The sequence below is a fragment of the Sardina pilchardus genome, chromosome 10 (genome assembly GCF_963854185.1).
Source record: "Sardina pilchardus chromosome 10, fSarPil1.1, whole genome shotgun sequence".
NCBI classification, from domain to species: domain Eukaryota; kingdom Metazoa; phylum Chordata; class Actinopteri; order Clupeiformes; family Clupeidae; genus Sardina; species Sardina pilchardus.
Genome location: NC_085003.1, coordinates 7212990 through 7285078, shown reverse-complemented (window position 1 = coordinate 7285078; position 72089 = coordinate 7212990). Strand labels below are relative to the sequence as shown.

The 72089-nt window shown below is 47.2% G+C and overlaps 1 protein-coding gene across 1 annotated transcript; it reads right to left on the bottom strand.

Moving 5' to 3' along the window:
- Nucleotides 1-15001: 15001 nt before the first annotated feature.
- Nucleotides 15002-54710, bottom strand: LOC134093874 (PDZ domain-containing RING finger protein 4-like). The gene is made up of 10 exons (XM_062547166.1): nt 54642-54710; nt 28942-29195; nt 26903-27005; nt 22822-22920; nt 20357-20419; nt 18483-18584; nt 17314-17436; nt 16366-16711; nt 15812-16317; nt 15002-15742 (listed from the first exon to the last, which is right to left on the bottom strand). The coding sequence occupies exons 1-10, from the start codon at nt 54708-54710 to the stop codon at nt 15002-15004; spliced, it is 2406 nt and encodes an 801-aa protein (XP_062403150.1).
- Nucleotides 54711-72089: the final 17379 nt, after the last annotated feature.

The window sequence follows — 72089 nt, the reverse complement described above, 5'->3', positions numbered from 1 at the left end:
TCAGGGATGAAAACACCACGTTGGCTGCAGATGTCAGTCAAATCCATTTTGTGTATGAGGAGCTGGAATTGGTTTGCGGCCCCATATTACCTGTGTATGAATGGATGGTCTCAGCAGCCCTGCAGATGAAATTAATGGTCATCAGGTGTCTCAGGACCTCTATTCAGTGACAGCAAAGAAGCCATCCCATAATATTCATCTGCTCCCAAAGCTGAATGGGATCTGATTTGCACAAGACACAACATTGCAAATAGCATTGGTTTGTTTGTTTATTTGTTTGTTTGTGTGTGCGTGTGTGTGTGTGTTTGTGTGTGTGTGTGTGTGTGTGTGCGAGAGAAAGAGAGAGAGAGAAAGAAAGAAAGAGGGAAAAGTGTGTGTGTGTGTGTGTGTGTTTGTGTGTGCAGAGAGAGATAGACAGAGAGAGAGAGAGTTAGAGAGAGTCTGTTTATGAGATATGCAGGATGTAGGCTGGATTCTTTTGCTGGGAAAAGAGAGTGTGCTGAGAGGCAGTGAAACAAATTTAAAGCAGGTTCCCTGTAGTCATGCACTAACTCCAGGCACAAACAATGCTGTTTATTAACCTTTAGTTATGATGAGCAAATTACATCATTTACTTCTTCCCAGAGTGCCTGGTGCAATGTTCCCCTTATTACATACAGTAAGCAGGTCTGTGGTATCACTACAATATCTGTACATACTTTAAGGGTGATTTTTTGTAACTGTTTTAGGGGAAAAAACGCAAAATCTTTTTCCCACCGTAATTGCACAATATTACCTCTGGCCTTACACGCAGGTTGGAAACACATAACGGAATGTTCCAGAACAGCTAGCCGCCCCACCACAACATTGTTTTGGTCATGATTTTGCACCTCGACACCTTGTGGACGTGCAGCACTTATGGCAGGCCGGCACAATCTCATGTCCTCTCTTTTATCTGAGGCAGGAAGTGTTGGGAGCTAATGGGAGGATTAGCGTAGGATTAGCGGGAATGTGTCGCGTCTTCTCCCATTACTACCCAGAATCCTCTCCTTATCGGAGCGTCTGGCCAGAGACCAGAGGGCAGATGTGCTGATTCCTGAAGGACAATCAGGCATTGGAGATGGTATCGGTGCAGCCGCGAATGACGTCACCTTCTGTCAGCGTCAATATGTAATTCCTGCATTTTATCTTCCCTCACAGGAACATGACAAAGGGCTAAAGGGGAGATCTAATATCTTTAAAACCCAAACCCACACAGGTGACCTAAACAGCTGCACGATGACTCATACTGATTATGTTGATGTCTGTCATCCAGGCAGTAGGCTGAGTTGAAGGTTTGGCTTCGTCTGGGTCTTTTGTGGTCCATTTGAATACCATTAGTTGTATGACCAGCTAAGTGCATTACGCTAAATGGTAATCTTGTCATTTTAGAGGGAATATTATGCAGAACAACTTTACAGATGCTTTGTGTTGAAATCACTATTCATTCATTTGAGTGCCTTTGATTCCTCCTTAACACTCCGAATGTAAAAGGACTGAGGCCATGCTGAACTAGCATGGAGCTGAGGCCTTCCTTAAGCAGTTGGCCTTCTCTCTCATCGCGGGGTGGTGGTCGGTCTTTCGATCTCCCTTGGTGAGTTTTTGCAGTTATTAGAGGAGCCGTGTCCTTGCCAGGGGTCATTTTTAATACATTCCGGCGATTTCTCGCCTCCTCAGTGCAGCCGCGGCTCTCGGCTGGAGGTTGTGTCCGACAGCTGGTGGACATTTTCCAGTGGGATGACTTCAGACAAACCGTCAAGCCTTTGAAGCTCAGATGACGCAAAGCGGTAGCATGGCTCTCCGTGTTAGACTTTAATTAGCCGACTAATAAAGGAAATATAATGAAGTACATGGAAACCCGTGTCTGACATTTGCTTAGAGCACAGTGGAGCATATGACTGTCTCGTCGTCCCCTCAACTGATTGATGGCAGCAATATAGGCCTCTGCACTACTTCAGAATTAATGATATCCAAACACAGGCTGAGAGACTGAAAGCTACTAATGGGGAAGTTTGTCATGTTTTTGAAATCATACTGCATTTGTCAAAAATGTGTCAAAAAGAAATGAAAGTCACACATTTTCCACATTATTGATTTATTTTTTACTATTTTTTAGTATTAATGAAAAGTCTGGATTTTATGTTTCGAAGTGTGTGAAGTAACCAAAAACTCTTCTGGGGCCTAAGTATAAACTTAAAAGAAGCATTACTGTACATTAATTTAGGCTTCATGCATAAGAAGTGACTTATATGGCCATATTGTTTAATGCTCCCAAACCACATGCAGGAGTGCATGCTGAATACTTACCTAAGATTGCAGTATGTTAAATGGTCATATGTTTCATACCACTCCTCCTTTATTAGATTGGTATTCTGATAAGGCTGAATTGAATTTGAAATGTAAACCTCTTGCACTTAGTCAAATGACTCTAATCCTATTCAGTTGCTTTGCTGCAGGCTGTCTTATTGTGCTCCTGGGCCTTTATTATGCTGGTGAGCTCAGCATGGTCCTCATACTTTAAGTATGAATATTTTACTCACATACAGGATATATAGTTGAAACCCCTTTGTAGTTCCAACACCTTTGCGTGGGGGTGGGTGGGCAGAGGAATCATTTGCTAAAGGCACATCAGGCCCTGTGGTGCCTACAAAGATGAGAAGTTACAAAGCACGGTGCTTTTTTAGGAATCTGTGCTTATTTTAGGGATCTGTGCTTTACTTGAGTATTTATTTTTCGGACAACTTTTTACTTTAACTCCCTACACGTTACTGTAACAGAAATACCTGTACATTCTACTCCTTACATGTAAAAAAGGTTCATTGCTTTTGTGTTTCATATGCATTTGAGAAGAGTAATAGATTTCCTCCCACATCATTGGTGCAGCAAGTGTGTACCACACCAGTGGTTTGGCTACATGACAATGGAAAACTTCATGGTCGGATCCAGCTCTTTATGAGAATGTGCACAGACAACAAAACGTCCTCTATCAGAAAGACAATGAAAATATCAGACATTTTGGGGGGCCTACAGGTAGGCCTGTTCTGTCAGCAACCTTAGATCTATCATTATGATTGTTTCTTTGCAAGTTTATCCTTGGATGAGGTGACAAACTTAACTGAATGTTTTATAGAATGCCTTAGGACTGACCTTGTTGATCATCTTGTAACTAAAACAACTGGCAATAGTCCTTCAAAAATGCAAGGATACTTTACTTTTATATCTTGAATACATTTCGGAGCCTGTATTTTGTTTACTTGGGTAAATAAGTTGAATCATACTTTCATCATCTCTGGCAGCTAAATGTAGTCCCTGAGGGAGATGTTTGTTAGCAAGTCTGGTTTATTTGGATATTTACATACAGGAAGCTCTAATCAAGTTATATCAAGACAGCAAATAAGTTTGAAAGGATTATATGTAACTTCAATAATGTCCAGATTAAATTATTTGCTTTTGGTCTTTGTAACATATACAGTATGTACAGACAAACATACAATATTAAGTCTCTGGAGAAATATCATTTACATTTATTTATTTAGCTGACACTTCTCCAAAGTGACTTGCATATCAGCATGTATATTACAAGGGCCATTTTGGGGTAAAATTATGAGAGTTGGGAATTGAACCCACAATTTCTCAGGTTACTGTATGCTAGTCCAGCTCCTTAACCACTAGGCCTACACTAACACCGGCTCTGAAAAGTAAGAGTGTTGTTGTTAAGAGCAGAGCTGATCATGTTTTCAACTGTGAGAGTGACGTTTGCATACTCTGTTTGCGAACTCTGGAATCCGCTATGTTAAGCTATCGGATCAGAACTGAAGGACTGAGCTATTGAAATACACAGTCATTAAATTACATGTAAATTCATGCAGCTTTAGCATTTATTATAGAAGTAAATGTTCTGACAGATAATTGATTATTGTTACACATAGTCGTTAAGTCTCATCGGAAGGCTATGTCAGAGGGAAACTCTTACTCAAACACTTTGGATAAAACTGGTAAGCAAATACGGCTGATTAGTATTAGCAGGCTACTACTGGTTAAATGTGCCATTAGGATGTTTGAAGTGGATGAAGGTTTTGATGAAGCTATTTAGAATGTGCCAAACCTTTACATGTACTGTGTCTGGTTTTGTTGGTGTTTGGTATCTAAATAGGAAGAATAGCGCAGGCAAATGTTTCACATCGTATCACTTTTATAGCCAGCCAGTGTAAGCAGTTTCCGCTAATGGCCCTGCCATCATGGACACCGTTATCCCAAATGGTCTGCAGTGGTCTGTAAAATCAAGTGCCATGAATCTTCAGCAGGGATGGACCACCCCGCTATGAATAACTGCCATAAAGACTCAAGGTCGTGGGAAAGCAAGTCAGGTAGGCTACTGTGTGCAGTCAAGTGTCCAGAGTGTGTCCACCAGACCACCACCCTCCTCAATATGCAGCCTGAAGTTCATCTCTCCACTCACTGTCAGATGGAGAGTCTCCATTTTCAGGGAGCATTACGTTGATTTGTACTGAATAAGGGGATAATTAATGGTCTGGCTTCTTCGTTCTAGCGGATTAGGGGGGAATTAAGGAAGAATGTTTTGCAAATTAACCCTATGCTAGCCTGGCATAGCCATACGTAAGCTTCTGTGCAATTTTCATTTCCCTTCACCATTCTGGGTCTGATCCCATTGAACTCGATTTCTCAGGATGCGTTCCGACCGGACCAATCAGCGAACGAGGGGGATAGGGGGAGGTGTTAACGATGACGTCGAGCATACAGTATGCGCGTTGTAGTACAGCCTGTGGGAGACGGCTCTGAGTGTGTGTGAGTGTGTGACGGCACGCAGTTTTACAGTCTATGGTTGTAGTCTCAACGTTAACGATTGGGTAAAATCAGGCCCAATCGTTTCAAACTTCAACAGAGTAGAAGAGAAATCCAAAGTAGGCCTAACACATACATTGTCATTACTGTTGTGATAGACTTTTGTATCAACTTAAGTTTTATTGGATATTACCAGTTCTGAACTTCCATTTGCTATTTATGACCTGCAGGCTTCATTGACCTGCAGTTCATGCAAGTATTACCTGCGTTGTGTTGAATCAGCGCGGTTCAGCCCAGCACACGCCTGGACTTGAATCCACGAACAGCAGCACCTCGGATCGGGAGTCGAGCATGCTAACAGTCAAGCTAAAAGCCCAGGCTACTAGCTTTCATGCCAGCAGCGCTCTTACCTGGTTTGGGAAACGTTTATTTCCTGGTGGACGCTTGTCTAAAATTTTAAATCATGGAGTTTAATCACTGATGTTTGGTAATGACGTATGTTAAACGTGGGGGACACAACAATAACGATGGGCTTGCATCTTAAACATAGTCACTCTCAGGAACGCCTACTATTCGCTGGTTGGTCGGGCGTCCGGAAGCCGGAGTAAACAAGGGCGTATCAAGCTATTCCAGTAGGGAAAAGAAGTTGAGCAGAAGTATGTAGACAGGCGGAGCCAGGCTACTCTTGAGGTGTCGGGGAGTGAGGTTTACCAACGTTCCACACGCACAGCTAAGCTAGCTGGCATCCGTTTCTCAAGTCAGAAAGGGGACGATTCTATTGGGTAAAGGTTCCAGTGGGGCGCAGGCATACAAGCAAAGAGGGGGAGTGAGGGTGTCATTATACAGTTTTTTACAATCACTTTGCTACTATTTTCAGAACCTTGATGTAATTTTTCAAAACTCTAGACACAAAACTCAAAACGGTTATCACTTGTAACACAGGCCCTCTAATGTTCAAAACAATGGATTGTACATTCACATCTTCAAAGAAAACTTGCAATTGCACAATCATTGGTTCAAAAAACAAATTTACTGTGAAATACCACTGAAACATAACTATAGATCACCCGCACAAAAGCAACCGATAGTTTCATTGTGTCATTGTTCGTACAATCATTAGATATTGTAGAACAAAATAGGTGATACAGGTTTCATTATGGTACTACAGGAACAGTACAGTAAACACATCTCTGTAAAAGTACTGCAGTAGTAGAGAGAATACTACAGACACAGTGGAATCATTGATCAAAGTTTGTAATACATGTATATTGATGCAAAACACTACAGTACAATCACAACATAGGTTTATTTGAATTAAAGTAAAAATAATTAGCTATGAAATAGAAAAGAAAAGACAGCCTGATGAAAATATAAAATATAAAATATATATATATATATATATATATTTTATATAAAGATATAAAATATTAGGCTACATCCATAGATATTGTAGTCTAATTGGTTCATGCTCCACGCTAATTGGTGACAGTGAATCTCGTTACAGTATCTTGAAACTTTCATGATTTGCAGTAAACATGGAAGATTGTGTGTCTGTTTCGTGTTTCCATACAACTGCAAAAGAGTAATGCAACAGTTACTCATCATTTTGAGCAGTTATATCAATTGATAGTTAGATCATTGTAAGGAAATGAATAGACGCTCATTTGAAATGTAATGTATGAATTGCCTTTTGAAATAGTAGTACTTTGATGTTAAGTTGTATCATATTGAATAGGTGAGTTTTGTTGAATGAACAAATGATCGAAGTTGTATGTGTATTGTATCCAAGCAATTGAGAAAAGGGTTAGAGTTTTGAAAAATGTGCATTTTGATCATTGGTTGTGAGTTTTGTGTCTAGAGTTATGAAAAATGACATCAAGGTTCTGAAAATAGTAGAAAAGTGATTGTAAAAAACTGTAATGTGTGTGTGTGTGTGTGTGTGTGTGTGTGTGTGTGTGTGAATGTACAGAAACACAGACACTGTCCACAGTCCAGCACTGTTTGTGATTTGGGCTCTAGCTAATGCCAGTGCTTGTGCTAGCTCTGTAGTGCTTGGGTAAAGGTTCCAGTGGGGGGCAGGCATACAAGCAAAGAGGGGGAGTGAGGGCGTCATTATAATGTGTGTGTGTGTGTGTGTGTGTGTGTGTGTGTGTGTGTGTGTGTGTGTGTGAATGTACAGAAACACAGACACTGTCCACAGTCCAGCACTGTTTGTGATTTGGGCTCTAGCTAATGCCAGTGCTTGTGCTAGCTCTGTAGTGCTTGATCAACAAAAATGACTGTCTCCACAGCTTATGTGAAGCAGTTTCAGAAAAATACCCTGTGGTCAATTTTTGCCAAAATCATGGAACCTTAAAGGAACACTTCACCGTTTTTTCATATTAAACTACGTTATTCCCTTAACTAAGACAAGTTGATACATACCTCTCACGTTTCAATGCGTGCACTCACTGGCTCTGGCGTGCGGCGCAACTTTGATAGCACTTAGCTAGCTCAATGCATTCATTAGGATCCAAACAGAGATGAAGTTAGAAGCGACCAAACACCTCCATGTTTTCCCTATTAAAATACAGTTACAAAAAATAAAAACGTGGTGCATTTCTTAGCAGGTAAGAGGGATAACTATATTGTGTGGCGCAGTAATATCTTCACTCTTGCACTTTCAGTTTCACTTTGATGATATTACTGCGCAGAGTCTAAGTGCTCCCAATGTTATTCCGCCACCCAATATAGTTCCCTCTTACCTGCTTAGAAATGCATCACGTTTTACTTTGTCTCACCATACTTGGTCGTGTGACTACTTGTGTAACTGTATTTTAATAGGGAAAACATGTAAGTGTTTGGTCGCTTCTAACTTCATCTCTGTTTGGATCCTAATGAATGCATTGAGCTAGCTAATTGCTATCAAAGTTGCGCTGCGCGCCAGAGCCAGTGAGTGCACGCATTGAAACGTGAGAGGTATGTATCAACTCGTCTTAATTAAGCGAATAACATATTTTAATATGAAAAAACGGTGAAGTGTTCCTTCAAGATAGTCAGAATAAATTAACAATATTTGACAGAGAATTTGACAGCAAACACAACAAGGGGTTAATACACGAGAGGTGATGACTGCGTTCAGGGAAAGATGAAGATGAATTTATGCAAATGACAAGGAACCATATACGTACAAACTGGTTCATATGTACCTATTCCAGAAATACGTTTCTTGAATAATTACAGATGAAGTATAGTTATTTGATTATTTTTCTTTTTTTGCAAGTAAGAAATGACACATCATGTCACATCTTATACTGTACAGGTGATGTGACATGACATCATACATCAACATACACCACACACCCAAGTTTCCATAATGTGTTTTGTCTGCACAGACACAGATCCGTCCTGTCTTCACCACAACCACAGGATGAGATTCCCACTGCGCTGGTTGTGAGACAAATCCCACTGTCAAATCATTGTCAATGTTTGCTTCGACCCTGTATTGATTCACGTTCCTTATTGCGCACCCTCTCTCTCTCTTTCTCCCTCTCTCTCTCTCTCTCTCTCTCTCTCTCTCTTTCACTCAATCACTCTCTCTCTCTCTTTCTCTCTCTCACTTACTCACTCACTCTCTCTCTCTGTCTGTCTCTGCCTATTTAAATCCTGACAGTCTCTCCGCCAAGTCAAGCGTGATTGAAAAAATACCCATCATTCTCTGCATCCGATTTCCTTACCCGCACAGCACATGCTAATCAGTCGTCATGAAAGCCATCTCCCTTGGGACTGTACGAGTTTGTGTGGCAAGATCATTGAGCTTTTTGTTGTGCTGCCACACAGGAGTATGATTCATTTCCTCTATGATAGCGAGCCATGCTGACAGCGAGACCCCGAGGCTAGATGCAGGCATCATAATTGTTTGGGTTGAATTCTTGTCAAAATGGGAACGAGTCTGATTTTTGCTTTGTTTTTTTCGTCGAGTTCATGGAAATCTTTAACCTGGCCACATGGGAAGAGAGTTTTTTATTTTTCCCCTCAGTCTAGTTCAGAAGAACTGGGTCATGACTTGCTGTGGCATCGTGGGCTTTGGTGGGACACGGAAGTTAAGCAGCTTTGAAATGTGATGGGTAAGGGGAGAAAGAGCAGGGGAAAAGGGAGCTCAGACAAGGGTTGTTTTGCTTGTGTAGGAGCACTGAGGTGAATTCCCAAACTGGGATATAAAAACAATCATCTCATGAAATCTTGATTAGGAATGGCCATCCCTCTCATACAGTAGACATGTTGACAAGAGAAAAGAAGGCATAAAACCAACTGAAATCACATTTTTTACACTGACAAAGAGTTTGGGTTTTAACCCATCTGTATTGCTTGTCATTGTTTTCCAAAAGAAGCGTTATGCAACTGAAGCGCATGTTCTTCTATTTAACAGAAGCAAGACTTGATATATCCCATTGTAGAACCTCAAGGAAACTCTTAATGAAACATTTATGCACATCATGCACACAAAAAAACCCCTCAAAATATAACTGAACTCAGACATAGCCTTTACGTCTAAATTCAACACACTGATTTAGACTTGCTGACAGAGAGTATCTCTAGGGCCTGGTTGGGGAGATAATATTTACATTGAGTAATAGATATAAAATGGACCCTGTTCGCAAGACGTCAGAAATCATTTGCTGGTTGAAATGCTCAGTGAGGCGCACACAGGCCGGATTAGATGAGCCTCCCTCAGTCCTCTCCATTAGTACACATTCACACCCTATAACCTGTGTCTCATGAATAAGGAAATATGAGCAGAGCCCTGAAGAAGGAGATATGGAGGTCATTATCCATGCTAATACTGTGCAATCTAGTACAGGCTGCTACAGTACCAATGTGGTATCAACTGTACATCAAACTGTTTATCTCGACTACGGTTCCACCAGTTGGTTCATTACACAGTTATTACAATGGTTTGACAATGACTGCTCTCTCTGAAATAGCAGATATTGCTTGTATCAACATATTTGGGAAAAGACACATCTTTGGAAAGTAGTGTGTTGAGATTTGCAATGTGTATTGAGATTTGCATTGGTATTATGAAAAGTGAAGTGAAGGTTTCCTACCCTTCGAGAGTGCGGCTGAATAATAGATTGGAAGTCTGCTTTTGCATGTATCTGGCACCACATATTTAATGAATAATAAATTGTAATTAGTAGCTACTTTAATTATACCCTGCAATATTCACAGCTTTTTGGTATAATTGGACTTGTGTGTTCTCAGTAGAGCTAATGAAGACAACAGAACAGCCATGAAACATTAGGGGTAGAAGAACCCAGAAATGTTAATAGCAATATCATTAGAATCCCCAGAGTGGCACGTATGTCTCCGGCATATATAGTGACAGATCACCAATGTAAAGGTTAACCCTCTGATTTGGTGCATTTCTTTTGCAGGAGAAGAAATAGTTTTTGGAGGGGAAAAAAAACAGACAGGCAGACAGAATTCAACATTGACCCATCACATGCTCCTTTAACTGTCAGTTAGCCATGGCAGGAGGCAGTGAAATCCCCACAACCTCCCCGACAAGCGTATATTTATTCGCCCTATTAAGACATTTTACATGACACTCCAGTTATGATATCAAACACTGAAGCAGCTATAAATATCCAGAATTACAGCAACAAGCCTCAGCCACAACTCCTGGGTCAGACCTGGCAATAATGCAGGCAAGCTTCGGAGAAACAGACTGCCTCTTCACATGCCACGACGCACACACGAATAGGAAGCCCCCTGGATGTTTGCAGCCTAATGAGGTTAAATTTGTAGGGTTTTTTTGTCGCTCCGTAAATCATAAAGGTTATCTGCAAACATTCCTAATGCAGACAGAGGCTACCCCCATGAGGGAGTGCGGGAGGAGGGGCAGGAGCAGAGGCATTGTGGGCACCGCTATCTGTTTGACATTTCTGTCAGGATAGGTATTTTGAATCGGCCGGATGCCTCATACAAATGCCAGCGCTGTCAGCGGATCACTTTTAATTACACCTGACTTGCTTCTCTTCCGTAGGGCTGCGGAGTGAGCTTAATTAGCTGGTGCGGAGAGAGAGAGAGAGAGAGAGAGAGAGAGAGAGAGTCGCTCGTGCTCAGGCTCCTGCTCTCGCTCGCCCGAGCAGGGCTGGTGTGAGTGACCTGCATGGCTCTCGGTGTGGCTGCGATGGCATTTTAATTGTCTCTGTGTAGACGGTGCGAATTAGAATATGAGAGCAGAGGAGTAAGCATGCTGGGGCTGGGCTTGACACTGCGGAAACAAAGCACTCTGAACTGGGATGGCGGTGCACTGGGAAGGGGCACAGGTGTGTCGGCTTCATCACCTGACTGAAACTCATTTGACCCCTGCTGACTTATGAAATTACACTGGCAGGTGCAAGAGTCCTTTTTTGTTCACTTAAGATGGGAAAAAAGGACGGTTTTCCCACCAGTCTTTGCAAAGTAGGCCTATGTGAAATAAACATTGTTTGACATGAATAGTCATATCCAACTTCTGAAACTAAAATTAAATATGACCAATTTGGCTATGGTAGACAGTCTGTGTTTTTCATACACACAGACAGTGTGTGTTTGCTAATGCAGGTTAGATTGTATTTATGTCTCTAGACTGACAAATGATTGTGGTAAAATGGGTAGACCCTAGAAATCTAGACGCCCCTAGCGGCAGTAAATGTGAGTCTGGCTTGTCAGGTAGACCCAGCAAATTTAGCAACACATTTCACCAATCACTATCTTCTCGCCAGGGATCATTTTATTTCTTATCTTTACTCAGTAGTAAATCAGAAAAGATTAAAACACACTTGTAAAGACTACTTGTAAAGTGTGGGTAATGTACTTTCTTGTAGCTTCTTATTTATGAGTGAATCATTATGGTTGTAAACAGCATATTCATCAGATTTGAATGAAATGCAAACTTTATGATATATTTATGGATTTCCCCTTGATATCAGTGTGGTGCTCATAAATTTAGCTTGACAATGCCCCTTGGTCCCTACGTTGAACACTGCAATGTTCATCTTAGACTTACTAACCTAGAGTTATACAGACAAGCACATTGCAATGATTAAGTAGCTGATACACATAATTGGAGTAAAATCATTCAAGCATGAAGGAATTTTAATTGAAATTGCTTGTGATAATGTTTGACTCATTTAACAAGAGCATGTGAGGCTACTGTTAAAAATGCATGTATTGGGGAAGAAACTGCCAGTACTGAATAAAAACAACCCCTGGTGATTTATGGTTTTGTAAAATACATTTCCTTGGTCTCATTTAGCACGTGTCATTGCATGTAATGGTAGACAGCCAGTGCTGTGCTTTGGGTAAGCTTCACCCCCTAACACCTTAGGACACAGGCTTACCACTAACAGCATGTTAGCATGCCTGCCTCTCATATTGGTGTAGCGAGTTTGAGTCCAGGCCAGTGCAGGACTACGCAGTAAAACACATCATATGTTGCAACACTGGTACCATGACATGGCCAGGGGTGAGGTTTCAAGGAGGAGGTAATGGCCAGTAGACTGCTGTGCAGTGGGTCATCATCACTCCTCAACACCTTTAGACACAGACTAGAGACAGACATCAGAGCCAATGGGCTTGAGCCTCCTCGGTATTGTACCCATCCTTGTACCCATGCTGTGAGAACAGACCAGTGTGGGACAGTGCAGCAATGCAGCAATGCAGTGCAGGTTACACATAAGATAGGAAACCAGAAGTTTAGAAAAGTCTGTTCAGTCTGCCAGTGTGACATGAATACATGTATTTGAGGTGTGCAGGGGAAATCTCTGCCAAATATAATGTTTTCTTATTCTTGTTCTTATTGGCTGAGACCATATTCATTTGTGAACAATAATTTTCAAACATCATTAGCAGAGAACGCCAAACTTGCCTGTTCACTGTTTCTGTTTTTTTTCTCTCAAAGAAACCAGAAACAATGGTTTATTTATAATTTTTTTATCCAAATAACACAATCACCACACATTAACTTAGCCTTCAGCTGGCCAACTACATAGTACTGGAAATAAGACCATCGACATTGACTTTGAACAAATACATGGTCAAATTTACAATTGAAATTTACATTTTTTACCAGAAATAAAAAGTAAAAAGTGTAAAGTGTAAAGTTGGAGCACTCGAGAGCAAGAGAAAACATTCTCAGGGTGCCTTTGATTGCTGGACTGATATGTTTGCAGGTGCGTTACACACAAAGACTCCTCCATGATACACATTAATGTTAATGTTTGTCCTTTACCATCTGAAAGCCTTCACAGGAAATGCAACCTTCCTACCCATGATTTATGTATACATCTGAGAACTGAGCTAAAGACAAAACACTCAGAGATCACATTATCATATGATCATATTAGGGAGGCTATACCGGGTTCACAACTGAAATGCTCCGTTCACACATAGCGCAAATATAGTTTTTGAAGACTGGTCTCATTTTTTTGAATGCATGCGCCACTACCACGTCTGGTGTAGCCAGTTCCTTTGATTCTAGTGGAAGCTAATTGTTACAGCAGATGGAATTTCAGTGATGTGCCCCATGTAGCCTCCCTGTTACTGAGATGCAAACCTCTCAATTGTGTGCCTTAGTCTATTAAACAGAGCTGGGAGTAAGATGTCATACGATCTGCTAATTTCTTCGGACATCTGGGAAGTGCATAGTCCAATCCTTCAGTCAATTATTCAATTAGTTAATTAACTGGTAGAAACAAGTAGAACATGTCATCCCCTCTCATGAAAAGCTGTCTAAGTCAGTGGCCAAATTTTGTCCATCCAGTTCATACCTTTAGTGAAAATAAAAATAATGCAGTTTTGATAATGGGATTGGAAGATTTTTTATAATTTAATCTATAGATTAATTGATCAAGAATGTCAATTGTTAATATGCTACTTTTATGCACATTTTTTTTTTAATGCCAGTGAGTCTATCCCTGATTTGAATGAGACATCTCATTAAAAATCAGGGATATACTCACTGGCACTAAGATGGATGGATGATACAAGTAAAGTGGTTACAGAAGAATAACTGTGAATGAATGGCATGTCAAGTAGTCCTCTGAGTCTCTGTACCCTGACAGTGAATAGGAATATTAAGATGGTAGTAAACAGTTTTAATGCACTCTGCTGTATTGACGGCTCTCAATCAGATACACAAAACACTGTGAGTGGCTTTCTCAGTAAATTATCTAGTGTGACAAGCTTCTAACGGCTAAACGTGCTATTGAAATGAGGACAAATGTTTACCACTCTGTATAAATGCCCACTGACTTTCCTGATGTGAACACATGGCCTGTAAGATCTGAGGACAAACATAAACAACAAACTAATCTTGGTCTTTCTACATTGGTCCCTCGCAACCAAGACAGTCAAGTTGTGTGAGTTCAGTGAGTGGCCCTCAACTCTGATTGAAATTCATACAGCGGCACATATAAAATGTACAAAGGGTAAAAGGGGACAGACGGATGTTCACACACTGAGATAGTTGGAGTGAAGTAATTGCTAAAGCCCAGCTCTGAGAGGATCAGTGTTGACCTGTGTATCAAGGGAAGAGTGGCTAATCAAATCCTGAGAAGATATGCTGGTTCAATAGTTTGGTGTTCAATGGTGTCATGTCTTCGTCCCCTGTGTCATCTACCTACTGCTGTGTCTACGCCGTTGTACTGAATACAAAGTAGTACCAAAGTTTTCCAAAGAATGCTAAAAACCCTGCAGCAGACTACATTTCCCATTAACCAGTGAGGAGAGCAGTTGTGTGGTGTTTTACATTCGTATTAAAAACCTTATTTGAAAGTATGCACACCTACCAGGAACATGGGTCTAGTCGTGGAATGCAACAGTAAAAAAATAAAATCATGATTGTTGAATGTCACATACAGGATTAACAAAAAAAATGCACTTGGCTTGGTAGTTTCATATAAAAGCATTTCCGAAAGATGAAAAAAAACAGCAAGGGAAAAAAGAAACAATAATACGCGAGATATGAAATGAGACAGTTATTCAAATTGTTTATAAAATGCTATTCAGGTTACAAAGTGTGAAAAATAGTTTTCTTTACTCGTCTTTTTCTCTCCACATAAAAATGCCACATTGAACGAGGCAAAGTAGATAATACCGCATGGGGTAGAGTTTGTCTTTCGCTTGTCTCTGTTTCGCTTTGTACAGTGCTCTATACAGTGGTGACGGACAGGAAGGCATTGTGGACTTTGGCTCCCTCGGGCGCCTTGGCGCCGTGGGTCATCAGTTCCTGGATGGTCATCCAGTTGTCCAGGATCTTCTTGTTGCGCTTCTTCATCATCTTGCGGTGGCTGAGCTCGATGATGCTGACCTCCTTGCGGGGCGAGCCGCCGGCAGAGGCCGGGCCCGAGCCCCCCGAGCCCTCCCCGCCGCTCTGCGGGTTCTCGCGCAGGCACTCCAGGCGGCTGCGCTGCATGAACTCCCGCCGGCGCCGCTGCTCCTTGGCCCTGAGCAGCTGGCGCTTGCGCTCCTCCTTGCTCCAGTAGCGCCCCATCTTCATCTCGCTCATGGCGTCGTCGTCCGTGGTCATCCCCCCGCCGCGCTCCTCGCTGATCTTGAGCGCGCGCTCGCGCAGCAGCCGGTCGCGCACCGGCCGCTTGGTGATGTAGCGCGTGCCGTCGCTGCGCACCTTCACCTTCCACTCCAGCTTGGGGTCCAGCGACGGCGACAGCGAGGGGTCCCGCGACGCGGCGGGCGCCTGGGGTTCGCCGGGGCACACGCCGAACAGGCTGAGCTGGCTCTGGGCGTACTCCACGGCCGAGCGCTGCTGCACCAGGTGCATGTAGCTCTGGTAGTGCCGCGCGTGCGCCGGGATGTCGGCGTGGCGGTACGGCGAGCTGTGGCTGGGCGAGAAGTAGGGGATGCGCGAGGGGCGAACGGCCGGCGGCTGGGGCTGCTGCTGCTGCGGGTGGAGGAGCAGGTGGCGCTGGTGAGCGGGCGAGGACTGGGGGTCCTCGTCGGCGGGCGGCGGCGTCTGCTCCGACTCGGACGGGTTGCTGTGGTCGGGGCTGCCGCTGGGCGCGCGGCGGGCCGGGCAGGAGGCGGACGAGGGCGAGGAGCGTCCGGCGGTGGCGGCGGTAGCGGCGGCGGCGGCGGCGGCCAGGGTGCTGCGGAGGTTGCGCTGGTTGGTCAGGCTGACCAGCCGCTGCAGCGAGTGCTCGGGCGAGCGGTCCATGGCCAGCGGCGTGCTGCGCGAGCTCTCGGCCGTGTTGTAGGCGCTCGAGCTGTTGTCCTTGTCCGACTTCTCCGGGTGCTCGTGGATGTCCGCCAGCTTGCCGCCACCGGCCGTCCCGCTGCCCCCGGCCTGGCCCTGGTGGTGCCTCCGCGGGCTGCCCCCTCCGTCCTTGACCATGGCCGGGGCCCGCGGCTCGCGCTTGCGGAGCTGGTGCGCCTGCATGATGCTCTGGCACTCCAGCTCGATGCTGCGCAGCTCCTCGTTGAGCATCCTCAGCTCGCGCTCCACCCCTCCTCCTCCAACGCCTCCTCCGCCCACACCCAAACCCCCCAGGCCTCCGCCCGGCTCCGTCAGGCTGCACTCGATGGTGCTGCTGCGGCTGTAGAACAGGTCGTACTCGCCGCTGTTGCGGATCTGGCACTTGAGCTCCAGCAGCTGCTGGAAGCGGTCGCCCTCGGCCCCGGGCTCACACCCCGCCTGCCGGCTCCCCGCGCCGGGCACCTCGGCCGGGTGGCAGGCCTCCCGCCGCTCCCGCAGGCACTGGGACAGCCGCTTCTGGATGTGGGCCAGCATCTCCTGCTCCGAGCTGACGTCGCCGCGGCCCAGGCCGCTGTCCTTGTCCCGATTGGCCGAGGAGGAGCAGGTGGCCGCGTCACCGCTGATGTCACCCTCCGGTCTCCTCCTGGGCTGCTGGGACAGAAGGCGAAACATGAGCGCGTGTGACACACACACACACACACACACTGACATCATCATGAATAAAACAAATGTCATATCCTCAGGGACTGCTTTCTATTCTCTCCATGGGTGATCTCAGGCGCACAATAGAACAATTGTGAATAACAGCGAGACGCTCTCTATTGTCTCTTTGATATTCCAAACTTTGGAATACACAGTATGTTAATATCCTCGTAAAAATTTGAATTCATAATGGGTAATGCTTGGGATTTAAAACACTCATCTCTCTCTCATACATATTCATACCTCAGAAGGCACATTTTGAAGTTGTTAAAGGATTGGGGAAAGCAAAATACGCTCAATAGATTAATTTGAACCTCTCTGCTTCTGTAGTATCCATTATTTCTAATTACTTCCTACATTTTACATTCATTTCAGCTTTAACACTCTCATGGAGCAAAAAGACAGACGACAAACTACCATCTTGAGACAGAATTGCTTGCTAATGTTTGCAAACCTCTCTGTAACTAAACAAAATTGCGCTTCTTTGTTCAATGAAGTGCTTGAGGATAAAGGCGCGTGTTTTCCCTCTCGCTGCTCCAGCCTCCTACCTGCTCTTGCAGCTTAGCAGCTCGCTCCATCTCCTCCTCCTCTCTCCTCTGCTCCTCCAGCATCTCCATCTTGAGCTCCTCCAGGAACTCACTGTGCTCGTCATCCAACCAGCCATCCTCCAGCTGCCGACAAGCCAAGGCAAGGAAAGAGAGAGAGAGAGAGAGAGAAGAAAGAGAGAGAGAAATAGAAAGACAATTAAATGTTTTGCTATTGAGGAATGCTTAATTAATAAACATCAACACCAGCTTTTAATTGCCACCGGTGACGTGCCCGCACTCGTCACCCTGACAGACGGAGACTGCCGCGGACGCGGCTCAGTGACCACCACGCCGCGCCGTCTCTCGCCTCTTGACCTTGCGCTTTAATTTCTCACATCAGCTCTTTGTCAGTGTGTCTCAAGCTCAACACAAAAAAAAAGAAATCATAATCCATATTTATAGATTCAGATTCTCCGTTGAAGACGCACTTAATTACGGCGAGAGTCCATTTACGGGCGGCAGGCCCCAGCTGGACACGCCGGCTCCAGTAGGGAGGACCGCTCCTCCGCCCGTGCCGCGCCGTGGCCCGGGGCATGGACTCACTCTAGATTAGCATGCCATTAGTTTTTATGGCTCACCGTCCGAAGTCAATTATGTTGCTGCTACATAAAAATAAAACATGACGAGGTGTGCAAGGGGGAGCTCTGGCCCTCAACCTGCTCTGCCCAGGAGGGGTGGACCGTGGAGTGCAGTGCAGTGCAGCGCCCGGCCCGGGAGGGATGGACAGTGGAATGCTGTGCCCTGACCAGGAGGGGTGGACAGTGGAGTGCAGCGCAGGTGCTGCTGCTTTTTTACGCAAATAGTAAAAATGTAAAAGTAGAAGTGAATCATGATGGCTTGGCTGCCCTCATGATTCAACAAAATGTGCACTTGTAGGAGGGAGATGTTGCCGACAGCAAGCACAGTTGTGTGTTTCTCAGCATGTTAGTGTGTGCACATGGGATGGCGAGCGTGTGAATGTCACCAGGACCTTCTGCACAGTGCATGCTACAGTATGTCTCTCTAGGCACAGTATGTATGATTGGGAAAGAAGTCTATATGTTGAGGTATGCACTCATTTTCTATGCATATGGTATACTGTATGTCCATGAATGAGCTGGAGTGACGGCTGGTGGAGGGGAATGACCCACCTGCAGCTCAGGCCTGGCCACCAGTAGCACGATGTTCCTGCTGTCCTCGCTGGCCAGCGCAGCCACTGCCTCCTCTCTGTCCTGCACGTCCTGGCCATTTATCTGTGGAGAGCACAGGGACGCGGGTCAGACAGGCACTTCACAGAGCCCCGCTCAGCGGGAGAGAGAGAGAGGGAGAGAGAGAGAGAGAGAGAGAGAGGGAGAGAGAGAGTCAAGAGAGACCTGCTGCAGCGGTAACTACAAATGTCGGTGATTATCTATTTGTGGCTTCAAAAGGAACCCAATGGCATATGCCAAGGAGGGAACAGGGAGAAACTGACATTTTTTTCCCTCTCGACTCTCTCTCTCTCTCACACACACACACACACACACACACACACACACACACACACAGACTATAACACACTGCTATTCACACTACTTTCCCTTTTTCATTTCCCAGCTTCCTGAGGTAAGTGCCCTCACTCAATTATCTACTTTGGAGAGGAGGAAAACAGCCCATTGATTACTGCTGGGATGGCACACCTTGGCCGGCGGAGACTGTCCTCCTGAAAGCTTCCTGGCAACACATATAGATCGGGCGACACAATTAACTGGCCGCTGACAGGTGGTGTTCATCTTTTTCCAGGGAGAGTAATGGGACTGTCACCGGAGGATAATATCGCCGGGTGCTGGCCGACCGGTGGACCCGACGAGCGTCCAATCAGTCACGCAGCACGCGCGCTCGTGCCAACAATTAGCTCCCGCGTTTTCAGATTATCTCCCCGTGCCACGGCCAAGGTTCTACCGATCAGATTATGGCTTCTTAAGGGACGCCTTTGCACTACAAGTGCCGCCGAATGAAGGGGCCTCGGCTACCTGTCGGTGTGAAAGAGCGCAAACATTTCATTACAGTGCCTTTCAGACACCGTCTGCTGCCAGGTGCCCTTTTACATGCCTGTGCTCAAATGCATCCTATCTTGTCTATTCTGGCCTTGGGAGCCCCTTGGAATTCTTGCGCTATTCTATCTGTGAAAAACCCGTTATTAAACATGCTCCCTGCCTGAGCCTCATCAAAACTAATGGCATATTCATTGGCTTTGCCTACCATTTAGTCCCAGTGTGCCATTCCTTGTTAAAATGGGAAACAAAGGCCGCTTTTATGACAGTAGCTGTAATTTATTCTCTCGCTTTGCATACTTGTGTCTCGTGCAACGCGCAAACCTCAGCAAGAATAACGTCTGAAACTGTCCCCACTGTTCACAACATTAGCCGGCTGAAAAACAATGCAATTTGCAGAAAATAGTCCAGAGACCGCAGGAATCTTTAAATAAGGCAACTTTTACACGTCTTCATGGCGCGCGGGTCCCAAAAGCGTGCTCACTCGAACGCCTCGGCACAACAGTCGACGCCGCCGCCACTCTCCCTCCTGCGCGCCTCTCCAGATTGGAGGCCACTATCTCTCACGAGTACAGACTACACAATCTCTCCTCGGGGTAATCTCCCCCCCCCCCCCCTCCACACACACACCCACCCCCCCGGGGTCTGCGCCCCGGAGCACCGCTCACAGTAATGATGTTGAGAAATCTTCTCCGGCTCCTCGGGGGACACATCCGCTGCACCGAGCACCTCTAAACTGGGGTCATAAAAACCCGGCAGCCCCCCCGCGGCCCCTCGGTTGCTGACTCGGAGAGTAAAACAGCCGGGGGGGAGGGAGCATTATCCCCTAACCGCCACTGAGGGGGTTTGCTTCTTCGCTTAATGTTCAGCCATTAAAAATGAATGGGGGCCCACTCGCTGCGAAGACGACGGCGGCGGTGGCCTCCGAAAATGAAGGAGGTTTTGGTGTCAGTGATAATGAGAGCAAAGGGATGGGCATTCTGGGTGTACTGCACCTGTAAAATGCGGTCCCCTTCTCGAATGCGTCCATCTCTGGCGGCAATGCTGTTTGGACCAATCTGAGAGGGAGAGAGAGAGAGAGAGAATGGAGAACATTGTGTGAATGTGTTAAGTTTTGAGATATCTTGTTGAAGTACAGTAGAGTGAAGTAGAGACAATTTTGTCACAGAACGGTGAGAAAAGATTTCTTTCTACTTTTGGCAAGAATCCATATAATAAGCAGGACAATGTGTTTGCTGTCTCTCCACTTTGTGCTGGGCCAAAGTTTTGTTCAGAACTTCACGGAGAATTACAATGCCGATGTCTTGGACAACACTCCAAGCCAACTCATGTGATCTCAAGTGGATTGAAGAAAGTGAGTGAAGCTGAGCTTTTACGATACGAATCTGACGGATGACAAAAGCCAGACAATCAGGTGTCCCCCTAGACGTCTGGCTAGACAGCAGACAGGGGGCTAGAAAATCAGATTGTTCAGGCCGCGAACCAGACATATGGCCACCCTAAGTTCAAGGGAAATTACCTTTACAAAGTAACTCTCAGGGCTATAAACAGTCAGCCTGTAAACATCTTCATATCGTAGTGGATCTAGTACAGTACATGATATCTTACATGGATATACACGTTTTCAGTGCTAACTGAAAGTCAGATAGCAGACACATGTAAGATTAATGGCTGTGGGCTGATGGTCATCTACACATACACTTGCTTTGTACAAGTATTATTAATCTGATTCAACTGGGTATTCAAATTAATTTAATCCTCTCTGGTACCAATTAACAAAATGGATGAGGTTCAGGCTAAAGTTTTCATCTTACATAGATAACAAATTCATTATAGAGTGGTGTTGCATTTTAAGAGGTTGTTTTATTTTGCTGTCTCTGATTTCCCTGGGCCATTCAGCTTTCGAAATCAGGAGCCATGATAGGCTCAGCCCACAGACAGGAAGCTGAAGCATTTGGCGCTCTTTTGTGATTAATGACACTGAGTGAAGGGGCTGGCCCATCCTTCACTGGCCAATCAATTGCTGTCTAAGGTCATTTGTTTCACTCTGTCCTATCGGAGGGGATCTCCTGAGATCACTTGGGTGTCGGAATGTTCCGTCTTCATAAACCCCAACCCTTCACCGTGCCCACTCACTTAAAGTGATGTGCTGCCAAGCTTGGAGGAGGAATCGGCAGTTTGCAGCCAAATAATGAGCCATGTGTCTGCTGCCATCCAGTCAATGGAGAGGCTTGTTTGTCTGTGGCTTCATCATTAACTGTATCTATATAACATCAACAGCGCTGCTTAGGAGATGTGGAGAAACATGCAATGGTTAAGGTAGCCTACCTCTTCCTATTCAAAGCAAATAAGGGAATCATAATATTTGAAAGTACTGTATTAACTTGGAATTTGTTATTTTCCCACTCATTTTTATGAATGCTGTTTGTTAAGTTTCCCATTCAAAGATGTCAATAGAATGGCAGGATGCTGTAACTAAAGCAACAGTCCGTGCAGCGACGGCATATTAAAAAGCCCATAACCGCCCATTCATGGCAAATATCAATATGCTGAGCATGTCCCAGTAGCCAGCATTGTGCCGCTCAGCACTCATTCGGCTGACTGGGAGAGCAGGCGAGGGTGGATTGAGGACAGCACTCTGTGTTTTTGACAAGTGAAAGAGGAGACTCTTAGACGGATCGCACACAGCCGAGAAAAGCGGTCATCAAAACATTTTCATTATTCATCATCAGTGCACGATATAATGAGTGTTGCTACTTATGAGGAGGCTGGTTTCAATCTTAATATTTTCCCTCTTAATATTCTTCCCCATGGAAAAACACATATTTTCAAACACATACATATTCATGCAAGTATCTGGTAATGCTGAAGAAAATGAAATCAAATGCAAAACATATCTAGTCATATTCCAGTACAGTGACGACATGTATTTGAAAACCGTCAAAATGGCACATTGACACATCAAAGCTCAGCGTTCAGTTACATTATGAGGAAGCAGATGTGTTCATCATTCTAAGCTACTCCTTTTCTTAACACACCACTCTGACTGACTGGCTCTGTCTGAAGACTACATCAAAAGAACCAGAGAAAAACCCTGGCTGACGGAAATACAACACGCAAGCATACAATTTTAATGAGGGGAATTACCATTTGATTTCATCAGTGCTACTAAAAATAGCATTACTGGCGAGGGCTTTTGTTTGTAAACTTCTGCATTTCAGAAGCATTTCATGGACATTTACATATTTAATGCTCTTGGCATGAGGGGCCACCCTCCAAGCAAGACACACAGACACTAATTGACACTTTGAGGCTGACAATAAATATATATGCTTTGAGGTAGACTTTAACTATTTTTGTCTGTCAAAGACTCCATCATAATCACAACATCCTAACCATCTTCTCTAATGATCCTAGAGTCCTGTGGTGTAGGCAGTGGATCTGCGTGGGAGTTTCTCACCTCGCTGACGTAGATAGCGTTGTCGTCCTCGTCATCGGTTCTGTAGCACAGCGTCAGGCCCAGCTTCTCCTGACTGATCAGCCGACACAGCTCCACCTCCTACACACACACACACACACACACACACACACACACAAACTCTTACCACGCAGTTCGCGAGACGTCAGGGCAGAGAATGGCTTAGAAACAAAATGATCCCATTAATGCCCTTTTAATGAACCCCGCTTTTGCACTTTTAATGTGCTAGTTGGTGTTTTAATTGTAGCCGGTAACTGCGGTGAATACCAACAAGCCCTAAGGTAGTACACCTGCTAATGCTGTAACTTTGCAGGTACTTTGATAACTTGATTCAACTTTTGGGCATTTCCATTGGCTGTCTAATTAAAATGCATGCTTATTCTGTAAATACGTCCGTAATTATGCTAATAGTCACTGATTTAATTCGGTCAGCGGGCCCTCTCTGCAGTAACCAAAGAAAACACCCATGAAATATTCATCAGCTGTCCCCGAATGGAGCTTAGGGGCTTTGCGAGATTTGTTTTGAATGCGGAGTTAAACTCTATTATGCATTGCCGGCTGGATTATAACTCGGTGTGCGGTGTGATCACACTTCGGGTCATTCCTGACATCTCAAAATAATAGAAAATGTGCCACAGGGCTGCTATCTTGACACAAAGGTGGAAGTCGCATGCTACGCTAGCAAAAATATCAGCAGCCCAATCAGCTTGGCTGGAGATGGCTGACACAATGAGAGCTTTAAACAAAAAAAAAATAGAGGTGTTGGTTTCCACACATTGGGAGGCGTGCGTGGCTCCTTCACAGGCATGTCTGGGCCCGTGGCTGCTGGGCAGGTTGGGGCCTGGACTGGGGGAACCCTGACAGGCCTCTCGGGGAGAGAGAGAGAGATGGACAAAGCCATCTCCTTGGTGGCATCTGCGGGCCGGCTGGTTACACATGTCAGGCGAGGAGAACAGGATCAGGAAAGAAGAGGAAGGTGGAAAAGACAGGCTAACCAGACTGAGGGACCAGGCCACCTGGTGTCTCCTGCCATCGGGTGGGGTGGGGTGGGGTGGGGTGGGGTGGGGTGTGTGTGTGTGTGTGTGTGTAGGGGGGTTAGGGTTGGGGGGGGGGGTGTGTGTATGTGTGGGGGGCGATCGGGTGGGGTGGGGTGAAGTGTGTGTGTGTGTGTGTGTATCAAACAGCACTGGACCAGTCCTGGTCCACTGACTCGTGGGTAATTTACTCTGTGGGCTGGGAGCTAGGAAAGGGGGACAAACACCAAGAACAGGAAGAAAGTAGAGGGGGGAAACCCACGCTGTCAGGCTTTTCTCCTCTTGTAGTTTTTTTTTTGACACACTCCACCTGACAAGCCCTCAGATCTTTAATTGAGTGTGTGTGTGGAGGTACAGTAGCGTGAGCTCAGGCCTGTCACAGCCAATCTCCAGGATGAGGCAGCGTAGGCACACACACACACACACACACACACACACACACACACACACACACACACACACACACACAAAGGTGAAGTAGACGGACACAGTTGAGGCAAAACTGCAGCCACACCGCCAACACCATCACTGACATCACAAACAACACCTCAAACAACAAGATGAAACCGAGCCACAGTGAAAGCCTGCTTGAAGAAAAGCATCAAGGCATAATCACCACTTTATTCTCTGTTGATGTTTATCATATCCGTATTAATTGAATTGAATATGATAACAACAATTGCAGATGGTGAACAGCTGGCTATTTAAAATGACAATATACTGCAGTCAAAAAATACAAGTCTTTACGATGGAGAGGCAATTCACTGCCTTGGAAAGTCTGGACGGCAGATATTATTACAGAGCAATTAGCAATGCAAACAAATGGCAGCAACAGAGCAGCCAAGAAAATCTAGGCTCAAAGAGAGGGAGTCTTATTTCCGGCTTTATTCCTTGAGTGTTGGGTATGAATATATTACTAGTTGCTCAACGCTGATGAAGTATCTTGATTAGCTCGAGCTCTCTACAGTCTATCTGACATGCTCAACATCTTCTCTCTCTCTCTCTGCGGCAGACAGGAGCTGTTAAAGCTGAATCTCTGGCTGCCTGCAACCACCACCTCTCTCCCTAACCCCCCCACCCCCACCCCCACCCCCACCCCCCACCAGATATTCCATTTTACGGGCGAGCTCTCGGCCTCTCAGGCGGGAGATTGCATCGGCAGCACGCGAGCGGAGGCTGACAGTAAATTAACGACTGCGATGGCGTGATTAGCCAAGATGGCCGCCCACCGCCAGTGCGAGCGGGATACTGTCATAATAATCGTGCCTTTGATTGCCGGTAATTGAAAAAGCAGCCTCAAAAGAGAGACTGTGGATAATGACGGGGGGAGGCAGAGCCATTGTACGACCGTGCTGATACACACATGCACACACACACACAAACAACAAAAAAAAAACACTTGAAGTGGATGGAGAGACATTCAGTGATGAAGTAAGCCTTTGATAGCAGTCACATGTGACAGCTCCTGGAACAGCTCAGTACACCTCCATTGGAGCTTCACATAATTAAAGGAAGTAAGTGAATGTAGGCTTTCCCATAGCATCAAAATGGTGACAATGAAGTGATTTTAGCGTTAGCGGTGGCGCTCTCCTCCGCTCTCCTTTCATCTCGTCTTGACAATTCCTCCCCTCCCCTCATGTCAGTTTGCATAGCCCGCGCTCTGTGGGAATGCTGGGAGGGCGCAATTGACATACAGTAAATGGAGTCGTGTTGAAGGGGGTTGGGGGTGGTGGCAGGAAGCACAGGCCCTCCATGCATGAAATAAAAAGAGCAAACACAATGTAACGAGATTAGTTAATAGAAATGAGGCATGCAGCGCCTCCGTTTAATATATCACACTGGCGCCGACTTAATGCCGGGCCTACGCCACAGACGCAGGCGGATGTGCACATCTCCGCAGGAGGAGAGAGGAGCGCGAGGGCGCCCCGGCAGAGGGGAAATTCACATGGAACAAAAGCGAGAGGAGAAGGAGGTAATCACCACACATCCGTCACCAAAACGGGGCCCGTTACAGTGTGAGCCTGCTCTTCAATGGCTCGGAAATAAAGGATATCGGTGTTTGGCCTCTGGTGCAGGCAGCCGCACACTGAGCGGATTTACCCCGAGTGTCAGTTTATCATCCACCGCAGCCTAATCTGCATCTTGGGGAGTAGTGGTGGAGGTGGTGGAGGTGGTGGAGGTGGGGGTGGTGGAGGTGGGGGCTGGGGTGTGGAGAGAGAGAGAGAGAGAGAAAGAGGGAGAGAGAGAGAGCCGACTATGCCGACTAATGATATCATCTGTCAGAGTAACCCCGTGCCAGCATCGGCATCGGTGAGTTAGCTCGGCGCAAATGAAGATGCAAGCGGGGAATCATTCCGCCGGGCGTCCCAGAGGAGTCCCATTGTTCATCTTCCCAACGGTGCCTCTTGCACCTTCACAGGCCCCCGAAGGGAGAGGGGCGCTCCCGTGATGGATGGACTCTGCCTTGATGGACTGTCTCCGCGGTGACGAGCCCCTGGATGATAAGTGATATCAGCGCGGCTTAATTGATGATATCGTCATATGAAACAAGCCAATCGATATGCCGAGGGCAAACAAAGGGGATGGCGTCTTCACCAGAGCAGGGTGGCCCGCTGGTAAGCGAGCCCTCGGCTCACCTCGCCACACCTCGCCGTGCCACGCCACGCCACCACTTCACAAATTTGCTCGGCGCTGGTGTCGAGTCCTGCCCGTGACCCGCCATCCGTCAGCCACAGCCTTTGGGGACAGGCCTGTGGAGTCCATTATAGGCAGGAGCCCTCTCCACGTGCAGGGGGGGAGATGTCCATTATGTGGAGCCACGTGGAGGGGGATGTCAAGCGTTATTAATAAAGCTGACAGAGGGGGGCCAGAGGAGAGGAGAGCAGAGGAGAGGAGAGGAGAGGAGAGGAGAGGAGAGGAGAGGGGGATAAGAGAGGAGAGGAGAGGAGAGGAAAGGAGAGGAGAGGGGGAGATGAGGAGAGGAGAGGAGAGGGGGAGAGGGTTGGGGGAAGTGGCTGCTGGAGTCGTACCTCGTACTCAAAGTCATCCGTCCTCTCGACGTCCGCCGCCATGTTGGAGAGGTACTCAGAGCCATCGTAGTACTCCTGTTCCATGGTGTGGAGAGACTGGCAACTGTGAGGAGAGATGGAGATGGGGGCAGGGAAGAGAGAGAGAGAGAAAGGGAGAGAGAGAGTGAGAGAGAGGGAGGGAGAGAGGGAGGACGGATGATGAAAGATAGTGATGGACAGTGATGATTTAGAAGACTGTTCCTCATCATCCCACTTTCTATTTGTTCTCGTACCTGCCACACACACACACACACACACACACACACACACACACACACACGCGCACACACACACACACACACACACACACACACACACACACAAATAGACAAAAACCACAGACAAACAAACATATGCAGACACACCCACACGGTATAAAGAATAAAGGATCTGTCATGTGCCTTCAAGAATGATGTCATGAGGGTGATCAAACCATGTCTGATTAATCGCTGAACCGCCTCGCTGAAGATTTTTTTTCTAATCTTCTGAAGACCACATGGCCATTGTTTTCACCCACCAATGAATCCTGCCTTTACTGAGAGAATATGATCTATTGTTTATGAATCTCAAGCAGAGGAGAGAATAATCCCTGATGTGCATTATGCTGACATTGTGGCATATAAAGGCAATTCTTTTTTCGCAACCCGCCCAAAGAGGGCTGCCTATCAGTGAGTGAAAGTATGCGCTCTGCTGAAAACAACATATGGGTTTATATGACTTGAAAAATAACCCAGTCCACCAATAAAGCTGGTCGTGTAAATGTCAAAATGGTTTATTTTTTGGGGCTACAATATGGCATATTATGCTTTCTTCGGGACACGTGGGTCTAAATAGAATACAATTACATAGTTTTATGATCTGTGCTCCAACAAGGGGAACGACTGACATTTGTTGCAACTATAAAACGAGCCCTATCTTGGCTGTGGCACCTGAACACAGATGAAGACACAAAAATGTGTGTGTTTTATGGGACACGTTGATTACATTTGTTTCTGGCCCTCGGGCTAAGAGTATATTTCCAAAGAATGGAGCGCCATGTTGGTTCTTTTTATTAGTCAATTCGATTTTAATCACCCTGTAAACCCTCTGTTAAGCCAAATGGTTATGCCAAACGGCAACAATTAAGACGTCCCTGGGATGGGTTCGGAGATTGAAAAATAAAAACCGCTAGACATTACCTCCAAATACAGCGCTTAGCCTTAGGCCTGGAGGAATGTTACTCCTAGGTTAAATTTAATTTTGTTTGATCCAAACCTATTAAAGGTTTGAAGTGTTTAAGAATATCCAACACAATTGGGTCAAAGATGAAAGCATACTGTCAACCAAACAGATAGAAGCCACCGGTGGATATTCCATTCAGGTGGACAAGTGACACATTTTAAACAATTAATTATTTGTGGGTCACAGTATGCTTTTAATTACCCACTTACAATACTCCCGTTCCGTGCGATAGTCTCAATTAACTTCACAGCTTCAGCTAGGAAATCCTCTGCATATCTAATGTCGTCTTGCTGACATCCCCTGGGCTGAAACCCACTTATTTCTCATGCTAAACTTTATCTTGTTCACAGTTTGCCTCTCCTTTGAGATAGATTGGAGAACATGCATAACTGTAGCTCAAAAAAAAAGAAAAGAGAAGAAAAGAGGAGAAAAAAGGGGGAGAAAACAAAGGAGTGCTTCAGCTTTCTTTGTTGTTTTCCAAGAATCCCCAGGATGGTGCCTGAAGCCTTTTTTAAATTATGTGTGCCTATTTCAAGAGTCTACGACTTTGTGCATGATTTCAAGGATTGGGGAATTACATACAATATTCATTTTCAAGACTGGGGAATTGCTTACATGTTCAGTTCTCAGGTCTGAAGTCACATAGCAGTGCTTTGTGTTACATTCTAATGCAAGTTCAGAATGCCTCATGTAGTCAGATGTTAGAAGCGGCGAGCCAACCGAGTTTGTGTTTCACAGAAGCGGGGGATTGATCTGTAGTGGACTGTAGTGGACTGTACCTGTCGGAGAGCAGGAAGGGGCAGATGTCAGGCACGGGCGGTGTGGACGGGCGAAGCTTGGCCAGAGCCATGATGTGCTCGAACGTGATCTCCGTCTGCGTGCACACGTCCACCAGCTGGGCGTCCTGAGCGGGCCCGTGGGGCCGTGCCACGGGGTTCCGCCGCAGGACCTGCACCACGATGGGGTCCTTGGCACTGCGGAAGGCCTCCACCGCCTCCTCATGGCTGGCGCGAGACAGGTCCTTCCCATTCACCTGCCAGGAGGGGAGAGAATTTAGGCCACTCATGGATGACTCGGGGCCTAATGACCTGGATTAACAAAGAGCTGTGAGCAGAGGCTATGACAAAAAACAATAGATTCAAGTGCTTATATTACATTATAAATGGGTAAACACTTCACTTAAAAGGTAAACACTTCAGATCCAGTGCTGTTTGTTTATTAAAGTTTGTCATGTATTACGACAACACACAAACACTTGTGTCTTCAAAAGTGTTGTGAACTTGTATTATGTGTGCAGATGAAAATGCATTATCATAACAACCTTAAGACATTTGAGGATGCACCAATAACATATCATGAATATATTAATAGAAAACCAAATTTCAAACTTGCGGAAGCAGAAAACAAAATTATTTTCAATTCATGTCACCGCATAGGGATTTAAATTACTGAAGGGTAAAAGAGCCTCTATGACACGGTCAATTGAATTCAAGGGTACATGCCAGAGATGATAGCCTCCACCAAATGTGTATTAAGCAGCCCTCGCAGGCTACATCTAACTCAGTTAGCCGCTAATTGACAATTAGGTGCCTGAAGTGAGCAGAACAGATCAGCAGAACTGCATGATAGGTGCCTGTTAGCGCTGCATACAAAACACTACTGGTCCACATCAACAAAATGAACAATTAAAAAGACAACAAATTAAAAAAAGAGTTCTCTGGCGTTATATCAATAGAGAAAAATGACAAACGTGATCATAGAATAGGGATCTGAGTCAGGACGGATGTCAATGATTCATGCATGAAGAGAGCCACTCTCATCAGTTCTGAAAGGGCACTGAGTATCTATGCACAGAACAAAAGCTGTCTTAAGCCCCCCGTCCCCCCACCGTGTCCCCTGGGTCCAGTTTGACTTTACGGAGGTTCATTATGAAGAGTGGGGTTCACATGGCTTTGCCCCCACAGGGGAATACCCCAGCCATGTGATGACTTCCTCTGACACTTCCCCGTCAGATCTCCGGCTCAAAGGGATGATGTCTGCTTCATTGCAACAGACCTGCTTGCATTAGTAGTTCTGGCAAATTCATCCTTGCGCTACACTCTTGTACTAAAATGCTCTGTGCACACCAAGCACAGCGTGTTAAGTCTACTTTACTTAATAAACACATCCAATACAGCACATTCGGCACATTATAGGGACACGGAGAAAATGTAGCTCAATAATGCATAAAATACCTAATGAGACATATTGAAGGATAAGAACCGAACGATGGGCTGCAAAAGACTAAATGCTACGGCAGAATCTGCATCATCATCATCTTCGACGGTTAGTTGGACAGAGTGCAACATTCTATTTGCTGACAAAATTTAATTTCTCTCTGCTGCGGCTGGCATGCCAATGGAGCAAGTCTCTGGTTCATTTAGCCCAGTAATTGGATGGGCGAAGGAACAATAGGCATGGAATACTCCAGTGAATGGGCGTTGGTGTAATGCCGCAATAGGACGATAATCATCTGGTTTCTAAATCTGGTCAAGCTTGCACAATTCTCTGACAGAGCTTTTGATATACGGCCTCACCTGGGCCAGCGCGTTAGCTGGGGGAGGAAGCCATTACTTCATTTCCTTAGTGTTTTAATGACCCGTGCACTTGGTGCTGCCTGCTGTATCCTCCTCCTCCAGCCACTGCTGGCTGCACAGGCCTGAGAGATGAGCACAGTGGCCTCTGCTACCCAGTCTCTCTGTACAGCACGGCGACCCATATGATGGGTACTTTATATGATGCTTCCTTCACATAGCCACATAAATATCTGAGGACTGCACTACATCTCCTGAGAAAAGAGAGGGCTTCCCTTTACATAATACACTGTCACTCTGAAACTCATCCCGCTTGGTGTCGTCGTGTCAAGACCATGATTCCCCAAGACAGCGGCAGAAAAAGTGAAGAAACGCCGCGGCTTGTCGCTCGGCCTGTGCGCTCAAGGCAGACGTGATTGAGCCGGAGCGCTACCTTGAGAATACGACGACTTTTTGGAGCACAAAGCCGACAATAAATAACCCGCCACGCGGAGCGGCAATCCTGGGATGCCTCCGCGCCGAAGTGACCTTTGTGAAAGGCGCGGTAACATTAATCACCTGAGAGATAAAGTAGGTCGACAGTCCGGCACGGAGGCTCTCGCGTCGCGCCAAAAGCGAGCGCCGCGCCGTCCCCAAGGCCTGGCACTGCACAAACACCTGCCACCAGCCAGCATTGAAATGTATTGCGACAATCCGCGCCGGTGCCTCGCTGGGGTATAAATACTGTAATTAGCTTCTGCAATCATTTTGAAGCGAAGAATCACTCCGGCTCTCTTAGGCCACAAAACAGCCTCCTGGAGAACTGAGATTGCAGACAAAAGGACCGGAGCGAGACAAATGGGACAGCCTATTGCCTATGACAGCCCAGCAAACAAAAAAGATCAAATTTACACTGCAGTCTGAAGCTCTCCCTCGCTGTCTTTCTGCCTGTCTCTCTCTCTCTCTCCCTCGCTCTCTTTCTGTCTGACTCTCTCTCTCTCCCTCGCTCTCTGTTTGTTTGTCTCTCTCTCTCTCTCTCTCTCCCTCGCTCTCTGTCTGTTTGTCTCTCTCTCTCTCTCTCCCTCACTCTCTTTCTGTCTGACTCTCTCTCTCTCCCTCGCTCTCTGTCTGTTTGTCTCTCTCTCTCTCTCTCTCTCTCTCCCTCTGGCCTGGTGGCTGCCTCTATCCTCCCATTGTCCAATGGACACACACGATAAAAAGGAATGATCTACTTGAAGAAGAAAGAGGATATTTGTCCCATTGTTTAGACGAGTGCCAGATGGACCAATTAATCCCTACTGAGAGTGTGAATATTACCCAGCCATGCTGCGTTCCATTCTGCACCGCGCTCCGCTCGCTCTACTGCTGAACGCTTCCCTAGCTGCATCCTGCTACCTGCTGCAGATCCTCGTCTAATGACGTTGTGCTGGTGGGTTGATGAATACACGCATTATCATCAAACAGCTGGGATTGGATGGGGAGGTGAGAAAGCCGACTGGAGCTAATGTAATATGTTTTTGGCAAATAATAGCAGTAACACATCTCAGTCACACCTTCAATTCTGTTACAGTCAAAACTGAAATGTTTGAAAGAAGAGCACGAAAACAAGATAATCCATTTGTATGACACGAGACAAAACCCCATTTGCATTCATTCGGTAGAAAATGAATTTCTACCAACAAAGCATTGTGAATGAATGGCACATACCCAAGTTCATGTCCAAACCATTACACACACACACACATACACACACACACACACACACACACACACACACACACAATAAGACACTAATAAACAATAAACAGCTGACAAAACAGATTGGGGAAAAAAGGGAACATTGAGTAAAAATACCACCGTGAGCCTAACCTGTGCCCATGGGGCTAGCTATATATTTGGCTACAGACCGTTGTTCCATCGAGGAAATGTCAGTTCAGTGTTATAGATGGTAAAGAGAATGTGTGAAGGAGCTACATCTGCTTGTGTTTGTACATCAATACACGGCAGCTGTGCGAGGGGGAGAGAGCATTGTTTTGAAACCAACTCCCTTGAGAAGACTTGCAGCCTATTGCGCATACATACACAGAACAAAAGGCAGCCTCTGTATATCTCAGTGCTAAAGGCAAAGATGTCAGACAGGGAAATGTCACCAGGCCTGGTTTTCTCCAGACATACAGCATGAAATTCATAATATATTGTTGCATAAATAAATAAATAAATATAATAGCACCAGAGACCATTATGAGAAGACTTTCCACACACTTCATGAAACAATGTCTGCAGTGGAAGGGAAATCTTCTAGAGAGATGACCAGATGACACACTCAGAAGACGAGATGAGATACATGAAAGGGCTCTCGGACGGGTCACAAATTGAAACGTGTCAGGCAAGCGCACCGAGGCATCTGACCCCATCTGTGTCAAGTGCAGGTTTCTCATTGATCTGAGACGCCGGGCAATTCCTGCACGGAGAGGAGAACATGGGCAATGTGCACTGGAGTGGCTGGCAGAGGAAGTGGCGTAATCCAGCGGAGGATTTCAGCCCCAGCGTGAGGGAAGGAGGCGACTTTATTCGCGGCACTCTGATCCTCTCCTCAGGCTCCTTTCTCCAGCAGGCAGCCAAGCATTACCTCTCAGCTGGGGTGGAATCGAGTACACGTGCACTCACACACATACTAACACACACACACACACACACACACACACACACACACACACACACACACACACACACACACGCTGCCGATGATTGATGCGCCACAGTAAATGCGGATGGCTGCTATGTAAAAAGAATATTGCTCCTGGCGAAAAGACGCTAACACGTCATTAGCATTAAATTAACTGCTCGTGCCGCTTTACATACAGTATGTTTTTTTTATGAGCGCCGAAATGTGCATCAACAGTGCTTTGTTTGGTCATTTAAAAGATGGCCTGCGTCTGGGTATCTCCAACGGAAACTGCCAATCCGTTAGTACAGTATGTCATAAAGCGTAAAGTATATTTCGCAATATTGTTTCCGTGCAATGACTCTTCAGGTCGTTTCTCATCATGGGTTTAGTGGAGGCAGCGGTGGTCTCCTCCGGCGATGATGATGGAATCTGAATCCCCGCTTACCACCTGCCGGCAGTGACGGAGCGAGCACGTCACCCGGTGTGCAATAAGGCAAATGGGGTAGAAATGTAAACAGAAAGCAAAAACATGTACTCAACCGCTTTGACCTTAACTCAAGCACGAAACTCCCGCAGTGTGACTGACAGGTGCGGAGAGGCTCTACGCTCGGGGGGCCGGGTGTGGGGATGTAGGTCAGGGGACCCCCCTGAGCAGGGCTCTCAGGGATGCTGATTGCACCCCCTCCACCCCCCCCTCCCATCTCAGCCCAAAACTCCAGCTGAGCCGCAGGTGAGTGACGAGAGTCGAAGAGAAGAGAAAAACAGAGGAGAGGAGAGGAGAAGAGAAGATGACAGGAGAGGAGAAGAGAGGAGAGGAGAGGAGAGGAGAGGAGAGGAGAAGATGACAGGAGAGGAGAAGAGAGGAGGATTGGAGAGGAGAGGAAGAGAGGTCATAGACGGTGACGGTGGACCGTGGGTGAGTGTGCACTGTCAGCAGGCCCGCCCAGCCAAGCACAGCTGCGGCCCACAGATAGAGCAGCTGCTGCTGATGCATCTGTCCTGCAGTGCAGAGGGAGATAAAGCACAGACACGCACAGTATGCAAAGACTCGGACAAGGGTGAACTCTACTGTATCAACTACCAGAGATACATTGCACATCAGATACCTTAATATACATTCAGGCGTAAGGAAATAAGCAACCTACAGAGGACCATTGCTCTGAAAGCACTATTCATCAGGGAGAGGACACTGCACCTTTCCCACAAAAATTATTTACACTAAGAAATGCCACAGAATTGTGCTCATCTTTTGCACCGTGTGGGTCTGCCTGGACCACCAAAGTGTATTTGTTTTCTTCCCCCACTGGATAACAGGACAATGCATGTGGAGCTCTGCTGGCCAAATGTGCCAGTTCCTCTCCCACTCATCCCAGTCTGGGGGCACAGGGGGCTTTGGCTGTCAGCCGCTCTCTCTAAGAGGCTCTGCTGAAGTGGATGCCACTTCATGCACAACAACGCAAACTGTCAACTCCACCTCTGTGCACACCGAATCAATTTGCATGTCCATAAATGCAATTCCTCATCCACCATTCCCGCCTCCTATGCCGCCTTTAAAAAAAAAGGGTAATTCCCATTCCCGGTGCTGAGCCGGAGCGATTGGGAACACACTCCTGGAGCTCACAAAGGCAGGGGTTTCCATTCACTGAGCTAAATGTCTCATTTCAATAATAAGTGTCAGGCTAAAATATGACCAGCGGCCCGGTACAGTAGAGGTGCTATGACTGCATAAATCACCTGGAGACAGATTCCCCATTCCACCCCCACCCTCAACCCCCCCTCAGTCTGGGCCTCTCCCAATGTTCTCAGTGCTGCTCCAGTGACACCAAACTGCGCTTAAAAAAAAAGGGGGAGTGGGCCACCAGGGAAATCTCGCAATCCCCGACATCTCCACAAGCGCCCGCTAACAGCCAGCCTTTAGCCCACACCGCAGCTCCGGAGAACATCGCCGTCGCTCCCTCCCTCTCTTTCGGCCTCCAGCTATTTTTCACTTTTGGAAAACCCACTCAGTTCTGCTTGGCTTCGCGACCTTCATGTTTGACAAACAGGAGCAATTTCCCCCCTCTCTGCTCAGCCCTTGACCATGTTCACTTTTCCGACGCCGATGTCAGTCACCGGTTTTTACGGCCTACTTGCTCAGACGACTTGTCAGCCACACATATAATACACTTGCCACTCAAAGAGAACTGTTCTGTCGATAACATGTCCCCACAAAACACAAACATGCTAGTTACAGATTGTAAACAAATCGAACATACAAGATAGGCGGTCACCAAACTTGATATGGTTGCATAAATATAGCACACCTAGCTGATTAATATGGGCTATACTGTACAGTGGCGCTGCTCCCTGGGGCTCTGTCCCAATTCAGTGCCTCTGTGTTCAGAGCTCATAGACTCATTACAGCAGAATGCTGAGACACAAACTTAAAAGTATAGAGAGAGGGTCTTAGAGGAACCTCCACCAATGACCAATAGCACATGGCCCCTGGGACAGGAACGCTATGGTGAGGTCAGGTGTGAGAGGATTTCAACAGCACTTTTACAGTAGGTCCCTCTCTGCAATATGGTAACAACTAATTTGTTTCTAAGTGAAATTAGTAAGTGGAAATATTTTCTACAGTACCTCAAGGCACATGACACTCAAATACTTTAGCTAAAATGATCTTTAGATGTAAATGTAATTTCTGTATCTCACTCACACATTGAATATTGTTAAAGAAATTTTAATTAAAATGGGGAGAAATGATACTCTGTGAAATTACAATTCCATAATGGCAATATAATGGTTCAATTCTCTCTATAAAACATAATGACAGTGGGATTAAAGCTAAATGGTAGATTAATCAAATGAATGGTTTTCTAAAAGTATGGGAAATGTAGTAGCCCATATGCTTAACAGACATGTAAAAATAAAGGGCCTCTCAAACCATTCCTATTAGAAACCCTGAGTATATTTAAAGAGAAGAAAGGAACCGTTTGCTGGAGACTTAAGCTTATCCAAGCATAAGCCTACCACCTGTGGAAATCTGATATGAGCTGTAAAAATGCTTTGAGTGATCAGATCTGGGATTGTAAGCTGATAGTACTTGAGGAAAAGTTGGCTTTGATTTGGTCTGTTAAAGGTAATTAATGAGACAGGGTGGGGAGAACGTGAGCAGAGACAGTTGTTCATGGAACACAGCGGACGTTTGCGTCTTAAGAGCTAAATCTCAGATAAATCTGGGCTTTACTGAGACTGGAATTGAAGGCTGGGCCTAAGTAAGTAATTAAAGTCCCTTGAGAGACATTGCAAATCAACAACCAAGGTTTTTCTTCACTCTCAGCCAATTATTTGAAATTCTTCTTGAAATACTTCTGGAAGCCTTTCATCATGTGAAAAAAATGGAGTGTCAATCTATTTCATATCAAACATTCTCTGGAATGGATTTACTCTGCTTGATAGTGTGATATCTTATTCTGTGTTGACTTTAAATAAGCTTTATAAAAAATCATCACTTAGCACTCAGCTAAACCAAAGACGTCATGCACAGCTGGGAGTAATATCACACAGATCACAATATTTTCCAATGTAACAAGGTTCATCACCAGCGGTGGCTTTCATTAAAAAAAAAAAAAACACATCTAATCTGGCAAGTTGTGACTTCCCTTCTGTTTACCTAGAGACCTCAAGCTGCTTCCTGTAGTCTGACTGCATCCTTTTCGCAAGCAGGGTAGAGAGACAGAGAGAGAGAGAGAGAGAGAGCGAGAGATAGCAGATTTAAAAGCCAAGATCGTGCCCCACACATTAATTCTCACTTCCCTGACACCCAGAGTGCACCGCTCCGAAAGCAATTAGCATGGGGATAAGCACTATTTACATAATCGGAGACACGCGCCTGCCCACAACAAAGACTTGGTGGCGCCGGCTCACGCACTGCCAGGCTGTCATACCGAGGGGCTTCGCTCTAGACCTTCATTATGGCGGGGACCTCATCAGAGGGTGGCAACACACAAGCTTCAGATGTAACAAGTACGGGGAGGGCAAAGGGTCAGGCAGGACCCCTGCTGCTGCCCATTGATCTGCCTGTTAGGCGGTAATTGGGAGCCTGGTGAGGTGTGGAAAGTCAAGAGGCTGGTGGATTGATGGACCCCCTGGCCCTAAGGAAGGAAATATCAAATTGAACAGAGGCATGAAGGGGAAAAGGGACAGATAGACAGTGAGAGGAAGAGAGAGAGAAAGAGGTCAAGAAGACAGACATTCAGACAGACGGACAAAAAAACAGGTAGACGAAAGCCCAACGCATTCAACTTCATTATCTCTATGAACCAGCCAGCTAAGATGAAATCTCTCTGTAATAAGGTGATTCCCATTTAAAAATAAATGAATAAATAAATCTGTGATGAGTGGTCTCAATGATAGTGGATCACCCGTGATACCCTCAACACATACAACACAATACACCAGATGTTAGGTGTAGCCTCCTTGGGTAGCCTCCAGTAACATTCACATTGACTATAGTTCATTTCAAGACTCTAATTCAAGACTTGGGAACAACCATTAGGTGGGTGTGTGAGGGGTGGGGGGGCTGAAGTGTCTGACAGCAAAATGACTCTCTTGTGATTAAGTGTCAAGCCACCAACCCACTGACGACTGGAGCGTTTCTCATGTCAAATGGTGAAATTAGAGGTTAGGGACTAGAGAGCATAGAAAGTGTGAGCCCAGACGATCTAAGTGAGTGTGAGTGCCCCCTCCCCTCTCCACGTCTTTGAAGAGTGACAAAGGCAACATATTCAGCAGCTGGGTATCTCACATGGCGCTTCATTTGTGCTCAAAGGGTTCCACCAGGTTTTGCTATTATGGACAAAAACATTTAACTCTCTACATTTAATCAGCCTCTAACACTGGGTTGGGCTCAGTATTGAGAGTCGTCAGACAAAACAAACTGAACATAAGTCTGGGACATCTGATGATAACCCGCCATAAAACCAAAGCATATCCTGATAATGCATAGGAAAAGCAGATGATAACGATGGTCAATCTTTAAGGTAAATATCTCTCAGCGCGCCTCACTGCCCCATGTGTTGGTCCAAACAAGGTGAGACTATGTGGAGAGTAAGAGAGGTTGGCGTCGGTCTCTTGTCTTCAACACCACTTCCCCTCGCACACTTTTCCGAGTAAGTAAACAGTCCCGACGGGCGACAGGAAATGGGATGTGACTCAGGGACGAGACGACTCCCTGCTGTGGCTAACCGCTCGTGATTACACAGCACAAACAAATAAAGCTATCCTACAATAAAAGCCGCCCCAGGCAGCCCCACTGCATTACATATGCAGGCAACCTCCGTCATCTCGCCAGAGATAAGTTCTCATCATCACTCTCTCATAATAACGCCAATACGGGACGCGTTCATAGCTTTGATAGGAGATGATGCTGGCTGATAGTCGGCCCTGACAAAACATTTTAATAACTGGTGCCGATGATAAGGGAATATGTTTTGAATGCAGATAGCGTCGAAGGGTTTGTGGCCAGTGAGGGAAGGACGTTTAATGGGTAGAATAAATCACATTGCGCGAGGTTTTGTCTCTGGCACTGCGTTAGCTGAGAGCGGTCTGATTGTTGACACATGTAAGGCAAACGTTAAGGAGCTCATAAAAGTGAGGAAACATGAAAAGAAAGAGGAAGGGAAATGGAGGTGTGTGGGATGGTGTGTTTACAGAACAACACAAATGTCTGCCGGGGAGAGAGGAAGGAAGTTTATTATTGACCTCAATATTGCGCTGTATCAAGTGAGAAAAAGGCAGTCTCTTTGGCAGGCTCTGGGCTCCAAGCTATCATCTGCTGTTCTCACACAGTGCTGAGTGCTGGACAAACTTCTCCTCCAGCCCAAATCAAACAGCACGGAGCACACCTCCACTGACATTTTTATAGAGGAGAAGAACAAATAGTTTGCTCCAGAGTAAACCCTTCATGTCATTCACTGATGTATGAGATCTTTGTTTTACTCTGTGAAATAATGAGGATTGTATAAAGAACTTTGAAGTTATTTGCCAGAAGTTTAAGAAGACACCGCTAAACTTTGTAAAGATCATCCAGAGATTCTTTGGGCATTAATATTATTAAGTCGAACGGAAACATCTATTAAACAAATACTGTGCCCCCAGTGGGGGCAATAAAGACTTGTCCACAGAGGTAATTACTTGCAGGCTGGGTATGTATTTGCACTGCGTCAACTCCGCCGTCATTTACTGATGGATTTTATTTCACTTTCAGACAGGAGACGCTCGTTGGGCGCTCCTTAATGAAATCAACGGCACAATGAATTATTGAAAGTAGATGTCACTCTTTCCACGGAGCATGCCAATTTCGACATAATGAAATGCCTCTCAAACATGTCCGCCACGCATAACAGTCGATGAGCGAGCTTGTAGAGGAAACAAACGATTGCCTAACCCCCTGCCCTGTCCTCCTTGTGCCCCCTCCCTGCCCCCCCCCCCCACAAGCGGTAATGAAGGAAGGTGGCTGTGCGCACCTACCCAGACCCATGCATACACAAACAAGCCTGGAGGAATATTGATTGCGCCTGTCTCCTTCCTGGGATTAAGCAGGCCAAACGTTGCGGCGCGTCTCTCTCCGCAAACAGTACATTAAGACTGGGAATTCAATTATTTAAGCCGCATGGCAGGTGTGCGACCCTGCGGAAGTGAGTCTGCCGTCACGCTCGCCGGTCAGACTCATGTATTGAACATCCGCGCCTGGATTGGATGGTTCTGATTGCGGAGGGTGGGGGCCCGTGGGGAGTCGGTGGTTGGTGTGTGTGTGTGTGTGGGGGGGTGCACTGTGGCACTGCCTCTTCGGCTGGCGGCGCTCCCTGGCGTTAATGGGCGTAATGACGGATTGTTCCACGCAAGGGTCCCCCGCTCATTTATTCTCATTCCGCCAAGAGCCTGGCGAGACCGCAGCCACAATCAAGAACCCCCCACCCCCCACCCCACCTCACACACACCCTCCTTCCCCCTTTTAATTCCCGCTCAAATTTACTGCCTGATTGACTAATGGAAGTGGCCTGCAGTTCTCGCCTTTTCTCCACCGCCAGGCAGGCTCAGGAGGCCTAACAGCGTCATTATGGCCGTATCAGCCTCTAATCAACAATTAAAAAATGACACTATTACTCTGATAGCGTCAAGCTGTTTCCATGAATATGTGGACAAATACCCTCCTGATTGGAGAGGATCGAGAGGGCCGAGGAGAGGGGACAGTGGAGGTGACCTGTGGTGCCAAATCAGTGATGCCAGAGGTGACTTCTGGACAGTGAGATGGACAGGGTGGAGGACCAGACGAGGTGGACATCTGCTGTCACAGGGGTGCCCAACAGCGGTGAGCTGGGAGTGGGGGCAGTCTCAGTGGCACGGCTGGGAGGTGGACGATATGAGTTGAGGGGTGTGGGGAGGTGGGGGTGGGCACTGGGAAGGGCCTGCTGTGCCACGTCTGTCTCCGCCGTCGCCTGCGAGCCCTCGGTGCCCCACGAGCAGGTGCTTAATTGGAGGATGGCTCCTGCCAAGCGTGAGGAAAGGGCTGCCTCGGTTGCCCGCGTGCCAGTCAGGTGGCGTCTGGGAGCGGGCGAGCGAGCCACAGTCCGTCCCCACACCCCCCCCCCTCGGTGTTACGTGCGCCATCTTTCAGATTGACCGGGTGGCCGCGCGCGGTAGCGGCTCGCTCCGTGACGCCGGCGCTCTCCTCCAATGGGAGCCGGCGCCGCAGCTCACCCGCAGCTCACCCGCGCCTGAACTCCTTTTGTTCTCGCCTCGCGCAAGGAGGAGAGTGATTAGATCCATTTAGACCACAGCAACGCCTGGCAAGCGAGCCCATCTCATGTGGAGCCAATGCAACACCAGAACGGGACCAAATGGCTTCCGTGATTGGAAAGCAGAGGGGGTGGCATTGGGGGGAGGTTTGGTTGGTCGGGGATGGTTGGGGATAGGAGGGCATCCGTGCCAAATCCACCCAGTGTTTCATAATTAGATGAGCGCAATTGGTGGGGAGCAAAAGCGTCTGCTCTGCTACGATTCTCCGATAACGATTCTCGAAGATGGAAAACCTGGGACGGGAGCCCGGTGGCGGAGATAATTAGAGACCCGGCAGAAATACCCGGCGCAAAGAAAAGCTGTGTTTAAAGTATACTGTGAGCAGACCGCGTGGCCCGAGCCCATGTGGCACACTGAAATTGGCACGGCTCTCCTGCTGCAGGCTGGAGCAGGATCAGTGGAGGAGGAGACCTCAGCCTCAGCACCACCACAGAACACTACAGACGGAACGCACACAACAAACGCCACAGCAGTAATCTTATTCATTCACTCACTCATTCATTCAATATGATCATATTCATCAATCATTTGTTGTTGGTATTTAAATTACCGTAATTTCTCAAGTATTAGCCGTGGCAGTACATTCATTTTGCAAAATTTCTTCAGTTTAGAGAGGTTAATACACGGGGGTAGTTATTATGGTATTAATATGGTTTGGTTTCTTTTAACTTGCATTAAACACTGTCCTGTGGCTTATACACAGTGCGGCTAATAAATTACTGTAAAGTCCATGTTTGATAAAAACAAATGCATGCATGTACTGTATATTACAGCCATTTCACGGTCCAGAACAGTTGCTGTGAGGCTGTTATAGCAGTGCCACGTTGTCCACCCATCTTGTCCATCTGACTGCTCATTCCGAGCTGCAGCATGCCAAGCGTGAGCCGGAGCGCCGGGATCACTGGCACGAGCGTGCGGGGTCATAGGTCAAGTCTGTCCCGTTTCCGGACTGAGGCCGCTCCGTCCAAGAGTCCTCTGGCCTTTGGCTCGTGTTGCGTCCGAAACAAACGTCTGGTGCTGCGGCGGCCGTTAGCCAACTCATGCAGAACAGCATGTAATGAGACCATTTAATAATTCAGATCTGGACTGTCGGATAGAGATAAACCGCACGACAACGCTGATTTAACTGGCTCTCCATAACCAAGTCCAGTCATGAATGGAGGTGTATATTGCGTTTTAGTAATTCCGTTTGAGAGCTCTGAGGAAACTCTATGGCGAGCATCAAATACAGAGGGGAGGGTTATGCTCTGGTCTGTGCCAGGTGGATGACAACTGCATGAATTATAAATGCTATATCGTAAATGACAAAGGAACCATATTCAAAGTTTTAAACCTGCCAGTGTGATTTAATGTGGTAACATTTAGTGAAATGATGGCACATACTAAAATAACATATTAGAACATCAAAGCTCGTAAATTTCCACAGCAGTCTATCCCGGTTAAAAGACACAAAGCAGTGGACATGTGGACACTCCGTGGGAGAGAAATGAACTCGCGTTTCATATGCCTGCACGATTCCCAGGGCATCTTGGGTATTTCTTTCTGTGGGGGCAGAAATAAACACCTTCCCCAGGGGTGTGGCACACATGTGCACACACACACATATACACGCACACGCACACACACATACACGGACGAGAATCCTATTTGTTGTGAAGCGCTGGTCTGTATACTGTAAGACAGATTCATCTTGTGTTTGTGGGGGAATGCCAGACCTGATGAACGTCTGCCCTGGAGAGGAATAAGATTCAGACCAAGTCTCCGTCTGACACAGAAAAAAAACCCCATCCCTCTGGCATCTCTCCCTCCCTCTCCCTCTCTCTTTCCCCCTCTCTTCCTCTGCTCTGCTATCTCTTTCTCCTTCTTACTCTGTCTTTCCACTCTCTTTTTCCACAATTCCTAAAAGAGATGCTACTATTGATTAGTGTGCACGGCTCCTCTGGCAGTCTCACAGCTGCCTACGAGGTAACTGCTGCTTCCAAACCCATCGCTGCGAACCCCTCAGGTGAAACCGTTCCCTTACCTCCCATCGTTACAGACTTGAGGGGAAAAGATTCCAGACAAAAGCGATGTTCCCCCTGGTTGCCCCCCCCCCCCCCCCCTTATTTATTTATTTATTTATTTAGATCAAATTTGCACCATGTCTCGGAGATAACCGTTTCAAACAGTCCTCGGAGATTTGGAGAAACAAAAACACTCGCACTGTTTTAAAAGTGATAATGAGTGTCGTGGGGGAGAAATCTTTTCACACCGCAAGACAAGAGGAAGCTGTTCTCCACTCAACCCAGAGTGTGTCCCACTGGAAACTTGGCATCAGACAGACGAGTTTTTTGAGCGAGTACAGCAAGGGTGGTGGGGGGGGGGGAGTTAACAGAGTACATTACAGATACTAGACACATCTGCCCCATCCTCCGCTCCCCTGTCTCCTGTCTCTCGGTGTGACTGGCAGCCGCAGGCATCGGAGAGGAACGGACGTGAGCGATGACGACGCGGCTAGCGAATAATGATGAGCTCACGACACGTACGGCCATCCTGTTAAGACACTTCCTGACCGACGCTCTGCCGCCGCATGGACGGATGGGAATGAGACGGGTCGAGTTGCGGCGGTCAGATTAATCCGCCACGCTGCGGTGCCGGTCACGATCCACCCGGTCAGCGTCTCTTTCATGCCATTCCGCTAGGGCTTAACTCCACATGCAAAGGCTCAGCTGCTTTTGATGGGGTCGAATGTCTCGTGTGAGTGGCAGTCAGTCATCTTTGATGAGAGGGCACATAGCCATCTATTGTGGTGAATCAAAAAGCATAAAAGGGGTGAAGTGACCATGGAAAAGGATTCAGCGGTTAACCCACGAGACAAGGATCCTTGGTGATAGTATTCCTTTGAGTCTTATGAACTGGCACACTTTCAATTAAGAATCTCATTTTGGGGATCCTTTTGTGAATGACTAGCTTCGTTAAATAGATGGTTCAAGTGCTATTTGAGTCCTTTGACCCATTTGCTATGATAGGGCTACATGTAAAATGTTCACAAGCTCATATTCTGCTTGTCACCATTTTCTTCCCTGAATGTTATATCTGCCCTCAATATTATATCAGTGTCATTAAAATGCTCCAAATGCATATTTTGCGAGGAACATTATTTATCAAAACGAATTGCATTTGTGATTGTGCCTTTGGGTAAAACCCAGCTTTAAAATGAATAATTGACACTCCTGTTCTACAGCACATTGGACATAAAATTACAACACATTATTCATGTCCCGAGTTTCATTAAAACTTTGTAATTAAATAAGCTCAACCGCAACACTTTCCAAATAATACGGCCCGCTGTGAATGGATTTTGCCATTGGCTTTAATTGCCTCTGCTACAAAAGAGCCGGGTTCGACCTGTGTTCCTCCTCAATGGAGGAGGAATTGATTTCAACGGACAATGGCTCGCTGATCCTTAAGGCTTTAAGAGCTCGGCTCATTGAGGGTAGGAGAGCGCCCACCTCATTACACCGGGCCTATGGAAGTGTGTCAGTGTGTCAGCGCCACAAAGGCAGCACGAGCCGCACTCATCTGCACCCCAAAAAAGATCTCTCTCCGCATGCACCCAGGAGAGCCCACAGCCCATTGACCACGGGATCCGGCCCGAGCTTCGTGTGTAGTCGACTGTTGTGCAGGTTGTAATGCCTCTAATGTTGTCTCCCGTGTCTAGACTCCTATTGTGGAGGGAGACCTTTTTAGAGGTGCGTGCAATGCAAATGACTTTGCAGCTGGGCCGAGGAAGGCTTTGTTGTGCTCCTTATCGGCTCCTCTCTGGCACCGCCAAGGTGGTGTGTGTGAGTGTGTGTGTGTGTGTGTGTGTGTGTGTATGTGTGTGTGTGTGTGTGTGTGTGTGTGTGTGTGGAGGTGGGGCAGGCATCAGCGGCTCCCATCACCACTTGTCAGTCGGCCCTCTTATCAGAGGAGGTGCAGGGGGTGCTCGCTGACCTGGAGACTGACACTCGTTGCCGGCCGCCAGCTGATCTCCAGGCTCTGGCAGACATCAGACGCCCAAACCCAACAAGCCGCGCGCACACAGCTGCACACACACAGCTGCACACACACACACACACACACACACACACACACACAGACTCATATCTACACCTATTCTTCAGCTGCTTCAGTCTTGGAGCACCACTGTCACCTCTGGAGAGCTTCATGTGTGTGTATGTGTGTATGTGAGCATATGCGTGTATGTGTGTGTGTGTGTGTGTGTGTGTGTGTGTGTGTGTGTGTGTGTGTGTATGAGCATATGTGTGAGTGTACGTGTATCTAGATGTGTGTGAATACATATGTGTATGTATATATACGGACTTGTGGTCTCTGTCCAAGCCCTATCGCTGGACTGATCACATGAGCATCCCATTCTGACACGCGCCTCATTTTGTTCAGAATGTCAGCGCTGATCCTGGCTGGAGATACTCTCCTGGAGGAAACAGCAGCTACGGCCTCCAAGCATCCTCTCAGGCCCGATAAGAGAAGGTCTGGTCCCAGGCACCGCATTCCGGTAAATATCCCTCATCTGGAGAAACAACATGCTACAGCAGGCTACAGCAGGCTATAAAAGATGAGTTTATCCAGCAGGAGCGCACGCTAGTTAAATGTCAAGGTGCAGATGAATCACTGGAGGACACAGCGGAAAGTTCAAGAATTATCGGGAGTATTTTTTCTTTCTGCTGGACATCCTGATGGAAACAGTTCTTCTGAAGTTCATGGGGAATTGGCTGAAAGTGCCCTCTGCGGCGTGTTAAATAAACACAGGAAATACACGGCTGTAACTAAGCCAACAGGGCCACACGCTATTGACCTGTTACCATAAAGAGGTCACACACACTCTATTGACAGCCTGAGGCTGAGACTTAAGTCCCCATCACCTCCAGCCTATAGGCCAGATAAACAACAGTCTGCTCCTGCAGTCGTCTGGCATGGACTTAACAAGAGCCCAGTCTGGTGAGTGGTGGACCAAAGTGTGAAAAAATATGGAGTGTGGTCCCCCCCGTTTTAATTAGGGCACATAAATGTCACCCTCCTCGCCATGGCGACGGAATTAATGAGCGTTCCTTCTGTCTCCTTAAACGGAGCTAATCAGGCGCGGCGAGTGGCCCCTGCCCGCCGCCGCACACGGCCCCGCCGCTCCTGCCCGTGTTTTCATTTCGCGGCGGCCGCATTGTTTTATTCGCCGCTGACAGACCCGATGCCAAGCGGTCGGGGGGGTCCCCGCTATCGCCGGCACACCGGGCCGAAGGCTCGCATTTCATTACGGCGTGAAACAATCCTCCAGCTGGATTTATGCCGCCTCGTAAAAAAAAAACACAGAGAAGGTGGAGGGGGTGGGGGGTGGAGGGGGGTGGAGGGGTGGGTGGAGGTGATGGTGGTGGAAGTGTTGTCGGGAATGAGGGGGATGCTGCTTTGAAATGCATAAAATGTCATTTGTGTGAAAACGCGGCTATCTCGCGCTGGCAAACCAAATTTAATAATGTGTCTTTTCTTTTGTGGCGGGAGGAAAGCAGGCATTAATATTTCACTCATTGTCACTGAAGACGCCCGGGCGTATAGGACCGGGCAGATTGCAGGAGGAGGAATGTGAGCGCGTGTGCCGTGCCATTGTCCAATATTCATATCAATAAAGCCCATAAAGTCGCCCTGCCAGTGATCTACAGGCTCGGTGGAATTAATGAGCACGAGGCTTGGTTATGGAGAAATCTGTGCGGAATATTTTCGTCCGTCAATTCCGTTTTACTCGCTGTGTGTGGGTGACTCATGCTGACAGACTTTGATCTTAAAGAGTGAGTAAGAGTCGTTGGGGCATGACGCCGGGTTATTATTTTTGTTTTACTCACACAGTGATGCAGGCTGGTCTTACCTCACCCCCTGACCAATAGTGGCCACACAAGCGCAGGCGATCTGTCTCAACCCTCTGACAGGCTACGCGTTTGCCGCATTTGACCTTGGGGCTGACGTGATGAAGTGACGTGATCGTGTGCCTGAGATTTAGGAAAATCAATAAAGAAAAACAAACTAACCTGATCACATTATGTCACTGTTTCCACAACCCACTGACTGTAAAAAAAAACCCACTTAAACGTTCCAGTCAAAGCCTATGTCACCAGCGTAGCAGTGATGAGAGTGAGTGGGAGAGAGGATGGGTAATGCTAGCGTGACCTATTTAAAGATGTTTAAAGTTGGAACCCAGCAGAGTATGTGCATCCCTGGAGACTGCCTCTAATACAGTACATGCGTGGCAGTGTGTATGTGTGTGTGGCTGTGTGCACCTACTGTATGTGTGTTCATGTGTGTGTGTGTGTGTGTACAGTAAATGTGCATACATGTGTGTGTGTGTGCGCACGTGTATAGCGTACAGTAAGTGTGTTTGTGTGTGTCTGTGTATGTGTGTATGTGTGTGTACTGTATGTATGTATGTGTATACGCATGTATACGCATGTGTGTGTGTGTGTGTGTGTGTGTGTCTGTGTGTGTGTGTGTCTGTGTATACGCATACATACACGCAGGAGGGGCTATAAACAGGAGCAGTGTGTGTGTGTGTGTGTGTGTGTGTGTGTCTGTGTGTGTGTGTGTGTGTGTGTGTGTGTGTGTGTGTGTGTGTGTGCCCCCGTGTGTGGGCCGAGAGAGATGGCCGCGTGATGGTGATAAAACTCATTTTGAAGAGGCTGCGTGCGGAGGGTCATCGGGGCCAGCGGCGTGGCTCTGATACATCGCTGAAAAGGTCAACCTCGCTCTTATTGGGATAAGGAACAGGCACGGCAGGAAAAGGTCAATTCATCAACTCCCTCTTAAATCCTCCGCCGGCTTCCTGGAGGAGATTTAGTGGACTCGCTGATAAAACCCATCGACTCCATATCTGCACATTTATTAGCCTCCGTTGGATAGATAGATGACGCCACAATCTAGCGAAGCGCGGCTGACAAACCATTTACTGCTCCGAAAATGTGACCTCCCCTCATTTTGTTTCTCAAAATGAGAGACATAAATATGTCACAAATTCCCCATTTCAGCACGGAATTTTTTTGCAATTCAGACGTGGTCATGTGTTAAACGCGGGCCACTTGATTATGTAACATCCCCGGCGCGTGGTGTCTTGAACGCAGCCGCGGCGTGACGGGTGGTTTTTGACGCAGAAAAAGGTTGGGTAGGTCTGGTAAATATTGCAGGCGTTCGAGAAAAACGACAGACTCAGCGCTTTCCGATCTCATTTCCAGGGGGGGCTCGGGGAAAAAAAATAATTCCCCGAACGCTCGCCTGGCGCGGACGTCAGAGAGGACCGGGAGGCATCCGTTGTGGGCCCAACATGGCCGCTGACAGATCCGGAGCTTGATTAAAAGTGAGAGGATGGAGCGCGGGATCCTTTCTGAGCGGGATTGTCATAATGGCCAGGGCTCAGAAATATGGGTCCTGCACGGCGCCCCCAAACGCGCTGTCTCTTCATTTTGGGGAAATGGCTCAGGAGTGTGGATTATATTTCAGGATAATCACCTCAGGCGGACACCAGATCAATCAAGCCGTACATTTTTCTTCTTTTTCCCCCCTCTCCTCTAGTCCTTTCTTTGTTCTCTCCTATCAATTTTAATGGTTGAGGACCATCATTCAGAAAAATGTAATGGGACAACAAGATGGATGGGGGCATTTGTGGCTACGGGTCCAGGAGATGGGGACAATCTGGTGGGGGAGACGTTGGCTGCCAGAGGCCTGATGGCCAGAAAAATCACAAACACACAAAACACACGGACTGCAAATGTATGTGTACATATAAACACATACACATGCACAGGCCAATATAAAGCAGTCTATACATGCAGTTCACATACACACAAATGTACACACACAAAGACACACCCACAGCATGCACACACACTCACACACACACACAAAATGTACAGATGAAAAATGCACGGCACAACAACATAGCAAGGGTGCACCTTAATCTTTGCTATGTGAAAATAATGCAATCACAACACACAGTTGAGGACGTTTGACATGTATATGTAGGAAATTTAAAAGCCTGTCTCCATTTGGCAGCATTAATAGCAGCCCAAATATATCCTCCCAACCACTAGATGAGACTGCTGACTCCTCAGCAGCGGGAGTGATTTCCCTGGTGAACCATAGGGAACTACAGTTATGTGAAGCACTATTCTGGACAGCAGCCAGCTCTCCATAAGGCCGTATCCACACAGCGCAACTCGGACTCATGGGAATTGTAGGATGCAGTGACTCCCGGCCCCAGCGCTTATGAGTGATGTTACTTTCTCCTCCACAGTCAACTCAGCAGGATTGGTGCGGAACCCAGCCTTTGTACAGCACCCCCCGCCGGCTTCAGACCATGGGAGGAGGGAGAGCTTGCTCTGCGCCAGAAGAGCAACACAGAAAAACAGCTCCATACTTTAAATCCCCAAACCCATTTAGAACACCCATTAAATACTCTTCCGTGAGCGACAGTAACATACTTTGAACAAAAAAAAACCAACAACTAGGGTCAAGGTCACAATGTCATTGGGCTTTGGATTCATGGCATACAAGTATTGAGTTTCTGTGCTGATGTGCGCTGTTACAGTGTGTTGTACTGTACTGCAGGTCCAGGCCCAATGTAATAAGGGTTGTGCAGTGTAGTGTGTGGCTCTGGCTGTGCTGGGACTGTAATCTGCCATCTCGTTTAAAGAGCGGCCCATGAGCGCTCGCAGGCACGTATGCTGGCCGCTTGCTGCTCGTAAATCTTCTCTGCTACTTCTTTATCAGCCGATGATCAGGGCTGTTCTGCCTCATTAAACTGAGCCGCTCCTGAGTGTATACGCCTGTGTCCAGGCCCTCGCCAGAGCCCTGGCAGCCAGGTCCACTCTCCTCCCCCCCCCCCCCTCGATCATCACTCACTGTCTGTCCACCGCCGCGTTTAACGCCACAGCTCCGGGACCCCGCGGAACTCTCCGGAAACCCAGAAGTGCTAGAAACGCGAGGGAGGGCCATTAGGCAGCGATTAAGAACGAGGAGAGTGGCCGCGGAGTCAAAGAGGGCTGACTGGAGCTTGTCGTACTCTGGCAGGCGAGATGGGGCTCCACTGCTGCGCTAAGCTGTTGGGCGCTGTGTGCGCGGTGACAACGGACCCGTGGAGGACTGGCACCGCTCGGCTTTCTAAACCCCGTTCTTGGACGCGTCCGCCGGTTTCGGGCTGAATCAGCCACGGCTGGTCCCCCTCCGTCTCCCCGGCGGCCAAGAATCTGTCAAGCGGGCACAAAAGAGACCTCCCTGGGTTTGGAGCGCACTTACATCCACGAGGAGCTCCGAAAAGGAAGGGGGACCAAGACAAACAAAACAAAACAAGACCTCTCTCTCTCTCTCTCTCTCTCTCTCTCTCTCGCATAATAACACCCGCCAGTGCAGAGCCCACTGCACGCACCGACATCTGTGGTCCCGCTAATTAGCCCAAAAAGAGTCACACCTCGCTGCGTACGACTTCCACGAGGATGGCGGCGGTGACACTCTGGCGGGGAGGGGAGAGCGCAGGGATTTTCAATGCATGACAAGCTCGGAGAAAAACAGACTCCGACTCCGACTCCCACAGTAGGTCTACCACAGGGAGGGCCATTAATGTTGACGCCTGACGCTGGTTCGCTACAATCGGTTTAATTCCGCGGGGACACCCCGTCTATTTCTCCGCAACACTTACTTCTGTCTTCACGTCGTTCATGCATAAACAAACTTGCGCTTTTGAAAGAATAGTGACAGCTCATTCCAGACAGACATTTCTGTCTACTCAGCCACTCAGTGTCCCCCACACATTTGTCCGTTAGACAAAAGCAGGGAAGTTAAGCGCTGTGAAGAACTACTCATGTCATACTGTGAATGAATGAACTGGTGGAAAGTCTGCTTCAAAGAGGGCCGCCGAGGTTGCAAGTGTTTCAGCAAAGTTTTTGTTACTTTATGGATGGATGGATGGACAGTGTTATGTGACAACTAATCATAAAATGTTCATTGTCCAATGTAAGATTTTGATATGTGTTGCGAATATGATACAAGGGTTCCAGTCCCACCATTCTTACAGTGAACCCTGTTTCTGAAACTAAACAAGTCCAATGGAACATGTGCTTTCAGTTCAAATACTCGTACACAAAAAGCTTTTCTTTTCCCCTCCACTCGCAGTGCATTACTACAGTGTGACATAAAAACAGAACATATTTGGAAGGTGGAAGGTCTGGCCATTTCCACAGCCAAACACCTGCAGCGGTGTTGGAGCCACACTCATAAATCTTAAGCCACTCCTGGGACCAGGCAGACCGGAGCAGTGTCAAAGCTGTCCAGGCCGGGAGAGAGGAGAAAGAGAGAGAGAGAGAGAGTAAAGAATAGAGAGAAACAGGGAGAGGGGGAGAGAGAGAAAGAGAGAGAGGGGGAGAGAAGGAGCGAGATAAGGATAGAGGGAAAAAAGAGAGAAAGAAATAAGGAGAGAGGGAGAGAGAGAGGGAGAGAGAGAAAGAAAGAAGGAGAGAGGGATAGAGAGAGAGAAGGAGAGAGAGAAAGACTGAGCGGCCACCGTGACCAGTTTCTCTATGCCTCAGAGCCTCTTTATGACCAAACGACAGAGGGCTGCCTCTTGAGCCACTCGCACACAGAAAATGTACATAGCCTACAGTAAGGGCAAAACCCTGAGCGCTTAACAAGGGCAGAATCACAGAGGGAGACAAAAGGAAGTACTGTAGCAAGAAACCAGCATTAAATTGGTAGGGAAAGTGACAAGGAATCAGGATTATATTGGTAGTGAAAGTGACAAGGAATCAGAATTATATTGGTAGTGAAGGTGACAGGGAATCAGGATTATATTGGTAGTGAAAGCACTGGGATGCTCTTGTTCCAGACTGGTGCAGTCAGACAAACACGTTCAGAAGAATGCAAAATGCCACACATTGCCACCCCCCTTCCTTTTTCTCTTTTTCTTTCTCTTATTCGCTCCCACACCTCTCCCACTCTTCTTTCCCTCCTTGCCTCTGCCGATGGTGTGAGTCTAGGTGCTAGAGCCCAACAGAGTCTCTTTCACAGATGGAACAAAAAGACACCCCTTATCTGAAGCGCTTGTTCCTTCGACCGACCCTCCACCACCTTCACTCCCACCACCACCCTCACTCCCAGCAGCAGCAGCACCCCCACCCCCACCACCACCAGCAGCATCAGCAGCAGCACCACCCCACGCTCCCATCCTCTCCAAGGGTCTCTGCGAGCCAGCGCTCGGCTCCAGCTCCAGGCAACAACTGTGAGCGGCTGCAAATTTATCTACAGCGCAGGACGAGGAAGCAGAAAGAGAGAGAGAGAGTGAGAGAGAGAGAGCAGAGTGCAGATAGAGAGAGAGAAAGAGAGAGAGAGAGAGAGAGAGAGAGCAGAGTGCAGAGAGCATGCATATCGCCCCTTTGTACTCCAAGCTTTGAGACAAGCCAGCTGCAAGTGCCAGCGCGGTGTAGAATCTTCGCTTTTGACAACGGAATGGAAGCCTGCTACCAGCTTTTTGATGATCAGTCTTCAATCATGAACCTATTCAACGCCAAACTAAGCAAAGGAGCCAAGAAGCACATTACAGCTTTCCGTTTCTTTTTACACAACAGGAGCACATGGGAGATGGGAGAGCCGTGGGACAACTGTGTTGGACTGAGCCAAGTGCCTCAGAATGGCTTTCCGGATCTTTCTCCTTCCTCCTTCTCCTCAGGGTTTAGAGCTGACAAGCAGCTGAAGAAAGCCCACACATTTCCTCCACACGTTCTCATAAGCTCTGGTCTCTCTGACAACAGTGGCAGTGTCTTAGCGCCACTCGCTAGCGCACTCCAACTCGGGCTAAAGCCTGTGGCCATGGGTGGCAATTAACGAGGCTTAAACTCTTCCCATCTCACCACCAACACCACCACCCCCACCCCGCACCCACACTCTCACTGCTCTCCCGGCTGAGGAAGACATGTCACATCCAATTAATGCCGGAGGGATCATTTTATAAGGCGGCTAATGAGGCTAGCGATGAGGCTAGGGATGAGGCTGGGGCTGGCACGGCGTCGGAGGAACCGCGCGCTTCGGGAACCGGCCGGGGTGGCGTCACGGCGCGCGCTTCCGCCTGGGACACCCAGCCTCCGGCGCCCACCCTGGACGCGAGACTGGAACAGAGGGGGCAGCGACCCTGGGGGCAAGCAGGGGCAGTGGTGAGCGTGGGGGGGGGGGCATTGGGATAAGCTCCGTCTGAGACCACCGGCGTGGGCACACTGGCCAGACAGGGCAGAGTCACGGCTCAACTGCCTCAAACTCAACTGCCTCTGAGAACTCTGGCGTTGGATCTCATGCTTTGCTTAAAGATTTGTGTCAACAGTCAAGAGTGTCTTCAGTCTAGAGCGCTAATCTGTTATTAGCACTACAGTGCTGACATAAAACCACTCTCTACTACAAAATCCATTAGGAAACAAATCCATTCAACCACTCAACTGTAAGCAAACATGTAGCCCTGATGAGAAACTCAAACCTCCGAAATTCCAAATCCAATTCTGTCAATGTGCACCATTCTGTCTAAATGCAGCGTTTAGCCAACTAAACATTACAATGGAATGTTTCTCTCACTCTTTGATTCCAGCATCAGCATAATAACATCAGACCGACTAGGTGACACAGAAACGCTGCAGCTTATGCAGTAGCTCCTCACCAAAGACAATCAAAGCAGCTTTAACCCCAAACTGTCATACGAGTCCACTCGTCCCAGGTACTGTATGTGTGTGAGAGAAAGAAGGAGAGAGGGAGGACGAGAACAAGGAAAAGAGGGAGAGAGAGAATATCAGGAAGAGAGAAATCCATTTGTCCTCCTTTCAGCCTAGGGAGTACGCTCACAGACATACTCACACATCCTTAAGGAGAACATTAACCAGTAAAAGCTAGAAGCTCTCTGTCTTTCACACTCTCTCATAATAGTTTGTCTCCATAAAACACTTTCCACTTTCCCTTACCCAAAGCTTCCCTCTCCCTTTCTCTCTCTCTCTCTCTCTCTCTCTCTCTCTCTCTCTCTCTCTCTCTATCACTCTCACTCCTTCTATGTCCATCTTGAGAGAACTCTTGTCCCCCTCTACACCAGCTATATCCACATCATACTCTGCAAAGCAAATCAGACTGGACAAATGGAAACAAAATCGTTCTTCTTTACATGTCCACAACAATAACTGTCATCTCTCCAGCACTCCTCTCTCTCTGCCTCTCCCCATCCACTCTCTCTCTCTCTCTCCCACTCTCACTCTCACTCTCTCTCCGTCTCCGTCTCCGTCTTTCTCCAGCTGTCACTGTGCGGCGGGTCAGAGCGGTGAGCAGCTGTCACCGGCCAGTGAGTCCCACCTCCGTGCACACCTCCGTGCACACCTCCTCGTCTCCTTACCTGTGCGATCTCATAGAGCAGCTTGTAGTGTTCCTCTCTCTTCTGCAAAGTGCACAAATTGCAGCCCATCCTCGCCGTTCCGCCGCGCTTGCCGTCGCCTCACGTCACGTCGCCTCACGTCACGTCACGCGGGAGCCGCCAGGCGTCCGGTCCTCCTCGCGCGCCGGCCGTGGAACAGTGGACAGGGGCTCGCCCGCCAGACCAGTGCGCCGTGTCTCATCGGTCAATCCGTGGGCCAGGTGTCTCTCTCGGAAACATGTGCCGTGCGGCCACGCAGCGCGCGCAAAACACACACACGGGGGGAAAAATCAAAACACACACACAACAACACACAAGCGCGTGCGTGTGTGTGTGTGTGTGCAGAGGTGTGCAGCACCAGCCGGGTGTTGTAAACGGAGGCAGCCACGCTTTCGCTCCCTCTCTCCCTCTCTCCCTCTCTGTCTCTCTCAGAGAGTGGTTGTGGCAGCGGCAGTAGCAGGCAGCTCTGTCAGTGTCGGTCCCTCACTCCCCCCTCTCTCTCTCTCTCTCGTCCGCTCTCTTAGCCTTTTCGTTTTCCCTCCCTCTCTCTCTCTCTCCTCTCTCTCTTTCTCTCTCTCTCTCTCTCTCCTTCTCTCTCTGTCATACGCGCACTATCAGACCCGTACACGCTTCACGCGCTGTTGTTGTTGACTCCCACTTGCGGTGACACTCCCCCCTTCTCTCGGAGCCACACACGCCGATGCCGGGGCATGAATATTCATGAGGGGGCTGCAGCGAGCCTTTCTTGGAGAGGGGGGTGTGGTTAGGGGGAGGTACCTGGAGAGTGGGCGGTGCTTGGGAGACGGGAAAGACGAAGGGAGAAAAAAAAAAAAGACCGGCTGGCTCATTAGGGGTCTGTCAGTGTTAAACAATGAGCTCCTCTGGTGACCGTCTGTGTGTGTGTGTGCGTGTGTGTGTGTGTGTGTGTGTGTGTGTGTGTGTGTGTGTGTGTGTGTGTGTGTGTCTGTGTCTGTGTGTGTGTGTGTGTGTGTGTGTGTGAATGTGTGTGTGCTTGCTGGCGTGAGTTTCTGTGTCTGTGCGTGTGGCCACGCACACACAAAAATCTATGTCTGTATGCGCGCAAAAATATGTGCAAGAATGTGTTTGTGTGTCTGTGTTGCGCACCATCAAAGGTGTTTTGAGCTGTTGATGCAGAAGAGGCAAATCATTAGCAGAGAGTCTGAATGTTATGCAGTCTGCTGGGCTGAAAAACAAACAAGTCTCTTTCAGCCGCCGCCGCCAATTGCATTCTTTTCCCCGAGACTTACTTGGGATTTACTCTCAAGGACAAACCTTGAGTAGACGCGGTGGCTGGAACGACCCTTTTTGGAGGGCGTCTGCATCTCATTTTAATCGATTTCCATGCGGGGCTACACATGCTTCGCGCACACGCGGCGTCATGTGATCTCACGTCGGCGGCGGCGATGGCGGTCCTGATGAAGGATGCGCCGAGCCCAGAGCAGAAGCGCCGGGGCTGTGAAACCGATCGGCCACACTCATCACGAGACCCGCAGCATATGCATCTTAAACTAGGTCAGCCTCCGTGCTTGTCCAAACAAACTCAGCCCCTTTAAGTCAAGGCTTGAGCGCCGTTATGGAGCGGAGCTCGCTTGCTGCATTTCCTCACCACAAAACAAAAGACTCCTAAAAGCCATCCGTACCACTCGACAGCTCCGTGGAATTATCACAGTAGGGCCAACGGTGGGCGAGGATGCTGAAGTCGTGTGTCGACACAATGACGTTTCCAGAAATAAACGCGGGCAATCAGGAGACAAACCGCCCTCCAGGAGATCACTGACAATAACACCTTCTTCCCTCAAGCGGAGATAATTGTGAGACAGTGGACTCTAGGTGGGGTAGAAGATGAGAGAGCCCCCCCTCGGTGAGAGGAAGAAGGCACTAACAAGCTGTAATTGTTAACAAATTGCCCCCCACCCTCCCCGGTCGTCGGTACCCTCCCAGACTTAAGAGTAGATGAGCACTCATCAGCTGGCTAACGGCCGCCTCTACCCCCCCGGGAGAAAATAATCCAATTTTCTGGGGTTTAATTTCAATCAGAAGCCTGGAGGCGAGCCAAACAGCTACCTACCGGCACACAGCATTATTAGAGTTAATATGCACCCATCCCCAAACACCCACAACAACGCATACTCTCACACACACACACACACATACAGACATGCATGTGCACAAAAACCCACAACACAGATGTGTTTGGACAGGTAGAGTTTACCACACAGGCTTGTTGCAATATGGACATTGTGCATATTGTAATTATTTGGGGGAAATATGGTATTGTGTCAGATATGTTTGGATATCACAAATACAGTATACAAATAGAGATTGTGTATTAATACATTAACATTATTGTAGAATAAAGACAAATATTCTCCGAAATGTTCACCAATGGAGGTATGCACGGACAGATCTTGGCAATGAATGTCACTCACAAATACACAAACGCACACACACACACACACACACACACACACACACACACACACACACACACACACACACACACACACGCACACACACACACACACACAGAAATAGATGGAGGAGTCAGGGATTTCAGCCTTTTTGTGGTTGCCTGGCAATACCAAACCCATGAAGTGCTATCCACTAAAGTGTCAATTTTACATCAAAGGGTCTTGTCGTGGGGCTTCTGAGCTGGGATATGATATTGCTTTCCAAGGACAGAACACTGCAGCCTACAAAACAGGATTTCAATTTGAAGCACTGGCTGCATTGCATCTCTCTGATGTCAGCATGGAAATACGGCTCTCCACATCTAAGTCCCAAGGTCGACGTGTCAGCCACCCAATGGACTCCTGTTGTCACAGCAATTATGAGAGGTCACAGAAACACAGGCACTTAACACCCTCCATCGTCTGCAACCTGTGTGTCAAACAGGATAAAACCAGGTTCATGGTCAAACACTTTACTGAGTGTTGGACAACGACGGCGCAAGACAGGCTGCTGGTCTCTGAGAATTCTGTTCTACTCTCTCTCTCTCTCTCTCTCTCTCTCTCTGTCTCTCTCTCTCTCTCTCTGTTGTGAGGGCTAGTGTTCTTGTTCCCTCAGCCCAGCGCTGTCCATGTCTGTCCCCCTTCTGTTTGTGAGGCCATTCATCAGCGGCGCTGGCTGCCCACCCGCCCGCCTACCCGCCCTTCGCCTGCCCGAGTGGAGGTAGGGGGGAAAAAAAGATGGCTGCCGCCGCCCCGCTCCCACACTCTCACTCTCACTTAATGGGACTCTGGCGCGGGAGCATGGAAAAGCCATTCGTTCTCGCCGCGACGGGGCCCAATTTTCACCGCATCCTCCTCGGCTCCTCTGACAGACTGATATTTGAGTTCAACCCCCCCAACCAGAAATACACACACACACACGCCTTACCACCTGATACCTGAGGGCCAGGACCTCCTTGAAATCAGCCAGGTGTGAAATTCCAACAACCCGCGAGACGCCATGATGCAACATGGCCGCCCGCCCCAGACCTCCGCGGTGCCCTGCGAGCGGTGAGCGCTAGCCGGAGCCGAGAGCCCCAGACTGGCACACGCGTGCGCGCCACGGGCTCCGGTCATGGACCAGACTTCAAAGGGAGCGCGGAGTTATGGAGTTTTAATGAATTCCTGCCCGACACAGAGGCCCATCTCATGGCCAGCCTCGGGATTTGCAATGGTAATCACCAATGGCTAACGGCCCGTCCAAACAGCTCCACCGTTTTCGCATGAGGATGGAAGGGGAGGTGAAGAGTTCACGGGTGAATAACTCCGGAAAGTTCCCAGCTCAACCTCTTCGTCTCAGGACAGGTGACTCCGAGCAAAGAGAACATATACATACAGGCACCTGTATAGGCACCTCAACTAAGACGACCTTTGAGACACAAACAGGTGAAGGGGGACAGAGTAGAAAGCCTGTGGGCAGTGCTGAACTGCCGTCATGGTCAGACAGACCACACAGCATGTAAAAGTTCTGATTAGAAGTACTCTAGGTGCAGTTCGGTGAACTTGTGCTTGTTGGGCCATTTATTTGGCCCAGGGAAATCGGTTTAACATTGATTCAGACGATCAGGTTAGACATTACGAACTACCCCGCTATGCAGAGGCACATACATCATGGCTTTCTCATCTCTAAGGACAGGGGACACAGGTGAAAACAAATGCTTGTATTTACAGGACTTTTATAGGACAGGATTTTAAAGCTATTGCAATCAAAGAATAAGAATCTGCCACATGCGAAGAGGATGGTCCAGGGACTGTAGGGCCTACCTTTAACCAGGTCTAAAGGCGATCTATACTGTATATCCTGGTAAACTCCCAGAGTGTGGGAGGATGAATTTCCAAATAACTGATTCAGTGGAAGAAAACATCATGTACCCACTAATTTTAGCTCACAGTGTGGCAGGTTTTCTGAGGGGATTTCTGCCCCATACCCTATCTATCTTATCCTTCATATCCTTTAGGTGACTGCTGTAATAGAGTTAAGAAAATCGAAAAGATATATCTCTGTTGTTATATTTGTTCATCAGGCACTCAGCCTATTTGTAGTACATTTTAAAATCACAACATTTGTGTTTGAATAGAACAGTGTCATTTGCATGCACAAATCGCTGCATTGAGTATGAATAAGTAACACAACATTGATACTCTACTTGCATAATGAAACAGCACGCACAACGTCCATTATGTACTACCCTATATGTGCAGCCAGCAGTACTGATTACACGTCTAATCACGTTGACATGCTGTACACTTGCACTGCTTGCATATTCTAACAGCTGGGAAAACAAGACCAAGCATGTTCCAATAGAAGCTCTCTCTCTCCCCGCTCCCTCATACAGTATGTAATAGAAGGCACATCATTAGCCAACAGGTGACAATGTACAGTAGTAGGCCTAGTGACATTATAGCTAAATGTTATGCAACTGTTACCTGTTAAGGTAAGTCCAGGTAATAGCAGCAGTGTTAAGATACAGGCTTAAAATGAAAGAGGAATAAAATCTTATTAAAGCCAACTAAAGTGTGATCCTGATGCAAATGACAATCACACACACACACACACACACACACACACACACACACACACACACACACACACACACACACACACACACACACACACACTCACACACACACACACACACACACACACACACACACACACACACACACACGTCTCATGTAAACGGCTTTCCAGGACTTTGCTTCAACTCAGTGCTAATAGCTGCAGGTGCCTGTGGTAGGTGAAGCAGGTGGGAAATGTGTTGTCTTTGTGCCTCTAAAGGGGATGAGTGGCTAAAGCTGAGGAGCTCATGGTGATTCCAGGCTGTTTTTGTTTGCTTCAAAGAGTCAAAGTGTTGGTAACCTTGACAACAAACGTGAGCGCAGGATTTAATAAGGAAAAGTGAACAGGATTTTGGTCTTGTCAACACAATTTGCCCAACAGAATACTAAACAGCAGGGGTCTGTCCTCTCCTCTCTCCCAAACGATGGCTGGCACTTAAGCAGTGCGGAAAACATTCTGTCTTTGAAGAATGGCTGCCTGGTTTCAGATATGATACTGATTAGGTCACTGGCAGCAGTAAGACACCTCCAGCTAAAGCCAGAAATGGTGGATGGAGAGGCGAGAGTCTCATTTGTGAATGAATCTCTTCACTGCAGTAGGATAAGCCACAGTGGCACCGTGGAACTACTGGCAAACAGATCAAGACACACACACACACACACACACACACACACACACACACACACACACACACACACACACACACACACACACACACACACACACACACACACAACACACAAACACACAAACACACACAGATACAGGTTTATAACCAGTGATACATGACTACGGAAAGCCACGCTGCTTTATGTTTCTCAATGACAATAAATAATTAAAGCACATGAATCATTAACCCGAGAGGGAATATGACCACCGCTATTAACTGAACAGATGCTATCACATGGGAACATTTCACATGGTCGCACATGCTACAGTGCCATTATTTTCCCCCAAATTCAACCCGCGCCCCCCATGGGAATTGTTTGAGGGAATGAGGTTACAGGTTACACAAGTGAAAAATTGCCCAGTATCTGACAACATCAAGCCAGAAGTGATCCAAAGCACACTATAGCTTTCTCAAGTTAACAACAGTGTCATGCATCAACATCAGTAGAAAACAAATTGGCTATTGCACATATTTTAACTTTGTAAAAGAAGAATTTGGCTTATTTCTGAGTAGGGTGAAAGTTCTGAACTGTCTGAAGATTCTAGCAACAATAAACATCAATGGAATCCACTGATCAGTACAAATGAAATGCAGTCACAGTAAAAATGCAACAAAAGAGACTCTCTGTAAAGCTTTCATACGGCGTAACAGCTCCAGTATGCTTCAAACTGGCTCATGAACAAATGATTAATAAATCAACTGGCAAATGAATTAATAAATGAATACAGAGTGACATCCACATCCCCCTCCTCCCCCTGTCCAAATAATGTGTTTGCCAAGTGGGACAGGGCCTGCTCAGCATTACGCATTCTCTTTGCGTCGCTCCAAACATGCCATCCACATATGTGACAGCCACATTAATGAGCCCCATCTATCTAGCATACTGTAACCCCATAGACCCAGAGGAGGTAACACGTTCAAACAAACAATAGTGTAGGTGTATGTGTGTGTGAGTGTGTGTGAGAGTGTGTGTGTGTGTGTGTGTGTATGTGTGTGTGTGTGTGTGTATGAAGTGGGGGAGGAGCTGTTGTCAGTACATGCGTAAAAAAAGCCTGTGTGTGTTCTTGTTGTGTGTCAGTGTGACAGTGTCACGTCAGAAACGTAACAGGGTTTTGACACGCGGGCCCTGGACTCAGGTGGGGGATAAAAAACAGCACAGATGTGAGAAAGAGGAGGAGGAGGAAGAGGAGGAGGGTGCTCTTCATCTTTAACAGTGGTTTTTTTTTGTTTTTTTGCCCAACGTCACACAAGCAGTGAAGCACTTGTGGAAAAAAACTAAAACGCTCAGACAAAAACACACACAAAAAAGACGAAAAACGAGACAAAGGGAGGCTCCTGTACCTTGACAAAAATAGAGGAGGAGGCGCAGAATTGTCACATTGCACAGATGAAAGTGCTCTGACAAAACAGAGCATGATGCTTTTGATCAGTGAAAAATGTATTCCCACTGCTTACATATTGGGGGAATGCTCCAGAACAAGGAAACAGTGAAATCTTCCAGTTTCAAGACTTGCAATTCACCCATGCAATTATTTGGGGAGGTGTAAAAGTGACAGACTCGAGACCCCTGGGTGTCCCCAGCACACATGCTCGCTTTAACACCCCGAGATCCTGAGGGGGGGGGGGGGGGGCAGCTGACGCTTACAGGCTGAGAGACAGATGCACACAAAACCCAAAACCCACACATTCACACACAACGCACAAGAACACAATACAATAGACACACTGTTTCCAGGGTTTCCCCCAGAAAATTTGTTAGTTAAGGTGGTGTCTGTCCAGGGGAAGGGGGCGTCGCCGTAGCGTCCCCACCGCATCGCCGGCACTGCCCTACGATGGGGGGGGGGGGGGGGGGGGTGGTCGAGACCGTTGGTTGAACTGCAGCCGAGACCGAGTGACAACGACCGAGTCTTTTAGGAAGCAAGTCTCAGTCGAGACCGAGTCTTAAAGGAGTCAAGGCCACATCAAGACCAACCAAATAAAGGGGTTTTCATAATTTACATCACCAAGGATCATATGACAGTTCAATTCCCAAAGGGTAGAGAGGGGATTGTTGGCTACAGGAGCAGTCTAGCACACACTTATCTAAATAACTTCTTTTCCGATTTACTTAAAGACAAGGAGGTCAGCTGAAGTAAAAAATTAGTAGGCTGTCAGCATGTTGAAAATGTTGAATTTTGACACTAATGACAGCAATATACCTGGATTTCACATTCATTGTATCAGATTTAATTGAATCAGCAACCAATTAAACATCATTAACACAATTTAGACAATATTATACCTTAAAAGTGTAAGTTTATAACTCCAATGCAGGGCCTTTTGTATCTTTCAAAACCTTTGCACTGCTCAGCATAGCACCATAGGATGTATTTTAAAGCCAGTCAATATTATAATATTCTATTAAAACCAAGAATATTTGTAATGGTGGATATTTTAGAATATATCATGAAATAAAGATGAAACTGTATGAACATGTAACATTGCGACTGTATGGTAAAGTATGGTAAAGTTAGTGAATTGTGATTTAGTAGCCTAAAGCTGCAATTCTTTGATTGGAGCTGTATTTGTGCCTGTTGCTCATATAGCCTAAGAGAGCCGGAACGTTTTTAATGCTTTTAAAAAACATAATTAGCGAGATCGTACCGCATTGAACGCTAATATTTTGTCACTAGCAACCAAATCTGTCATCTGTCAAATACAGTTGCATGTTCAGCTCTGAACAAAAACATTCAGGAATTATTTCTACAAAACGGAAACGTGCGTCCCGCCCGGTCGGGATGAATGAAACTGGCATGGGAGACAAGAGGCTATGTTTAAAGTTTAAACTAGCCTGTGTAAACCTCAGACAATTTCAGTATTGTACAACACGTGAATGAATAGCCGTCACAAGTTGTTGTTAGCTGTAGGCTAGATGGCACAAGTGTTTGTCACAACAAATTACAAGATGCAGTGGGCTATGCATTCATAGTAGACGAGTGATTAAAAAAAAAAGATAAAGCGCTCAAAAGTGTTATGCCGCTCATCCCACACATTTGGTAGATTCAACGGAGAACCATTCCTGTGAGAGTCGTCAAATCTAGCAAGGTTTAGACTATTTGTGTTCGCAGTCACTCTGAGATATGCGTGGCAGTGGCACCTGACCTGATATCAAATACTCATGCTGAATGAGCGCGTCGCCTGTGCGCATAGGCCAACTCGATTTGAAAAAGTTTATTTTCTTTATGCGTTCTACAGAGAAGGGAGACTAGCGGCTACGGTTTGGAATGACATGGAGAAAACAAGACAGAGTAATACGGCGAATATCACTATACATAATATAGTTATTTATTTATTTATTTCTTGAAGACGCTAGTTAAGGCGGCAGCCCTGTGTTGTTAAAGGGATAATCCGGAGTGAAATGCACTTTAGATCAATTTTTCGGACTATTGGGAGTACATACGTTGAGTTGACACCAAAATCATGTCATTCGGATGTATTTTGAGAAAGTTCGAGCTCACCGTTTTTAGCCAAAACTCGTTAGCCTGGAGGTGACTCGGGCATGTCATTTCGCCGCTACAAAACGCTATTTTTATACCTCTTCTACTGTTCCAAACAACACTACACTTACGTGGTAGTGAGTAGAGGGTCCCTAAAGCCAAACCGAAGTATCCCCACGTCTTTATGTGGTCGGATAGAGAGTCCAGAATGAATTTAATCGAGTCAGTACCTTTCCGGAAATGTCGCTGTTGCAGCTAGCAACGTTTTCACAACACTTTACTAACATTTCCGGAAAGGTACGGACTCGATTAAATTCATTCTGGACTCTCTATCCGACCACATAAAGACGTGCTGATACTTCGGTTTGGCTTTAGGGAACCTCTACTCACTACCACGTAAGTGTAGTGTTGTTTGGAACAGTAGAAGAGGTATAAAAATAGCGTTTTGTAGCGGCGAAAGGACACGCCCCGGTCACTTCCAGGCTAACGAGTTTTGGCTAAAAACGGTGAGCGCGAACTTTCTCAAAATACATCCGAATGACATGATTTTGGTGTCAACTCAACGTATGTACTCCCAATAGTCCGAAAAATTGATCTAAAGTGCATTTCACTCCGGATTATCCCTTTAAGGCGGCCGCCTTAGCAGGAAAGCGCTGCGGGAAACCCTGGTTTCACTGGTCCGGCCACTATTGGTTGAGCATTGTGTGCAAGAGAGAGAGAGAGAAAGAGAGAGAGAGAGAGAGAGAGAGAGAGAGCATCTGACACCAGCCAGTGAATCAACACAGACTCCCTCCAGGCAGCCTGGACAAATTAGGACGGCTGTGCAGTGGACAGCCCTGGGCCCCCGTCACTTTCTCAGGGTAAGAGAGCCCCGGCCAGACTGACACATGCTGCACGACATGCTCTCTCTCTGTCTCCCTCCCTCTCTCTCTCTCTCTCCCCATCGTTCTCTTTAACACACGGCTGTGGCTCTGGGCCTCTGGTATAGGGTAACAGTTTCAAATGTGCCACTTGAGGAGTGCCGAGCATTAAATGTTGACAATCGGCTGTGAGGCGGCGAGTGTCGGGTTACGGCAGTGAGAAGCGGTGGGGAGACGCGGTTCCCAGGCCACTGTGTGTGTGTGTGTGTGTGTGTGTGTGTGTGTGTGTGTGTGTTTATGTGTGGCCGAGGCCTCAGGGTGTTCACAGCTCCTCAGCGTCAGGTCCATATGTATTGTCAGCCTGGCGTAGTCTGTCATATGTCACACAGACATCTTGAAAATAAAGGCTCAACCAGAGAAGCTCATCAATCACCTCATCTGTGACTGAGATGAGAGCTCCTGCCTGAACAGCCTCAATCAACTTACCTTACACTACATACGGTAAGGTTATATTACACAGCGTTACATTATACAGCATTACATGCTACAACGTCACATTGTACAGCGTTACATTACGTTGTCTGACTGACGCAATGGGCCAATCTGAGATAAGGAGAGTTGGTTGACTCCTTAGCAGACACAGCATCACCCAGGCTCATAGCTAGACTTTGAAACTTTTGCTGGGTTGTTCAAGGGTTTTCTATAGGCACACACGCCCAATCACACACCAAGCCATAGCAGTGTAGAACTAAGGAAAGCAAGTTAACTTGAGAAAACTTCAGTTTGCTAGTTCCGACAGTTATATTTTCCCCTTCTGTTCTGCTATCCATATTCATCTGATCATAAATTATTTACACGCACCCGAAACCCTGTGGAATTCATGAGACGAGGAAGGCTCCAAACTTTGGGGAGACTATGTATATTTGGAGCGATATTTTTCCCCACCCATGACAGAAACGCGCTGTATGAATATTCATCATTGAACGCGGGAACATCCTAGAGCGCTCCACGCGCTTATCACTTAAAAGGAATAGCTGATAATACAACGGCTTTGGGTTTCCCTTCAACGAGTTAAACATCCGTCGTCGATACACTGTGCATGTGCAGTGTGCAGTGAAGTGCTGGAGTAGTGAGTGAGTGCAGGCTACAGTAGCTCTGCAGCAGTTTTGAGAGGCTGGCAAGTGATCACACGTGCCCCTGCTCTCTAGAGCACCCTGTCACAGCCAGTCTTCTCGCAAAGCCCCGGCGGCCATTACCATTCCACTCATGGCCTGGCGGGCTGGAGCATCGCCCCCGGCTCTGCTCTCTGATACAGGTGCATGAAAGGACGGATGCTGCGGAGGCAACGGCAGGGGGGGGCGTGGACGGTTTATCTGGACGGTGCTCGACCCGAGGACCTCAGGTACTCAGAGGAAAACAGCCCTGATGAATCAAAGACGGTGAGAGCTGGATAGAGAGGCCTCTGTGCTATAGAAACCCCCCATGCAGAACCAAACTGGGTTTATTATTATTAACATGCTGCTTTCATTTTGGCTTGCATTGACGCAGGGCAGAAGAGCAGAGCGAATGGTATTGGTATGTGCTCGACATGTACGGAGCGCTCAGTGCGTCAGCCCTCAGACAGCAGAGGGAGAGGGATTGTGCTGAGCAGAGAGGGCTTATTGGTCACACTGCCGAGGTGGAGGTCAAGCGTGACAGCTGTGTGACTGTCCGGATCCCCGAGGCGTGAACACAGACATGATTTCTTCTCTGATGTTGAATGTGCTGTCCCCCATTTCATCTCAATAACAGTGGAAGGGGGGTTAGCGAATGTCGTTTGTATCGGATTCACGTGTACACAGGCTAGCGCTGAGATGTCGGTAAGTAAAGCCTCGGCGGAGTGGGGAGTCGAGCCGTCGGGAGCTGGGTGGGGAGGCTTGCTTCACGCCTCCGAGGTGGAGGTCAAACGGAATGCTTGGCCCGTGTGTCACCACCGTCCGTGTCCCGGGGGCGTGGAGGGACGCGCTTTCACCTCCGATGTCTCGCCGGCGCGGCGCGGACTCGGCCCGTCTCAGCGGGGACACACGGCGGCGAGAAGTGTCCTCCTCCCAGAGAGACCTCGCCCCCCTCAGGGCCACTCCTGTCACCCTTTGATGACTTCAGCAAATGAACACCGAGGCAATTACTCAGTGCCCGGTAGGTGCTTCGCATAAATTGCTCTCCCCATCGTTACGCTTTGCTCCTTCTTATCGCTCCGTACTCATTTACAACAAAAACACATATTTGTTTCATTACGGCAACGCGCCGAAATAACTGCATTGCCCCAGCTCATGAGACACATTGAGAGTTCTCCCTCTCGTTGATCGGCGCCCTTTTCTACCGCGCGATTCAGACACATCAGCCGGTGTATCCAAACAGCTGTGTGTTTGGCGCTGGCTAAGAGGACAACGGGCTTGGAGAGGCGTCTCGAGAGCGGCGCGAGGGGCCATGGAGGTGCCCCCTGCTGATAGCCAGAAACAGACACAACGAAAAACGCGGCGCCGAACGAGCCGCGCACAATTGATTTCACGGCCCCGTGCCCACCGCTGGCCTGCAACCGCGCGCCGGGGTCCCTGTCAATACGGTCAATAAAGTCCAGATTGTAAAAGAGAGTTTTTGTTTCTCCCGAGGAGCAGAAAACAGATCTATAGGACAATCTGCACAGAGGGCAGAGAGGGCTCTTGAGAACCACAGCCAGCCAGCAGCGCGTGCGCCCGCCACCGAGAGTTATGCTGATATCAGCAGCGCGGTGATAGGCTCATGAACTATCCATGTCCTGCGTAAGGCCTTTTTCAGACAATGTCATTTGGAGTCGGGGAGACGGAGTGCGCCGCACTTAAACAATGGGGCCCTATCCCATTCGCCGCCTGTCGCAGCGCCATTATTGCTATCGACGAGAGAAAGCATGGCCTCAGCCCACCGGGCGCTTGTAAAAACTGCAAACGCCACAAGGTCTTCCGCGGCGCGAGACGACCTAGTGCGAAATGAATGGTAAAAACCTCCGAGTGGTGATTGCGAGGCTTAACAGATGAAGGAGGGGCTGTATGTATGTGTGTGTACATGGGGATGGAGTTAAAGAATTACGACACACGCGTGCACCGCAATGGCTCCAGCTGATCTGGGTTCAGCTAGCACTAAGACCAGTAGGATTAGACGCACTTCGAGTGCGTTTGTATTTTATTTTCCAAAGGCGGGGGGAACAGTGAGGAATAATAAAAGCCGAGATGCCTGTCATTCCGATGGCTTCTCAGATTGATTTCAACAGCAGGTGCATTTCTCCTGACCTTCGGGGCGAAACAATTTTCCAAGCCTGTTCTGCAGCTTGCGAGGCAGAATTGACTCATAAAAGTTATGTGGTCATGGAAGTGATTCTATAAAAGTTTGACACATACATTTGTTTCGGAAACTATGCACTTATATCTGGACCCGGCCAGTCAAAGGAAATGCATGGCTACATTAGCATGGATAAATATCCTGTAGCCATAGCTATCGTCTTTTGTTCCCTGTACAATACAACTCAAGATCCATGATATTTCCTCATCTCTTTCAGATGTGATTTTTTGTGACTAAGCCGCAAACACAAAATGAGGAAGCATGATACGATTCTGGCGGAAGCAATTTGTGCTCATCTCCAGCCGGGTAGAAAAGGACTCTCCTCCAGGTCTTTCTGTGTTCTATAATTTGTACGCCCTTCATCATGTAGTCCTGAGCTGCACACAGATGCACACACACACACACACACAAACTCTCTCTTGCTCTCTCTCTCTCTGAAACACACACACACACAAACTCCCAAACATTTTCTTGCACAGATCTCATTTGGCGCTCGCTGCATTACTAGCTGGGAGAAAAGTCGTCTCTGAGCCACAGGGATAAGCTCCAAAATCTTTAACTCTACACAACACGGCGAGACAGGAGTGTGGCTAGGTTCACACTAATAAGGCCACCCACGGCTCCGACTCTATTTGGTGCGCACAGGTTAGTTAGGGATTAGAGGGATGCCCAAGGGGCTTGGAACCTTATTTCCAGCTCTCCTGATAAGAGGAGGATACTGATATGGAGTTCTGGCTCTGGAATGGGCTACATGCTGGCTTGTTCATGCTGCTGCTGAAAACATTAAGATGGAAACGATAATTGTTTCGCTTCAAATAATCGGAATGATAACCATAAATGTGATCTAAGAAGCTATTTTATCATATCAAGTTCATCAAATTGCACTTAACAGTTGGGTTATTATCTGCACCATATAAATTTAGCGCAGATGTTTTGTTAAAGAGAAGTAGTCGTCGGGCCATTGTGTGCTTGAGAAGAATGGAAAAAGACTGCTAAGCACAGTGTTTTTTAACTCTGAGGTCAGACAGCAACAGAGGTCAAATGACTCTCCTCTTTTATATGCTAATTGCAAGTAAGAGCATCAGAGAAAACGATACGGACCATTTTCACCTCTCTTCAGTAGAATGCACCAGCTGGTGTTGACCTAATATGGAAAAGTAGAAATGATAACCCACGAAAAACCTTGTGCATAAACAGAGGAAAATATTTCAGGTCGCTCTTAAGAATTCAGCGGTAATGTGCCCTCCCTTTCCAACAACCACAGTGCCACAGATATCATTCATGTGGTTACCATATAAAGCATAAACAAGCCTCATTCATATTTACATGTCCCACTCCCATTCACACAGTTTTATACAGTAGACAATGCAAACTTGAACGAGGCTGATGTGGTGGAAATGCATCCAAGTGCACTTCAGAGAACTGGACCATGCCAGACACCCAGATTTCCCATCAGTCTATTCAGTACCCTGGAGGGAGGCCCTCTTGATTTGCAACTTTTGACAGAAGACACGAAAAACAAATAAACCGCTGCAGCGCACGCCACACAGTTCACCGGCACCACCTGTCTCTCCTACAAATGGTCTCCGGGGACGACCATTGATTTTGCAGTTATTAGGAACACAAAATTATTGGATGTCAGATGATGGAGTGCTGGGAGTCTGAGAGTATTTATTTTTTTGGGGGGTGATGTCACAGCAGAGCTACCCAGTAGTTTGATGAAGCCCTGCACTGTGAACAATTTCCAAAGGTCCTGTCTGCAGCAGAACAGACGCATACTCCACCGCCCTGACAATAACATGGCAAGCAAGAGGTGATTGACAAAGCTTACGTGAATCCATTTGTCATGGCAGGAGTCAAAATGTGTCAGACATGGAGTCATATCACTGGCTTCAAACCAAAGTTTCATCCAACATTAGAACTGAGGTGAGTTTCACGACAAACCAGAAATATTTGAAAATCAATGAACAAAAATTCTTTATGGAAATCCAAATATTGATCAATCCACCATGTACACAGTACACCAAGAACAGAATCTTCTCTATTAGCATATTTTGGTCTTGGATTGGCCCGATACACTGCTGGTTTACACACATACAGTAACTGTAGCAGACCCACCATCTCTTTTTATGGACCCTCAGCCTAAAGACTAGATCAAGTCATCTTCAGCTGCTATATAAAAAACATCTCTTGTCCAGCAGTCATAGCCGCAAGGTATCAATTAAGCACATTGTTAATTAAGTATCTGTGTGGAGTCTGCAGGATGGCGGCTCCTGCAGAGAATCCATCAGAAGCCAGCATCTGCCAAGGACAAACCAATGCGCGCCATATGTCCTTCTGTCCAGGGGTGAGGAATCCAGCCTGCGACGCCTGCCCGGTAATATCCGACCACTCAGGACTCCTCTCCGCCTGGGTCACTGCAGGTCACTTACGTCCACGCCGTTTGCCTTTCGGGTGCCACGGACGGGCACGGTCCGGCGAGCTCCGTGGCAACACAACGTTAATCCACAGGAGATAAATTAAGGGCCCTGGGAGTGGCCTTCCGGGAATGGTTTCCAGCTCATAGCACACGGCCAGATGAACCCAAAGGGGAGCAATATTCACAAATCAGCCAATGGTTATGAGCGAAGGAGTAGCGCCATCACTCAGCCTGGTCCAGTGTGCCATGCTGGAGGCCAGAGCTTGGGCTTGGGTATGTGTGTGTGTGTGTGTGTGTGTGTGTGTGTGGGTGGGGGGAGTGGGGGGTGGACATCACAGTAGCTAGCGAGATGCTCTCAGGCATTCATCCATAACTGCAAAGGGGAGGTGTGAATGGCTTCTGCTGAGAAGCGACTAGCGCATTTACACGTTCGGTAAACACATACTTCAAAATGGCTCGCCTCGAGGCCACGACAGCGACGCCTGGGCTCTGTCTCGGCGACTTTCAAATGCACGGCTGCAAAAGACACCCGTGTGATGTGAGAAATGTGTCAACATCACATGTGAAATCTTCAAGACAGGACATATCAGTGTATTTGTGACATATACATGAAGAGTTCAGATGCAACGCCCTCTAAACGCCACCTCTATTAAAAATGAGATATGGTGAGTGAATTCTCTCCACACGTAGTATACATTAATCAAATAATTTAGCTTCAAAACCCGCTAAATACTACTTTCTTCCTAGTCTGAAATATTGATTTGAAGGCAAAAACCTATAGGAACCTGAAAAAAAATGCTTGTTTAAAAGAAAAATGATCAGACAGATTAAGAGGGTTTTGCATCTGAACTCTTCATATATAAATAGTATTTGTCCTAACAGTCCGACAGTGCTGGGCACCATTGAAAGGTAGAGCAAGCACATGGACGCACAGTTTTGTCTGCCAACCTTGCAGATGTCCTGTTTATTCTGTTGATCTGTAATGATTTCGTCCACAGCAGAATTCATTATACAGAAACGCTATATTAATTCCCTAAGATCCAAACTAGTGACACTATTGTCAGATATTTCCTTGAGCTGTTGAGTAACATAAATACTTTAAATAGGGCTATCATAAAGTAATTCACTGAAAGTCTGATGCTTGCTTTTGTTAGGATTTTGAAATTAATCCTCGCTTAACAAAAAGATTATAGCTTCTTATTCTCATAGATCAAAATATTTTGTTAAATAGCTATAAACAATGATCACCGTCAATCTTGAAGATCATCCCAGCACATGAACTGAAACTGAACGAAGCCTTGTAATAATAATAAAAACAGACCGTTTTGTTTTCCCACCAATTTTCTCAAATAATCTGTGGTTCACCAACACAAAACAAAGAAATGGAGTAGATTTTCCTTCCTATATATCACCCCACTAAAATGTCATGGTTGATGATGGTTGACCTTTAAACTGAATGTGAGTGTTCTATTTGAGTTCATACACTGTGCAATCTTTGCAACATTCTTTACTGGATAAAGCTGCCAACATCAGTGCAAAAGGTTCTGATCCTCCTAAGCAGGTTTTCCTTTGCTTTAACATTGT

What these genes read in the sequence shown, in the direction of transcription:
- LOC134093874 (XM_062547166.1), bottom strand. Translation starts at nt 54,710, where the DNA reads ATGGGCTGCAATTTGTGCACTTTGCAGAAGAGAGAGGAACACTACAAG. An exon ending in CGGATGACTTTGAGTACGAG is followed by an intron (nt 22,921 to 26,902) that starts GTACGACTCCAG and finishes GTGTGTGTGTAG; the next exon opens with GAGGTGGAGCTGTGTCGGCT. An exon ending in AAGGGGACCGCATTTTACAG is followed by an intron (nt 18,585 to 20,356) that starts GTGCAGTACACC and finishes TGCTCTCCACAG; the next exon opens with ATAAATGGCCAGGACGTGCA.